The following is a 71905-nucleotide window of genomic DNA, read 5'->3' as shown; positions in this document are numbered from 1 at the left end:
CTTCATCCTCAGGCTACTTTCCTCCTGATGTATACAAGCAAAATTGTGAACAGTTTCCACAGACTCTCAACCTCTCGACATACTCAGGATAGCCTCTATCCTCAGGTTTTTCTTGTGGGCGCCCAATTAGCAGGTCCAAGGGTACACGCAATTTCTTGTCCAAACATGAGCATTACTGGAGTAAACTTTGTGGTTTCATGCACTGCTGAACGGTAAGGCATGAGTAGTAGAGGTAAGTGTCAGTCCCAGTCTCTCTGGTGATCCTGGACAAATGCGGCAAGTTGGGCATCTATAGTCCAGTTGTAGTGCTCCACCATGCCGTCAGACTGTGGATGTAGGGCAGTTGTCCTGGTCTTATGGATTCCAAGCAGGGTGCATACCTCCTGGAACACAGACGATTTGAAATTTCAGCCTTGGTCAGAGTGCAGCTAACCAGGGACACCAGACCGACTGAAGAACTGGGACACAAGGACATCAGCGACAGTGACCGCTTCCTGATTTGGGAGTGTATACGCTTCAGGCCATTTACTAAAATAGTCCACTGCAATGAGGATGTACTTGTTACCTTGATCGGTTTCTGGCAGAGGTCCCAGGACATCAATGGCAACACACTCATGGGCTCCCCAACATTGTACAACTGCAGTGGAGATCTTTGCTTTACCCTAGGGCCTTTTCTAGCCGCACAGAGGTCACACCTTTGACACCATTCTTCAACGTCATGGCGGCAATGAATCCAGTAGAACCTTTCACAGACTTTAACCAGAGTTTTGGAAACCCCTAAGTGACCTCCTACAGGGTTATGGAGTTGCTTTAACACGTTGGTGCAGAGCCCTTTTGGTAGTACCAGCTGCCGTGTGACCTTAATGAGGTCGGTTAACTCCCACCAATGATACATCACTCCCTCCTTAACAGCCAACGAATCCCATTGGGCCCAGTAAGCCTTAGTGGTGGAGTCGAGATGGGCGATGCTTGCCCACTCTGGGCATTTTCCATCCTCCTTCCACCCCAGGATGTGACAAATAGTCTAATCTTCCATCTGGTGGGTTCGCAACTGTAGTGGTGATAGCTGTTTATCTTCAGCTTGGTCCACGCCTTTTACTTCCTTTCCCTCCCTCGCCGGGCTAGCGGGTTGAAATCAAGGGCTTTCAGACACTTGGGTTTGTGTAACATTCACCATGCAATCATTTGGCATGCTGGTCGCATTTTCTGCCCCATCTTTTTCCTCTTGGTGCTGACAATGCTTGCAGTTGGTTCGAAGCATGGCTGACACGACAAAACATCAGTATTCTGGTGGCTTCTCCCTGTGCGGTATACGATACGAAAATCATAGGTCTGCAGCTTATCCAGCCATCTTGCAATCTGACCCTCTGGGTTCTTGAAGTTTAGTAGCCACTGGAGAGATGCGTGGTCGGTTCTAATGGTGAACTTCCGCCCATAGAGGTAGGGGTGAAAATAATCAATCGCTTTGACAATAGCCAAAAGTTCACGCCTGGTTGTGCAATAGTTTCGTTCTGGTTTACTTAGTGCCTGGCTGTAATAAGTTATGACTCTTTCATCCTCTTGGTGGACTTGGGACAGAACGGCACCAATACCAACATTACTAGCATCCATGTCTAACACGAAGGGGTCCTCCCTCTCAGGGTAGGCCAATACTGGAGTGAATGCGAGGGCTTACTTGAGGCGATGAAACGAACTATCACATTCCTATGTCCACATAAACAGCTGGCCTTTCTCAGTCAGCTTATGCAGAGGGTAGGCAACGTCAGCAAAAGAAGGTACAAATTGCCGGTAGTAAGTGCATAGCCCAAGAAAGCCTCTAACATCTTTGACATCTTGTGGCAAGGGCCAGTTTGTGACAACCTCAACTTTTTCAGGGTCTGTGGCAACCCCTTCCTCGCTTACAACATGGCCAAGGAACTTGACCCTGTGCCGAAAGAGTTCAAACTTCTTTGGGTTCAACTTCAGGTTGGCTGCCCTTAGCCATGAGAAGATATGTGTCAAGCGTTGTAGCTCCAGTTCAAAGGTTTTCGCATGTGCAATCATGTCATCTAGATAGACCAAACACCTCAGGTCGCCAAGGATATTGTCCATTAATCGTTCAAAAGTCGCGGGTTCATTACATAGACCGAAAGCCATCACATTGAACTGCCACAGCTCATTACCTGCAGTGAAGGCAGTCTTCTCACGGTCCTGCTCTTCTACCTCCACTTGCCAGTACCCACTTTTGAGGTCTAGGGTGGAGAACCAGCTTGAACCAGATAAGGCATCGAGAGTTGTGTCTACCCTTGGTAAAGGATACGAGTCCTTTGTCAGTTCGTTTAATTTCCAGTAGTCGGCTCAAAATCTGGTACCGCCACCTTTTTTCACCAGGACCACCGTTGAAGCCCATGGGCTGGCAGAGGGTTCAATTATGCCTTGTGCATGCATCTCCTCAACAGCTTTGAATGCCTCCTCCCGCTGTGCAAATGGCAGCCACCTAGGGTGTTGACGTACAGGGGAAGCATCACCAGTATTGATTTTGTGTTTCATAACTCCTGTCCGGCTGAGATCATGAGGAAAACGATAAGGGCGTCAGAACACTAGCGGGAGATGCCATTTGTAGCTTCATTGGAGTCAAAGTTTCCTCCTTAACATGCAGTGGTTTCTTTGTGTTGAGCGCTTCTTTTAATGTCCCATTGAACGCTTGTAATGCAACATTTAGTTGCGAATCTAGCCTTTCTTGTGTTTGCTGGAACCTCTTTTTGACGGTTTCTTCAAAGGATCTGTGCTTGGCATTTAAGGAGGCCACAGTGTTAGAGAATTCTTCCTCGAAAACATTGATTTTCACTGCAAGTTTATCTCCATGTAATTTAAGCTGAGACTCCATTTAAGCTGCCAGGTTGTTTACACAAGCTCTAAGTTTTCGAAGCGCTCGGAGATTTCCTGTACTTGTAGGTCTGCCTTGTGGTCTTGTTGCTCGATTTTGAGTTCCATGCCTTTGTTCTGACTAGATATCAATGGCAGAGCCTCCATTATAGCGTTCATTTTTGTGTCTGAACTGTCTGGTGGTGGTGTTCCCGATGCGACAGCCTCGCTTGGTGTGTGTTCGGCCTGTGTGTTGAAAACAATTTCTCCGTCCTCGTCGTTCATCTTTGAATCGCCAGAAAAAAATAAAGCACCACTTCTGACATCAGTGTAACTCCCCGTGGGTTCGACAGGCGGAGAAGGACTGAACAACTGACAGAATAACTCAAATCTTTGTACTCTTTTAATCCGTATGCTCCTTCTCAATACACTTCACCAACTCTACAAAACCCATGGTCTTCCAAATATGGAAGGTCCCATATATGGCTATGTCACGCATCACGCAACAACATTACATTATAATTATTATTTGACATTCCAACTTTTTCAGGTGCCCAAAAGATGTACATTGCATTTTTCTCCATCTATTTTGTTTGCCAAGCAATCTATTTTGAAAGTACTGGAGAACTGAAATAGTTGGTTTCCTGTTTGTTTTTAACCCATTTACACCATATGGGAATAGCCAGAGAAATGCCACCCCCTCTAATTCATTCTCACTGAACATGTTAGCTGGTTTTGCTTTTTGTTTTTTGAGACAAATTACTGGACACTCTGATGATTTCTTTGTTATCAGTGATGATAGTGAGCTTTTTTTGGAACAATTTGTTGGTGTAAAGCTTATTTGTGCTAAGGAAGCTTGTTCACAGGACTCTAACAGTTCTGGTTGAAGATGTGTTATTTTAGCATTGCACATTGAAATATCAATGTTGCAATAGTGTCTGTTATGTTTCTTTAACCACATCAAACAATTCTGTAATATTGTCTTTCAAACAACATTCTCTATGCTGATCTGTGAATTTTCTGATGCAGTTGAGGACGCTTGCTTAACTATTATAATGTCTTTATCATTTTGACAGTCAAGATCTTGATAAAACTCTTGAAAATCCACTGGAAAATTGATACAAAGGTCATCTTGTGCGTACTGTCCACCAGTAGGAAAAAAACAGAACTGTCATAAAAGCATGGATTTGAGCTATAAAATGTTTCTCCATGAATGTTAAGTTTTCTGTAGCGGATGGTACACTTTTTGTATCAAGCCTGTTAAACCTGTCACAAGCAGGCATTTTAAAGTTCTTCAATGGGGCAAAGCGTAATTGACATAATCTTTCTGACAGAGGCATTTGAACATTCATCAATGAAATCATTTACTTCACTTAATAGTGCACTGTCTTGGGCAACATAATGAAAGCTGTCCAGGTAACCAAATTTCAGACATAACACACAACAAAACTGCAATACCATTTACTGACTTAAAGAACAATTGAACTGGTGACAGGTCATGCTTCAGCCTTGCTTGTTTTCTCACTTTATCAGCCTCTCTTCATTTGTATAGTCGTGAAGCTTTTTCTTCTTGACTTTCACTTGCTCTTTTATTTTGATAGTACTCATTCTTTTTCTCATTTCTGCAGCAGGCTTTTTTTATATTCTTTGAATTTCCATCAGAATGATCAGTCTTGAATGATGTAACAATTTCATCTGGACCCAGTGGTGATTTGGTTTGGATTGAGGAAATGCCTCATTGTTATCGTTAGTGCTTCTGAGAGGCCTTGTTTTATGTTTCCTTGCAGTACTGGAGTTTTCAAAAGGCTTAGGTGGCTCATTTGTGGTTTTCCTTGTTCCCGATATGCCTTCTTGTAAAGTTTGAATACAGGGAACAAAATGATTCGGTTGCCATAAACTGTGAGTTGTACCAACTTGACTCCACATAACAGAGCACATTTCCAGAGATGCATTTTGAATTTTTGGAAATATGGTAACATTTAGAACATTTCTTACTTGGCTTACCGGATTGATTTACACGCTTTCAGCTGGGTACATTCTTCTAACACACGACTGTGTGACTGAAGCAAGAGCACAAATGTGCTACATGCCAACCCATGAATTTAACACAAGAGCTTGTTGGATACAGTTCCATAACACAGTTAACTGGTTACCTTTAACATTCATGCTGAAATACAAATCAGCAGCTGAACTGGAATAGTGTGCTATCCAAAATATGGCCTGACCAGAATTTGAATGAAATAAATGCTCCTCATTAACGTAGTATTCTGTGTTGCCAATCAACTCTACAGAAGCCCTAGCACGCATTTCAATTTCCATCCCCAATAAAGCTGACCGGTATCGAGTTACTTTGTGCATCTAGTGGGTAAATGTTTCTAGCTTCATAATCAATGGTATAAGCTTCCTCACTATAATGACAAGGGAATCTACTGGGAATTATGCAAGCATATTGTTGACATTGCTGTTGCAGACTCCTTACAAGTAAGAGCAAGCTCTCATAGCCTGTCGAAAATGCATTTTGTATTTGAGAGAGTGACTGATAGAAAAACTGTTGCCTTGCATTCATTATATTTCCAATTGAATTGCAAACCTCGTGAACCAAAACAAAGTTGGAAAGCTATACTTTTATGCTCAGCTCACCTAGAAAGAAGTTAATTAAGAAGTAATATAGGAGATTATCTAATTTATGGCACAGATAATTAATTACTTCTTTAATTGATTAACTGATTTACTAATGGCAAATACAAACTATCGGATTTTAGTTTTCATTATCTCTCTGAGTCAAACTTTTGAGTGTCTGGTAATATCACATGTTTAACTTGTAGTCTTTGTGGCAGTAAAAAGGAAATAAATGCATGGTTTTGACACAAAATAATGATGCAAAAGTAGCGAACCCCGGAAAGTAGTGAGCCCTCCAAAAGTAGCCAGTACTACTTCAATCCTCTGGAATTCCATGGTTAATGACTCCCTGTGGCTTTCAAGGAAAGAGATTTTAAACTTTTACATCTTCCCCCAAACGTTTTGCTAATTTTTGGTCAAACAACAGTCAGGGCTCAAAATTATGACTGATACAGAGTGACTGGCAAACTTGGAAACAACTGCCCATATTTGGATGAGCCCCACTTACACCACTTTGACTCAGATATTAGAAAGTGGAACTCACCATTGCTTTGCAGCTCTTTTACTTATCTGCAAACGTAACAATGCAGTATTTCAAAATAAATGAGGTGGCAAAATGAGTTTATACAAAAGTCAATCTCTTAAACTCATGTATGCATGTGTAAAAAAATGTGTGTCATGTATCAATATCATATGTCATGTAAAAATATACAAATTAAGTTTACGTTTTTCCCTAAAAAATAGCCTGTTGCAGATTTGAATTAATTACACTCAACCGAAAAACACCACACCTCCTCTCAGTCCTCACGAGGATGTGCATGATTCATTTCTTGCAAAACACTTCCATGAAATTGACAATTAAAAACTGTCTAACAGAAAGGATTGTATAGCCCGATTGTTTTTTCTTTGTTACCAAAAGAACCCAGTTAAATGCAGCGCATGCATAGTAAGTCAAAAAATTGCGATTGAATGAAAAATTGCACTCTCGGAAATACACCTATTTCTCAAGAACCACTAGTTAGAATTTCACGAAATTTGGCACGAAAATACTTTAGAAAATAAGTAACTGGAGTATTGAAAATAATTGAACTTACATACGTACATACATACTTTATTGTTACCTCCCCAATCGGGCTTTTCAGGAACAATTACTTAAATTACTAAGTTACTAATAACTACACAATCAAAATTAATCAAATTGAAAAAACATTTACAACATTATCTAAACTTTGTAGTTGCGAAAAATACTAAAAATAAATGAAGTTTAGGGAGTATTTACAAAATTGTCTAAAAGCTTATTCTTTAAGATACGTTTAAAAACTTGAACTGAACAGCTTGATTTTAAAAAGGGGTCTAAATTGTTCCAAAGTCCAATAGTTCTGTAATAAAATTTTCTTTGTCCTGAAGCTGTTTTAAAAAAAGGTATATCAAGCTTTTGGCCACTCCTAGTTGTACGCTTGGTAACTTGCTTGCGGGTAATGAATTGTGATGTCAGATATTTGGGGGCATGTCCGGAAATGCATTTAAAAGCCATGGTAGCTTGGGGTAGCTTTGACAAAGGAAATTCTAGATATTCCAGTGAACCTTCAACAAGGGATAATTAAACATCTCTCTGTTAAATTACATGTATTAGCAAAATGGTGTTAACTTGTGAGAATCATTACAAGCTTGTTGCATGCAAATTATAAAGAAAACCTAATCACTAGATTTTCTACAAATGTGACCGTGAACGGGAAAACATACCTTAACGCTTATCCGTTAAACGGGCGCTAACAGACGGATAGCTAATGGATAGTTAACGGTCTTCACAGCATTCTAACGTTTTGTCCTAACAGTCTAACGGTTATCTAAGTGTGCCTAACGGATGATCAAAGCGTTCTAACGCTCTCTCCTAACATTCTAACGGCTAACTAAGTATGCCTAACGGATGAAGAAACTGTTCTAACGGTTGCGCAATTTGTTCTAATGGATGACTGGAGCCGTTTAATGGTTGTCTAATGGTCTACATCTAAAGAGGTTTAATGGTTGTCTAACGGTTTACATCTCAGGATGTTTAACGGTTGTCTAACGGTTTACATCTAAGGACCTCTAACGAACGAGTAGCGTAGCTTTCAGTCCAATGTTAGAAACATAATCGTGCCAAACCATTATTAGTCTTACACTCACAATTTTTAGAAAAAACAAATCACAAAGTGTCGATTTCATCAGTCGTCGACGAAACAAACATTAATAAAATTATTTCCATGGTGAGCATTGAAAACAAAACTCAGTGATGTAAACTATCACTTCCTTATCGGGACGTATATTTTTTTAGCTGGTTTGCGCTTTGTCTTTGGAAAAAAAGACAGAAACATTAGGACAACGGTGACTTCAAAGCAATAATACACGGCCGCAAAACGAAATGGATGAACATGGGCCTTAGAGAAAGATGAGCCTATAGCTTGACAGTTACAGTAAAGGTAACATAACCCCACGGCTAGCGTTAGACCTAAAAGCAAACCCTAACCCTTGGCCTAGGTTTAGCATTTAGTGTTAGGGTTACCGTTTTAGTGCTAGGGTTTAGGGTTAAGGCTAGGGCTAGGGCTAGGGCTAGGGTTAGGGCTAGGGCTAGGGCTAGGGCTAGGGCTAGAGCTAGGGCTAGGGCTAGGGTTAAGGCTAGGGCTAGGGCTAGGGTTAAGGCTAGGGCTAGGGTTTAGGGTTAGAGTCTGTAAACACTTTATGGTAGGGTTAGTTCTATTTTGGTGCTAGCCTAGGGAAAATAATAAAACAAGAAAACGCTTCATTTCATAAACACAGCATGCATGATCGGGAATCTAAATAAAGTCAACGACCAGTGTCTATTAGCGGTGGTTACCTATCTTCTGAGAGTGAAACGTTTTGCCATCAGTGAAAACATGAAACTCGTTTAGAACAAAAAAGAGTTTGGTTTGCATTCTTTCGAAAAAAAAAGTGAAAATCACTAGCGAAATGCGACATTTCATAGGTGCTACTGCGATGATGTAAAAAGTTTTGAAATGCAATGTGCTATAACAGCGATGCTTGCCATTACTTTGACTGCGTGACGAACAACAAATACCTGATAAAACATATTTCATGAAACGTTTTGCAATGAGTGAAAACATGAAACTCCTTACGAACTAAAAAGAGTTTGGTTTGCATTCTTTCAAAAAAAACAAAAAGTGAAAATCACCGGCGTAATGCGGCATTTCATAGGTGCTACTGCGATGTAAAATGTTTTGAAATTCAATGAGCTATAACAGCGCAGCTTGCCATTACTTTGACTGCGTGACGAACAACAAATACCTTGTAAAACATATTTCGTGAAATGTTGCCACAAGGAATTAACGCTTGACATTCGAAGAGAGACGATTTTTCCGAATTACAGTACTTGAACGGCTGAGTCAATCTGAAATTGCTCCGTCTCTGCGATAATTAAATACCCTGTATATTTGTGAAAACACTGAACTGAATCTAAGCGGGAAAACCGAAAACAAACGGAAAATATATAGCAAAAGGAATGGCATATTTAAAGACAAAAGACTTACACTGTTGGCTCTTTCTCTCGCCATCTTCTAACCTCACAAACGAATCATTCCATTGGGATTCCATGATAATAAAGGCAAGCGATCGAAAGCCGCTAGTCCATAATATGATTGGCGTTTGTTTGCCCCAGTTCCCAAAAGGTCAACTGTCACACTGTAACACAACAATGGTCAACAATTGCGACTTTGGATCAATCATTTCTCTTACATGAAAACATTGGCCATTTATTCCTGGAAAGAATCGGGGCTTAGGGCTATTTTTGTCTAAATGAAGTAATACATTACTTTTCTCAGTGAAAAAATCTTTTCCGTCGATTCTGTGTGACCGAGGCAGGTTCTGGTGTTGTTAGTGAACAACGAAACAGACTTGTAGCCACAATAAAATTTATTTATGCAGGAATACAGAAATTATACAAAAGGAAAAAAAGGGTGATTGCAAACTGAAAAGAATAAATTAAAATAGCAAATCACTAAAAATATTACAATAACATAATCAAAATATAATACAGAAATAATAGTAAAACTTGAGTGTTACAATGAGCATTCACTAAATTCCTACAAAGCATTGCATGACACTGAGTAAAATATTAATCCTCTTATCTGGCACTAATAAAAAGCTATTCTTAGAACTAAATGTGAATTAACTGAAAACAAGTGAAACATAAACCAAATAATAGCTCAAAACAGCAAAACAATGAAATAAACTGATCTTGCTAGCAATTTGAATAATTGTCCGACATAAAACTAAGAAAACTGTAAACTTGTTACTTTGTGTCAGGACAACATCTGTCATCATAGCTGGGTTAAACAAAGCTAGACTAACAGTGAAATATCTAATTTCAACAATGAACTCAGCACTAAAATGAGTCTTATGTAGAGACAAATACAATGTTTTGGAAACTACACATACAATGAATCCTAGATACAATTTGGACATGAATCAACAGAGGATTCAAGCAAAGATTAAACAATTGGTTTAAGATAAGTACAAGTTGACTGTAGTTTTGAACTTAAAACCTAAACTTTAGACATAATAACAAGGTTAAATGTGACATACCAAAATCCTGAGTGAAACGAATCACTAACTTAGGTCACAAGGAACAGTACTTGACCAAGGGGTCCTCAACTTGAAAGTGCAGGTCTTGAACACTGTGAACCACTGAATTAAACTAACTAACTGCACTTCTTTTATTAGGAAACAAACAATAGAAGGAAATTCTCATGATTCTAGTACAAGGTGTGGTGGTGTGACATATAGGAAATTCATGATGTAAATCCTGTGTGGTTAGGTTATGTGGGTTGATTTGATAAAGAAAGGAAATAGTTTCTACCAAACTGAAATTCTAAATTTGTGCTAAAAATGCATTGTCATGTTTTTGTGAACCTGGTCACACACTCCCCTGCTTAACACTGTCGTCCACGACATGTGTATTAATAGTTACTAAATTCTAGACATAGAGTCCATACAAAATTAATAAAGTCGATATAACTAAATAAATCGAGAGTTCATTGACTGTAATAGTTATGGAACTTGTTACTGCAGTTTTTGGTTGCTTAAACCTGTTCTTGTGTTTTCCAGCGGTTTTCCTCTTTGTTCGTCTAGGTGGTATAGGAGATGTAGTTTCTGGAACAGGGGCTTCTGCTGAAGGTACAGATTCTGTATCATTTTCAACGGTAGGTACTCTCTCCTCTGAACAGGCTGGGTCTGCACTTGTCTGGCCTGTAGGTCCTGGTCCATTAGAGGGTTCTGGGGCTACCTTTGTGCATTCTTTGGGTAGAATTAACACAAGCTCCTCATCTGAATTATCCTCCTCATCTGCTTCACTACTAGGATCTAAGGATTTAGATTTTCTAACAGGTTTGGGTCCTGGGTCCTGTTCCACATCTGGATTGGTCACACTCAATCTTAGATTGCTTCTGTGCACATTTCTGGTCTGGCCAGGATCATTGATAGGTTCCACCGTGTAGACTGAACCGTAGAGGTCTGTTGGAACATGAACAACTTTATACGGGGTAGAATCCCAGGCGTCCTGTATCTTGTTGCGTCCATGTACATGGTTTTGTAAGTACACTATCTGATCTTTCTGGATCGGGATGTCAAACTCTTTTCCATTGTGGTGTTCTCGTCGTCTCTTGGCTTGGAGCTGGAGATGCTCCCCTGCTCTTTGGTAAGCATCTCTTAACCTTGTTTGATGAGCTGCTAACCAATCAATTGAACTTTCTTCAACATCTTCACCCTCTCCAAGAAGTAAATCAATTGGAAGTCGAGCTTCTCTTCCAAACATTAGATAATGGGGGCTGTACATCGTTGATGAATGTGGTGTGGCATTGTAAACGTACAATAACTCTGGTAGGTATTCAGGCCACTTGCGCTTCTTAGACGGAGGGAGGGTTCTTAGCAGATCATGCATTCTGTTGAACCTCTCACATTGTGCATTACCTTGGGGGTGATAGGGTGTAGTGCGAGATTTCTTGATCCCATAAAGTCTGCAAAGTTCTGCAATAACTTCACTTTCGAAGTTTCTTCCTTGGTCTGAGTGAATTCTTAGGGGAATTCCATATTTGAAGAACCATTCTTTCACTAGAACTTTAGCTGTTGTAATAGCTTTCTGGTCTCTTGTTGGGACTGCACAAGTAAACTTTGTGAAGACATCAGTCATAACAAGAACATTCTCTCTTCCGTCAGTCCCTGGTTCAAGGACTGTAAAATCTATTGCTAGTATTTCAAGTGGCTTCGTCGCCAATAGATTTCCCATAGGTGGTCTGATTCTCGGGTTTGGCATCTTTGATAAGGTACACCTTTCACAGTTCTTGATCCAACTCTCCACATCTGAGTACATTCTGGGCCAATAACATCGTTCACGTGTCAGCTGAAGACTTCTTTCTAATCCTTGATGTCCCATATCATCATGCAGGCTAGTGATAACTTTGTTCTTCAGAGTGGCTGGTAACAGAAGCTGTTTCAGTTCTCCAAGTTTGGGATCCTGAACAATTCTGTACATTAGGCCTTGTTCTCTGGCAACTTTATCCCACTGTCGCAACAGGGTGACACACTCGTGGGAAAGCTGCTTTCTCTCTGCAAAGGTGGGTTTCTTATCCCTCTCCCAGAACTTTAGGAATTCTTTAATTGTGGGATCAGCCTTCTGCATGTTGATAAGTTCTTCCTTTGTGTGAGTGGGGAATGATGTAGTGGCAATTACTGGCTCATCTGTTGTTGCTTTCTTATTAGCATCATTAGTTGTCTGATCAGTTGCTGTTAAATCATGGTCTGGTTCATATGCTGCCATTCGTCTTACTTCAATTGGGATAGGCGTCTTCACAATAGCATGGCTCAGGTCAGGAGGTACAGGAGTTGCTAGAGTAACTATAGACTCAATGTGTAATAATTCATCTTCCTTTGAATCGTCTACCTCTGGTGTCAATGATTCATGAGGCTGGCGTGATAAGGCATCAGCATTTGCATTAGATTGTCCACTTCTGTAGCTGATTGAGAAGTCGAATAAAGCCAACTGAGCTGCCCATCGCTGTTCCAAGGCACCAAGCTTGGCAGTGGTCTGTAAGTACTTTAAGGGGTTGTTGTCGGTGTAAACTTCGAATTTTGAACCAAGGAGATAGGTTCTGAATTTCTCAGTTACTGCCCACTTCAATGCCAACAGTTCAAGCTTCATGGAGCTGTAATTTCTTGGGTTCCTTTCACTTGGCCTCAATCTTCTACTGGCATAAGCAATGACTTTGCGCTGGCCATCCTGATCTTGTGATAAGACTGCTCCAAGTCCCACATGACTGGCATCTGTTTCTACGATGAATGGCTTGCTGTAGTCTGCAAATCCAAGTATTGGGGGATGAGTCAATTTTTTCTTCAATGCATCAAATGCAGTCTGACATTCTGGATTCCACCTTTTCACAAATGGGACTTTAAGTTTCTTCTCCACTTTCAGCTCATGCAGGCAGTTGTTAACTAGTTGGTGTAATGGTCCAGCAATCCTTGCAAAGTCTTTGACGAATCTGCGATAGTAACTGCAGAATCCAAGGAATGATCTCAGTTCTTTAACAGTTGTTGGCAGTTTCCATTCTGATACAGCTTGAGTCTTCTCAGGATCCGTTGTGATACCATCAGAAGAGATCTGATGACCAACATATGTGACTTTACGTCTAAGGAAGTGACACTTCTCTGGTTTGAGTTTTAATCCATGTTCTCGGAGTCGTGTAAAGACTCTGTCAAGTCTCTCTATGTGCTCATCAAAGGTATTGGAATACACGATGATGTCATCCAGGTACACAAGCAGTATCTGAAAGATGTAATCGTTCAAACAGGTTTGCATAAGCCTCTGAAAGGTCGCGGGACTGTTGGTCAAACCCATCGGCATTCTGTTGTACTCGAAGATTCCGAACGGCGTTGTGAAGGCAGTCTTGTGCCTGTCTTCATCGTCCATGGCAACCTGGTTGAACCCACTTGCGAGGTCCATCGTTGAAAACCATCTTGCACCTCCAATGGCATCAATAGATTCCTCAATTCTTGGTAAAGGGAACTGGTCTCTTACTGTCTTGGAGTTAAGACGTCTGTAATCAACGCATAGTCTCAGGGATCCATCCTTTTTTCTGACAAGCACAATAGGTGCGGCGTAAGGGCTATGGCTTTCTCGAATGATGCCACCATCCAGGAGTTTTCGTATGTGATCCTTTGCCTCTTGAAACTGGTTTGGTGGGATTCTTCTGTAAGGCTGTGCAACTGGTACTTGATCGATAGTTGGGATCTTGTGCTTGACTGTTTCTGTGTATCCAAGGTCATTCTCATTCTCTGTAAAGACGCTGGCATGTTTCTGGAAGAGAGTCTCAAGCTTCTCTCTTTGCTCAGGTGTACATTCTACGGCTGATAGATCAATTGGATATGCCAAAGGTTGTGTTTGGTCTTCTTCTGTTGTGGATTCTCTGACAAACACCATCTCTTCATTGACTGAAACTCTCTTGAAGTCAACAGTGTTTTTAGTATCCATAACATTATTAATCTCGTGAAGTACTCCTATTCTTGTATGGGGTTGAAGCCAGACATCTTCATCAGTAATGTTCGCAACTCTTACATGAAGCTGTCCATTAACTACACCGGTAACTGTATTTATGACAATCAGGTTTCCCGGAGTCTGTCCACTTAATGGTTCCACAAGAGCAGCAGTGTTACTTGTTTGAGGTCCATGCCATCCAGTTATTTTGACAACAGAAACAGATCCAGCCGGAATTCTAACCTTGGTCTTACCGGCTACTTTTGCAAAACCACGTGCTGAAATAGATTTGGCACTTGAAACAATCTTCAACACTTCACTCCATTCAGGTAAAATGTCCGTTTTTCCATTTTTGTAAGGTTCTTGCAGTTGGGTAATAATGTTCATTCCAATTAATCCAGGGGTTATCCTCTTACGTTGCCTGGCCTCTTCACTCGCTGGACTCTTAACGACTAAAATTCCCCTTTGTGGGATCATGACTCCCAGGGCTTCAATATCCAGTTCTAGGTATCCGACATATGGTATCTCTAGTCCATTTGCTGCTGTAAGTCTTAACCAATCGCCGGTAGGTAAAAGTGTTTTCCCTTGAGGGCGAAAGTGTTCATTGAAAAACTCTTCTGTAATTGTGGATACTTCAGATCCTGAGTCCAAGAGGCAAGGTACGTCCACTTCACCCAGTCGTACTGTCGCCACTGGGCACTCTCCAACTGCCTTCTCATACATTCTTGACACATCCATATTTGAGCCACTGTTGTCCCCTACTGTCACTTGGCTCCTTGTGGCAGAGGGAGTTAGTTTGACGGCTTGTCAGGGCGCTGTCTACCTTGTGGTGGTCCCTTCCTGACAAGGCGGTCATCATTTACCCTGCAGTTCCTGGCAATGTGTCCATTCTTGTTGCATTTGAAGCAAACAATATTAGGGCGCTGTCTACTCCATTCCTTGGGCGGGATTTGGGTCCTTGGCTGCTTGAGGTCTCTAATTGAACTCGTCAGTTCTTCTAAGGACTTCTGCTGCTTGAGCAGGACCTCCAATACCTTATCCATGGGGGTGACGACGGAGCTAGCAGCACTACACTGAGAACTCTCATCTGGGATGTCAGCTGCTACTTCCTGTGATAATGGGGGCCTTGCACGCTGTGGTCTTTCCTCCTCTTCTGACCAGCGTAAGGCTTCCTCCCTTAAATCTAAGAATGCGGGCTGATGCTCTCGGATGAACTTCTTCAGTTCCTTTCTAAGAAAGGGGTCCCTTACATTGTCTGCAAATTGGTCCCGTAGAGTCTTCTCTGGGTCAGGGACTGCCTTTGGATCTGCTTTGGTGACGCGCTTGAGTAGTTAATTCAAGCTGTACGAGTACCCTCGAAGTGTTTCATTTTCTTTCTGCTTACGCTCGTAGAACATCTTCAGGAGTTGAGAGCTGGAACGTTTCTCTCCAAATGCTCGTGCGAGAACATCCAGAAGGAAGCTTGGGTTACTTCGCTCCTTTTCGCTGTACATTCGTACCTCTTCTTTTGCTGGTCCATCCAGGTGAGACATTATGAAGTCCACTTTCTCGGGTGGGGTCATTTCTCGTGCCTCAAATGTTGTCTTCAGTTCTTCTATAAAGTCTTCAACTGGTTGGTCACCTTCTGTTTTCTTCCCAGTGAAGTTCTTTATCTTGTCGCGGGGAAAGACAACAATTTGCTTTGCACCATTTGTTGTTGCTGGTACTGAGGATGACACTTGAGTCGGATTGGTGGATTCCTTCAGGGCTTTTAGTTCTTCCATTGCCTCCTTGTACATCGGGGTCAATTCATCCACTTTTGTTGATAGCTCCTCTGTAGTCATGGTGATTTGATCCTTGTGCTATTATTGCAACCACCCTTTTTATAAAATTGCTGACTTTTTTCGATTTCTTTTTTTTGCATCCTGCTCGCAGCGCCAAATGTGACCGAGGCAGGTTCTGGTGTTGTTAGTGAACAACGAAACAGACTTGTAGCCACAATAAAATTTATTTATGCAGGAATACAGAAATTATACAAAAGGAAAAAAAGGGTGATTGCAAACTGAAAAGAATAAATTAAAATAGCAAATCACTAAAAATATTACAATAACATAATCAAAATATAATACAGAAATAATAGTAAAACTTGAGTGTTACAATGAGCATTCACTAAATTCCTACAAAGCATTGCATGACACTGAGTAAAATATTAATCCTCTTATCTGGCACTAATAAAAAGCTATTCTTAGAACTAAATGTGAATTAACTGAAAACAAGTGAAACATAAACCAAATAATAGCTCAAAACAGCAAAACAATGAAATAAACTGATCTTGCTAGCAATTTGAATAATTGTCCGACATAAAACTAAGAAAACTGTAAACTTGTTACTTTGTGTCAGGACAACATCTGTCATCATAGCTGGGTTAAACAAAGCTAGACTAACAGTGAAATATCTAATTTCAACAATGAACTCAGCACTAAAATGAGTCTTATGTAGAGACAAATACAATGTTTTGGAAACTACACATACAATGAATCCTAGATACAATTTGGACATGAATCAACAGAGGATTCAAGCAAAGATTAAACAATTGGTTTAAGATAAGTACAAGTTGACTGTAGTTTTGAACTTAAAACCTAAACTTTAGACATAATAACAAGGTTAAATGTGACATACCAAAATCCTGAGTGAAACGAATCACTAACTTAGGTCACAAGGAACAGTACTTGACCAAGGGGTCCTCAACTTGAAAGTGCAGGTCTTGAACACTGTGAACCACTGAATTAAACTAACTAACTGCACTTCTTTTATTAGGAAACAAACAATAGAAGGAAATTCTCATGATTCTAGTACAAGGTGTGGTGGTGTGACATATAGGAAATTCATGATGTAAATCCTGTGTGGTTAGGTTATGTGGGTTGATTTGATAAAGAAAGGAAATAGTTTCTACCAAACTGAAATTCTAAATTTGTGCTAAAAATGCATTGTCATGTTTTTGTGAACCTGGTCACATCTGTTTCAATTAATATTCCGTTGGCTGAGCGAAATGTAAGTTTGTCACGTTTTCCATTGCCGACTGAGATCGACTGACAAGACCTATCGAGATGCATTAAAGCTTATTATGGGATATCCCTGAGCAACTTCAACACGGCAAGGCCTACGGGCCGACTAAACAGATTTTTTTAGAGTCTAAAAGCACTTCTTTATTTCCAAACGTTCTGCACAGCAACATTTGGCAAATGGGCCACTTCTCGCCATCGACTCATTTTTTGGCATGAGAAGTGCTTTCAAACTCCTCGCCTGGCTTCAGTGTGCCTTCGACCGCTTAGTGATCTTGGAACAGCAACACATCTCGCTTCTTTGAGATATGCTAGTGACTTACGGGTTTCCGGACTTAATGAAGTCCTTTCACCGCCAGGCGGGTGCAAATATGAGTCAAATAAGCGGACTTCATGCAACAGGTGAGGTTTCAACTTGTCTGATCGAAAGCTTGACGTTGTCTTGCGCGCCAAAATAATGCAAACGCAAGCTTACGTCACAACGTAGTTGAAGAAATTCATTTCCAGATCCCGTCTTTGAGCGAGTAAACTTTCCACTTTGTTTTGTACATCAGGTGAAAAAAACAAGGAATACAAACACAGGGCAATGTTTTCCTATTACGTTGGAGACCACATGCAAAAATTTGGGCGCTTTTGAACGAAAAAATCATTTTTCACCCGAAAAAGTCACTTACGTCAGTCTTGCAGTAAGCCATTCAATTATTCTCCTTTAGTTTTTTAGTTCGTAGCACTTTATTTAAAAATTATAACTATGAATGAAGTCCTTCAGTTTCAAAAATGATCTACTAATTTTATTAAAATACATTCTTATTGACTTACAAACATTGCCCCTAAACTGAGAAAAATAAAAACTACGGGCAGTTTTCTAGGAAAACTAAAATGCTTACAACAGGTGCTTTCACTTATTCGTTACTGTGCCCGCGTGGTATTTGCGTACTTAATAGCGCGACACCCGGCATTTATTTTGGTTTTCATAAATGCCCACTGTTTATCCTTTTCGGTCGCAGATTCTACAGGAAACTGGCTAAAAACTAAAACTTTTAATGAATTTAACTTATTGCTGTCCAGGCATTGTTTGCCGTGAGAACCATTGGTGTTACAATTCATGATTTCTTCCTTCGTGAAAAAGAAGGGAAGAAGGGTAACTGTGCATCTGTGCCTGTTTACTTCTTTTTGGAGTGCTTCCCAAACCTGATGTACTTTCCTTGGGGTTACACATGTCCGAATAACATCTTCTGCAACTGGGATTTCAATGGTGCTGTCTATGGCACTGTTGGAACTGACGGTCCTGGCAAGAGTTGCTGGTGTAGGAGCAGCAGGAGTTTCCAGTGTAGGAGAAGCAGAAGTTTCCAGTGTAGGAGCTGACGAATCCACCTAAAAGCTAGCGTCGACTTCGGCGCTCAAACTTTCGAAAGTGTCTATGTCAATTGTCAACAGGTCATCAAGTGGCGAAACACTCGCAGACAAACTGACTGATAACGGGTCTATGTTTAGTGGGCTTGGATACTGTGAAAAAAAAAGAGCAGAATGAAAAAAATTATAAAAATAATAAGAAATTTTCTGTATGGCACCCGAACGGCGACTGTCACACAACCTTCGTTTCTCAGATTTACCAAATTACGAAGCGAGGGAACACTTTACGATGAAAATTTACGAACAGGATTTCAGGATAAATTTGCCCCAAAGAAACAACGCTAGCTAGCGCTTACTAGAATTGCTTTGTTCTTATCAAGGGAAATATAATGTTGGATTTCTAGGAATCACTAATTGCACCTGAGAAATTCAATGAAATCTTCCGCCTTTCCTACGAATGGACGCCGTATGACATGGATAGCCACTGCGATAACAATAATAATTGTCTCTCTTTCTCATAGTTTGTTGAGCGAGAAGAGAAATTACGGTATTTTAAAACAAGACTGAACAGAGCCACGCAAACACATGCATAATAAAAAAGAACACTTACCACGGTCTCTAAGGATTCTAGTCGCTTCTCGATCCTTGACAATCTCTGCGCCGTGTTTCCCTCCATTGCGGCGAGTGAATCTTCGAATCTTTCCATCATCTGCAAAAAAAGGTAAAATATATTTTACATATGTACATACAAACAAACAGCCCTTGCAGTCAGCATTTTCTAGAATTGAACCGAGTTAGAACGTTACTTGCTGAAACATTACTAATGCATGTATTTACCTTACAGAGTCTTTCCTGACCCCAGAGCCGGTCCCTCAGCAGAGCGCACTCTCGGTCTTTTGCTTGAAGTTGCTGCTTTAAGACGCTGATCTCGTCGCGGGTCTCGTCAGAAGTAACATTTGTTTTCTTAACTCTGGAAGCTTCGCGGTTAGCAGACCACTTCCCGTCCCTATTTTGTTCTTCCACCAAAAACGTCTGGTATGGATATTTTTTGGCTGACTGAAGGCTGACTTCAGGGGTTGACTGAGGGCTGACTTTAGGGGTTGATGGCTGACTCCGACCTGTTGTCGAAGATTTTTCCGCTCCAGGTTTCCTCTAGAAATCAAGAAGATACAATTTATCAATACTATTGCCTACATATTGATTGCGACAACTTACACCTTCCCCCCATCTAAATTCCAGGTTACGATTCAGTCAGAATGCTAAGTCGCTTTGAAGGTGGCTTACTACAGTTTTGATGGATTATAACAGCCAACTTCTAACTCTTTTGAAAAATGTTTCATGCAAAGTAGAATAAAAATCTATGAGAAAGATTTTTTGTAAACTAAGAAAATGTGAAATCAAAAATAGCTCAAAATCTGTCTTAAATATTTTTTAAAATTTTGGCTCTAAACGTGATTCACCCTTACAAAAACTGTGAAAATTTCAATTTCTTCAAGTGCTGAAGTGGTTTTCGTTTCTTCTTAGGGTTACTTGCGTCATTTTGCACGTGCGATTAATACTGACGTCTGGCAGGCAATCAGCGTGCGCTACTGAGTCTCAGAAAAACTGTGGTAAGCCACCTTAATCTCATTTAGCAATGAGATTAATTCTCAGTATAAACAGCTTCTTTCAATGAAACTGCAATTAGGCGTTCTTTTTCCCACAGGTTACTAACAATTTATCTCTATGAAGTAATCAATCAATAATTAGAAGAGTTTTTTTCACTTACAAGTCCCGTGCAATGACATTTTAGATTTTTTAAAATTCGTATTTCAAATGAGGAAAAGAAAATCGGGCCGTCAAATCACAGAGAGTAAATTTGCTGGAGCCAAATCGGGTCGACAAATCATACCAAGTAAACCGGCCTTAATTGAGCATGTTCAAATCAATAACTTGAAAGTGATAACTGGCTTAACTGCGAAACTGCGGTGGGTTTATGGGTGCGAATTAATAATAATAATTAAGTGATATCATAATGGTAGCTACCTTATCGGGCTGCATCACCTTCCTTGGCGGCTCAATGCTCTCTTCTTCCAAGCTGGACATCTCTAGCAGGTTTTTGTTGCTCCACTTGATGTCTTTTGAATTCAGCACGCTCTCGTCATCTGCAATAGCAAATCGTAAGTTTAAATAATAGTAATTATTAGCACTGATTGTGGCATCAAACAAAAACAAAAACAACAATTTTCATGGTGGTGACGGTTCACGGTCCCTTCGCCCCATGGTCATTTCGCCCCAAACAAAATAGTTTTTAAGATAGCTCAAATAGTTGAGGTTAAGGTCGTAGTTCGAATTTTCAAATCAACAAGTCTTTGAAAGGTCGGCGTGCAGTGCCGGAAGAAAAAAGTCTCACCTTGAATTAACATAAGTTCACACATTACGCGTGGGTACGTGTGGCAAGAAAACAACAATACAGTCTTCATGAACAGAAACTACACGCGCAATAAATCAAATACATTTTCACTCAATAAAAAAGGTTTTGAGGGCAGTTTACTAAACAACGAGCGTAAAGCCATGGATGGTTTTCAAAGTTTTTCACAGTCGATCAGCCATCAATCGATCAACAGACTTTGTTTGACTTTGTTGCTATGAAAGTGCAACAGGTGAATGCTAAACAATGCGCGTAATTAAACAAAGATATTTAGAAGCAATCGCACTTTAACTACGCCAAGATCTCAGTCGCTTTTTAAGTCCTTTGACTGCGAACATGTTTTACAAAAAGGTTTTCACATGCTGTTCATACTCTACAAGGTTACAATTGACTTCAACTATGGAGCGAACTGACTTTTGGTTGGGGCAAAGTGACTGGGGGCGAAATGACCATGGGGCAAAGTGACCGGATACCATTTTCATCCGAAAACAAATTAAACTGTGTCAGTTTACAAAAACACCCATCCTCAAGGACCTAGACCTAGTTAAGTCGATACGAAGTAAACCGAGCGGTGAAGTAAGTGTAAACTTGTGGTAAAATCGTTTCAGAAAGTTATGACATGTAAACTTACCATTCAAGACCAATATTTCAGCGTGGACTCTTTTTCCCTGCCAATTCACTTTCACCTTCATCCCTTCTGTTAGATCGCTGTCCTTCTCGACAATGAGCCTTGTTGGGGCTATCCCAGTTAAATTTTCGTCAGGGAAAAAGAACAAAGCCTTAAGAGGACGCTTCTTCGTGTCTTTGCATAACTTTCTCAACACCATTGCACGATAATAGAAGTCACATACGCTGAACACTTAGAGGGTTAAGGTACAAGTGCCAAGAAAAAAGTCAAAGTCCTTTTATACCCAACTGCTAAAAGCAGGTGCATCGAAAATCCCGCTCGTTTATTGGAGGGATGTAATTTTATTGTCAGCAGATATTTACATCTGCATGCTTAAATCCCTACAATGCCTGCATTTCTAATAAAAAGATCGAAACCCATGCGCTTCCGTTGGATAAACCTATTTTATTGTTTTGTTAATTTTTGGCACGGCATTCTGTCATGACAACAACTTCCAGTTTGTTTTATATTTTGGTGTCTTGAAGTGACACAAACTTCAAATAAAATTAATACGTACTTCACGACGTTTCAAAAACTAAAAATAGTCAGGGTAGGCTTAAGAGAAGAGTAGGTTCGAGTCTGACAAAAGAGAAAGTTGTTTTTGCTTAGACCGGAGCAGTGGCAGCGTTAATTAACGTTGCGTGTGGTGATTGCTTCAACCGTACTGCCTGAAGTCAATTTTAAAAACGAACCTCTATTTCAAGCCCAAACGTAAAATCTACGTAGACATGACGAATTGATTTTTACTTATTATTAAATTGTTATTAGGTTTTTCTTTTGTGTTATACACAACCCCACAAGCTTTCAGCTTTAAGACTTATCGCGTTAAAATTAAGGCTTTCTATTCTATTCTATTCTAAGTCGGTAATCAACATTTGATACGGTGTGAAAAGTGTGAAGTATGCTGCAAATCCCTTTCAAGCAAGAAACCATGACAACTCCAATTTTTATTTTAAATACGACTAAAAACCTGTTTACATGTTTTCGTTCGTATGTAAAGAAATGTTAATACAACAAACACTAATTCGTAAAATCTTTCAAATGCAACATTCAATGAGTAATCCATTTCCTAACTTAAACCTTTTCTACTGTGAGACATGTAAATAATGCAAACAGGAAGATAAAGAAATCTAATTGTTCTATTGTTTTCCTGCATGGGCTGTTGTAACTTAATTTCATGGAGCCAGAGCTACGATATCTTCCGTTCCTGATTTACAAAACTGTCTGATTTCACAGAAAAGATAGTTCCTGCGTTCCTTGGACAGTCCTTCTAGATTGACTACGTCAGGAAGGATCGAAGGTGGCAGAAGAATACCATTATTCTTCAACAACATAAACGAATGTTCTGGGCTAGAAACAAATTCTTTGTAGAAGACCATGCCAGGGTTTTCGTTTGAAAACCGAAAATGATGAAACTTCTTAATGTTCGGCAACTTTTTGAAGTATTGCCCGAGAAACGTACTCCAGTCGTACACAGGAACAACCACTCGCCCGTCGTGCGTGCCAACAAGTTGTGCTTTGTTAAATCCAGTAGTGCTGGAGGTCTCTACCAGTCACACAAATTCGTAGAGCGACGAAACGTACGTGACTTTGAAGGCTTTCTTTATCAATCCGAAAGAACGGTCCGGAGCAAACTTGGTGTGACCAGCAATAAGGAAAGAGTATGTGATGGAATGATGCAGTTTCATTAGAGTTCTCCATGCTAAGTACCATAAAAAGCAATTGTTTTTATTTTGACCCGTGCAGTTGTCAGCGTTAAGTTGCGCGTCTGTCTCTCCCAATCCATGGTGTCCAAAATAGTAGTGGACGTAACTGATTGTTGCGTTTGCCCCTTTCCCAGCAGAAGCGGCCTCATCTATGAGGAAATTGACTTGTCTTGGTAGGCCCTCGCACATAACTCCAAATATTCCACACTTCCGAGGAGTCTTGAAGTAGATTGGCCCAGGTTGCATGGGATTGCTGGGGATGTGGACCTGCTGGGCATAATCAAATGAATAGTGCACCGTGACATTTAAAGAACAGGCTTCGTGGCTTTCACGGTCAAGTACTGTTTCAGTGTCAATCGGTTCAAGAGCATTCTCGGAGTTGATACATGAGTTCCTATAGTATTCTCTTTCAGACTGAGCACAGTTTAGATGATCCTGATGGGCTTTTACACATTCCGTCTTTTCTCTGTCGGAGAGGTTTGCAGCTCTTTGAAGTTTGTTTGTATTTTGCTGACAGGTAAAACAGAGATCAGTTGCTGGTTTTGAAATGACCACGTTAGGATGAAACTGGTCCCACAGCTGTAAGAATTTCTTGTAGCTCACTGCTCGTACATCTGAAGCTACGCACGCTGCTTCATAGACTCGCCAAACGTCGATCTTTGATTCGGATGATGACAGGACTTTGATGTCATCACTTTTGAAGCCAGGTATTCTTCCCGGGAGGGAGATGGCGTTTTCCTCAACGTAGTTGGTCAGGAATGTGCAGACTCCTTCTACCGTAGCCTGAGATAGTGTGTTTTCGGGTAATCGTTTAGTGTTACCGTGAATTCTGGGACAAATACCATAAGTTTGATAGTGTTCCTTCAGCCATTGAAATCGTGAATCACTCAGTCCGTGTAAGTGAAGAAACATCTCCTTGCAGATAGGTATTGACTGAAAATAAAAGGTGCATCGAGGACTCCTGCTTCTTTTGGTACCAGTGGACTCACGGTGAGTGGAAGCCTGTATGCTTGCAAGGACCACCAAATCGAGTTCGTCATTTGACAGTTCCAAGCAATTATTTAGGTTGAAAAGTACAACAGTTTCCGTTAACTGTCCAGAACATGGACTGCCTTTTGCACCAAGAGCACAACCACAACCATCCTTTAGGAATTTCTTAACTTTTTCAAAGGCTTTTTCGTTTTCCATTTCAGGTCGATCTGTCTCAGCCATAGCGTTGACTTAACTGTTTTAGTAATAACTGAAAAGCAAAGTTTTGTCCGTCGTCACAACAGTTTGCCGTCGTCATAGTAATCGAGAAATTAGCATTTCGACGACCAGTGTTGCGTGACGACACATGAGCACAAGTTCTTGACACGTGATCAGTGTTTACTTCGTAGAACATCTTTATCCATCGCATGGCCATTTTGGTTGAGTTTTCTCCGTGTTTGTTTCGTCCGTTTATGGCATTTGTAAAGTATTTTTAACTTTCGTTTGTTCATTACAGTAACAAATTACAAGCTCTCGAAACAACCGGACTTTGCCAAATAAATAAAACAGTTCATATAATGACGATCGTAGTTAGGATTTTACATGTCGTCAGGCTGTTTGTGGAAGCGGCAAACGTGTTTTGTTTTGGATCGTGTATAACAATTATAGCATGAAGGCTTTATTGAATTTCATTCGAGTTGTATTTATCAATCAGGGCATCAAAAAATAATAATCGCCAAACTTCTCGGCGAAAGATAGTTATCTCTCATGATTGTTTTGAACTAAATGGAAGCCAAGAGCTGCTCTCGTTTCACACTATGTTAGGCTACCACATTCTACTTCAATGCATGTCATGCCATTCTAACGGAATCGTTACCCATTTAACGGATGCTAGTTTATTCTAATGGATCCTAACGGCTTCTCTAGCCGTGCTAACGGATACAGAGTTTTTGCTAACGGTTATGCTGGCCCGTCTAACGGTCTGATGCTAACGGCTAACAGATACATGTCTCTTGCTAACGGTTGCACTCCGTTCTAACGGCCTGATGTTAACGTCTAACAGTTGGGCTAACGCCTCTAATGTTTTTAAGAAAACGTTCTAACGGATGACTAACGGATGCTTAACGCTTTTGCCCGTCTAACGGATAAGCGTTAAGGTACGTTTTCCCGTTCACGGTCACAAATAAGCAAAACCGATTTTAGAGGCCTGTTTTTATTTATTCATGTTGCCATGGCAATGGCACATACGTCAGCTTAACCATCAAAAAACCAAAGTTTGTGTTTTTCATTTGCTGCCATTTTCTACGAGCGAAGGATCAAGGGTTTTAGAGAAAAAGGTGAATGAAACACAGGTATCAAAAACTGTGTTCAGCCACCTTAAACTGCACTCAAATAACAAGATATTAACAACCAATCAATGATCCCAAAGTAAATTATTTAAAGGAAATATATATTTCCAAATCGTAAACTAGAAATTAATTTTCCTACTGACGGATTTAGAAACTAAATTTGTACCCTGTACCCAGGTGACTGGAAGGTGAGGGGAAACTTTATACGTTGATAACAAGAAAAGTAATCAAAATACAATGAAACAAGCTGTTTACTGAGTGTATAAGGTAGGTAGGAAAAGCTGAGCAAAAATGCACACACCAAAAGCCTTATTTATGGGACTCTGCCTTGTTTCCATGGCAACCTTGCTTTGTCAGGCATAATTACCCAATGTTTGAGTTTTCTAATCTAATTCTCTGTTTTTTATTGACGTTTTCAAGTTTCTTGGGACAAACATAGTTTTTTTCACCTTTTCATTCCTTTAGTAACCTTTCTCTTCTCTTTTAAGTTTGTTGTAATTGGCAAAAACGATATTTTGACTTCATGGAATAGTCATGAATTAGGACTAGTGGATTCAGTATGACGGATGTTTTGGAATTTATGACATTCTGATGTCACGTGCCTTCATAGCTGACCATTCACTATTAGAATTTTAAGCCGTGAGTTTTTTTCTCCTTCCCCCTGCCACAAATACCTTGTGTGACTAGTTGTACTGCAATTTCCGACTTAATTGCGACACACCCAGAGGCGCTTTCCTTCAAGCTTCAATCTTTGCTCCTCTTTGGTATCGATTCTAAATACGAATACCATCGTTACGATAGAAAATGTAAGTAAGTAAGCCTCGTAATACAACAGAGGGCCCGGAGATTAAATTTTTTCGCATGACACGCGAAGCGTCTCCTCTGTTATTTAATATTGGGCATGTGAAACTACTTAATTCATCTCCAAGCCCTTTCGACTCTTCAAGTGAAACATCATCCAATATGGCGTCAAAAATGTTAGCAATTGAATTGTGTGTGGGTAGACAATTTAAGGTAAAGATACTTTGTTCAAATGTGTATGCAGATGATGATGGAACAACAATCCTTGAACCAGTGGAACGAATTAAAGACATTAAAGCATGTAAAAAAAACCTCTTTGAACGTGCAAAATAAATTTATGTCAGATGAACCTGCATGCAGTCACTCTACCCTAGGATACTTATGGGGTGCAATAGGTATTACAATGCCGAACTCCTCAAATATGCCATCTGAAACGTTAGCGGTAACCTTTTTCGGTTTCTTCAATTTCTGCTTTCTCCTTGATGGAAAAAAGGGTGTTGACATGGCGCACTTTGGTCACGCAAACAGGTGAATTTTCCACCGTGATGTGGGCAAATCACAATCTTCTTTAATTCATACTTCAACTTCCATTCAGGGAAGTTGTCAACTCTGTGAGACGTGGCCAGTTTATTACCACCAAAGCCCACTTAAATCTGACCAGTAGGTGGGTAACATCTTGATCTAACGTCGCTAATGGGAAAGCCACAGCAGGCTCTGATGTCTTGTTATCTCATGCCCCGCAAATGTCATCTTCTTTCCAAAAGGGACACCCTATGCTCATGTTTTTAGTTTTGCAGGGGACTAAATTATAATAGCCAGACTTTTACTCCTCTGCCTTTCAAGCACACTCAAATGAAACAAATTCACTTACAGACTGAATTAATTGATCGAGATAGTTTTTTTTTCTTGTCAATAAACAATCCAGCCAGCAAGATATCCACGTGCTAGCCATATATTCATTTCGCGGTTGCATTTTATCAATTTACAACAGACTAAGTAAACATGTAACGTAGTAACGCATTCAGATTCTATGCAAAAGCAACTGCCTAGCTCATAGCATGATCACACCCTAATGGTTAGTGGGCTGGACTCCGGATCGAACGTTCCTGGTTACTAGAGCGTTGCCACATCGTCTTGGAAAAGGCAATTTTCTTTCATAGTGCCTCTCTCAGCCCAGATGTATAAAGGAAAGCCGGTGATTGTCATCCTGTTCAGGGAAGAAGAGCAATAATGAATTTAAGCCCCAGCAGGTATTGGGTACTGGGCCTTGTAACGACCATACCATATCACCATATCACCTACAGCAAACATACTGGTCTTCCTGGGGATTATCACTTCTTATTATGGAAATCGGAGTTAAGGGCCAGCAATTCTACCGTTAGGGGTGCCATAAGCAGTAGTCTTTGAAGGAAAATATACTCCTCCCTTGTCCTATCTTTGGATATATGCAGTACACCGATTTAGTCTGGATCTGTGCTGACTGAAAACGTAACAAATGGAGAATCCCAATAGAGAAAGAGAAAGTGTGCTAATGAGTAATTTTCTGGCAATTTGGTCAGACATTAAGCAACTTGGTGGGGAAAACAGACCGTCTTGGACGTCCTCAATTTATAATACCAAGGCCATTTGCACTGGGGGACTGGGTATGAATAAATATTCTGTAACATATTCATTCATTCTTCAGGTTCTCATGTAAGTTATATACCTAATCATTCTCTGCAGTATTAAGGAGACGAATCTAGACGAGAAAAAAATGAATAGCTGGCAAACTACAGATAAATTGGCGTGTCGTGACCTCGCCATGTACGGTATGAATCAACCTGCATTTTCATCACTCACAACAATGCACTCACGACCAATTTATTGCTGGGGCTAAGGTTTTTAATGTTGCTTCACTTTTAAGGGATTATAAGAAAGGGGTATGCCTGTAAACCTGAAGCCAGGTAAGTGTTTATCGTAAGGGAATTTATCCAGACACTTTGCATATAGACTTGGAATAGTGAGACTGCATTTTGTATTAGACAATTAGCTCTAATTATGTCTGAAATTTCCCGTTGGGTTTGCATTTAGAGTGACTGATAAGTTGTTTTTCTTCAGAAAAGAAGTCCCAGACAGGTGGGTTATACTGGTTATGGTACGAAATGGGACCGCAAAGCTTGGGGGCTTAATACCTGATTTAATTAGAGCTTCATTACTCGGAGCCACAGACTTGTTTCGTTGAACGAGTTGAATGTTAAAGATAAACTTAATATTGCAGTTTGGACCAAAAAAGATGCAAAGGTGCATTGTGATTAACGGGCAAGAGATGGATTGTTAGGTATCTGTATATATTTTTTTTTCCACAGCGACTCGGACAATATCCGTAATTTTCAAGACTTCCACAAACTTTATAACCGTTGCTGGACCAAAATCTGATCAGTCTGAAAAAAAAGTCACATGAAAATTTCTGATTTATGGTAACTCTTTTTGGTTACAATTAACTTCAGAGTCTCTAATTCATGACTTAGAAGAAAAAAAGGTATTAATCGAAATTAAATGGCTGATTTTTACAGACACACTTTGTCGAAACTTTAACCGGAAGTGGACTGGTTAGTCATCTTCTCGTAAGTTTTTTCTTAGTAAAAAGGCCTCAACCTTAGTATTTGTTTCTTGATATTACTAAACTAAGGGCTGAACTTTGCAGGGATACTAAAACTTCAGGATATAAAACATGGGCGTGGAAAATATGTGGTCTTAAAAACAGCTCATTTCCGGTTGCTTCCCATATCCTTCAAATAGGACCAAGTTGTGATAACAGCCACAACCTAACGAAAAATTCCTGCGAGCTAATGTTTTTACCCATAGAAGCCTAAGAATAGGGCATTGCAAAAATGGTTTTGTTTTTGTCTGAAATTAATTGTACGTTGCAAAAAGAGAGATTGAAAAGTGGCCAGAATTGCACTGAAAATCAGCCTCTGGGGACCCTTGAGGGGCTGATATCCAGAACTCGACTAAAAGAACGTCATTGAAGCTGAAACTTTGGCATATTGCGTAAGTCCACATAACGACTTTGTGTACCAATTTTAAGCGAAATCGGCCAACCTTCATTTCCAAGTCTGCCCCGGTCTCTCAGGCAGAAGCTCTTAAAATGAACTTAAAACCTTTGATCATCAAAACATAAGCTTACCGAAGTTTACCTTGTCTCACGAAACTTCTGACTAGTCAGTGATGTGGAAGAGACAGAGCGAGAGGCAGGAACTTCAACTCAGCTAATCACAGCTTAAGTTTTCATCAAACACACGTGAATACAGCAACTTACATCTTCCATAACACACTGATCAATCTTCTGAACTCTCAGCTACATGTAGTTTGCTTATCGCCTAGAGCGCCAGTAAACACAGATGCATGGTAAACAGTAAATACACAGCAGGTTGTGAAGGAATGCGGAAAAATGCAGAATTTGATGCCAACTTGTTTCCAGTTACATCCGTGTGTTGCCTTATATTGCGTCACTTATCAAACCTATTGAATTTAGTGTCACGCAAGTAATTGAAAGAGCTTTAGGGTGATGTAGCAGCTCTCGTAAGGTCTCACATGAATGGCTTGATACCCTTTGAGAGAACAATAGAACAAACAACAGAGACAATGACCCTAGCCCTAAAACAATAACAGCTGCTAACAATGAAGAGAATTACAAGCTTATGAGAGCTGCTACACATCTGGAGCTTTAAAAACAACAAGCAAGTGTAGACTTTGTAAACAAAAATGATGGTCGCACCATATCGAAATGCAACAGACACATAATATATAGATTTAGCCAAGCCTAAAAGCATAGCTCCTCAGTTATTTTTTGGAATGTTGTTACTAATGAGAATAATCCAAAATGTATGTGAGGTAAATTGCGAATGATTCAATAGTTTCAGCTGGAACTAGGATTACATCAGTAGGTTGAGGTGTAAGATGGTGTGATTATGAAATATAGAGCCATGATTTCAAGGATATCTGGGAAGCCACCAAAAATCTTGATCACATAACAGAACTGTCTTCTGTACTTTTTGGTGGCATTTCTTGTTCTTTCCTACCTTATTCAGAAAGACAAGACATTGTAATTAATCATTTTTATTATTCTTTCTTAAGGCCTCTTCATATGAGTGCGGTGACTGGGCTGGCCCGGTAACTGGGACGGATTTTGTCTCGTGTTCATATGGGAAATTTCATCCCAGTTACCGAGATGAAAGAATGTACAGCAGCCCACAAAGATAGCCATGAGAAGCCAGCGCAGCCTTAAGACTTTGGGAACGAGTGTCAGTGCAAAATTCAAATCAGCTATCAGTAAACAAACATGGCGCCACCTACAGTTGTATTGTTCGTACGTATAGCATTGTCAGCTATCGTTGCTATGTTGCTACAGCTGAATGGCTTTCTTCTGCTGTGGAAAATACAGCAGGCAAGGGTCAATCTTGCAATCCAGTCCTCTTTATTGCAAAAGCGAACCTATCTTTTTTGAAATTTGAAGCGAAGTAAGCAGATGCATTTAAACTGAAGTAAGCAAAGTTGTTGGCATAAACCTGGTTGAACTGATTTGTGGTGGAAAAATGTGTGGACCGGACTAGCACCAGAAGAGTGTTGGAAAGAAAACTTTCCAATGTCGAGGGCTTGTTTTCTGAACCTAGTATCTGAGCTGAGGCTTTACATGTACATTTCAGCTAATCCAAAATCACCCAACCACAGGGCAGAGTGTGGAAGAAAAGGTAGTAATTGCATTGTATTTTTTAAAAGACACAGGCTCTCTGAGAATGACAGGAACCAGTTTTGGAATAGCACCCAACACTGCATCAGCTCTTGTAAGTGAAGTTTGTCAGGCTATTTCAAACTATCTTGGCCTAAAATATCTCCATCTTCCAAAGAATGAAGAAAGCATGAGGGAGAAAGTAGCTGAGTTTGAAGCAAAATTTGGAATGACACAAGCTTTTGGTTCCATTGATGAGATGCGTATTCCAATCGAATGCCCATCAGAGAACTCACAAGATTTTTTTTGCTACAAACAATTCTTTTCATTAAGTGTACAGGCTGTGTGTGACTACAAAGGTTCCTTTATAGATGTTGAAAGCAGGTGGCCAGGAAGTGTGCATGATGCAAAAGGTTTTGCTAATTCCTCTATCCATGCCAAACTAAGGAGCAGTAAATTGCCAAGTACATTCCAAACTCCAGTTGAGGGAAGTGTTAAAATACCAAATTATCTCATTGGTGATCCACCATATCCACTGCTTTCTTTCTGCATGAAAGAGTATGATGCTTGTACCAGCAACGAAAAAGTCATTTTAACATGCTGCGTTCCGCCAGAAACCAAATTAAATGTGCTTTTGGGGGACTCAAGGTAAGATGGTTTATTCTCACTACAAAAATGGACTTCGAGCTTTAGGCTCTCCCAACAATTATTTATACATGTTTTGTATTGCACAATTATTGTGAGAAACATAATGTAAACATTGATGAGGATTTAGTCAGGACTCAAATTGAACTTATGAAGGAGAATGGAATGCAGTTTAAGAACATTTCTGATCCAGTTTACTCTTGTGATACGAGAGAAGGGATTCTTGTCAGGAGAATTCTCACAGACCTAGTAATGAGTAGTAGACTTGGAACTCAAACTTTAACTTGCTTGTTGCAACACGTAAGTTTAAACTAAATAAGATGTCACTGACAGCAATATCATGCCCAGCCTCAAAGAGCACTGGAAATGGCAGGAGGGATTATCCTCCTGTTTCATCCGGGAAAGCGGGAGGGTATGGCTACACACAGGCTACAAGGTGCTGACCTAGTTAATATTCTTGAACAAATCTAAAACAAATCAAATGTGAACTGGATAACCCTTTCACTCCCAGGAGTGATCACTTGATCAATTTTCCTTAGAATTTGGATACATTGTCAAGTAGATGGGCCATCATCTAGTGGATATTGTCATATAATACCAAATTTTCATGAGAAGCAAAGGTATGTGTGGTTGAAGCTATGACAATCGAGATAAATCAGCAAAGCGTAAAGGCTCAGATGGTCATATTTTACATAAAAACCAACACTGGAGGTGATGAAAGTTCCAATCACAAGTACTGATCGATTGTTTACATGTATTTCATGCCAATGTCGATGATTCTCATAAACTAAAAATAATTGCATAGCTAAAAGAACTACTATGAACATGTAAAAGGAATAACTACAAGTAATTACTATGAAATGCAGGATAATATGAGGAAACAACAACGATTTACAAAAAAAACCCTTACAAAATTCATACTGGGTGCAGAACCCACATATACAACACGAAGAAAGAAAATGCATATTCCTCATAAAAACAACATAAAGGTAACAAATAATCCTAGTATCAATGCTCATTAATAATGCTAAACGACTTGGGACCAATATACTTGAAACTAATGAAAGATTTATAACATAAGACACACTAGAATGCTCCTAAAGAACATAAGCACGTGGTCCCGAGGGAAGCTAACACAACTTAAATTGGTTTCTTAAAAGAGAAGTGAAACGAGCGAAACAACAATAAACTGAAAGATTGTGTACTTACATATCTAACCCACGCAGTAAAGCCTTTAAGAAGACTTGCTAGACCTCAGAACAACGATGATAAACCTCCTTACAAAACCTATTGACTGTACAAACAAAACACAATCCTACCCTGAACGATTATAAATGTGATGTGATTATAAATGCACAACAAAAGGATGAAATAACAGTAACCAAATGGAATATCAGAAATGAAAGCAAAAGTAAACAAAACAGAAACCATAACAGTATGGTCATCAGTTAGGAGAATTAGCTTTTAGATCTCAGGAGTGAACAGGTTAAGAAATTTCCAGCTTAATAGTTCCATATTGTGATAAAAAAAGTAAATTTCAACTAAATAAGATTTATCTCTGAATTACTACAATAACATAAACAAAGAATATAAATAACAGCAGTACAATGAGTATTGAAATTTCTGTTCAACTTTGTTGTCCAGCTGAGAGTTCAAAAACTGGTGTTTATTGCATTTGGTGGGTTGAAGTTGTGTTTGTAGACTAATCACTAGACTGATTACTTGTGACACCTATTGTTGGTGATAAAAGTTTCCACTTGGTTCTGGCTGGCTTTGTGGGCTATAGAACTGGGTATATACACATTCAGCTTCCTGAGGTGTAACTTGTACTGGGTTTTGATAGATTAAATTATTTACAGGTGCCCATACTGTAGGTTGCAATGCTTGTGAAAGCATCTCAATTGATCTACAAACTCCAGTACCAAGATCAGTCATAGCCTTACTGACACTTTCAATACTTCAGGAAAAACTTTCTGTGGATTCCTGCATTGCCTCAGGCAGTTCCTTCCGAAATAGGGCATCTTCCTTAGCTTCTTTAATAAGTAACTTGCCCCTCTGGGCTGCAGACAACTTCTTTTCTAAGTGCTTCCTTTTGCTGTCGATTAGCTTAGGCACACAGCTAACTTTCTGTTTCCTAGTATGGGCCACACTGTCATTTTCATTACTACCACTAGTACCAAGCTCACTTGAACTTGCTGACGAACCTGCATTTTCCAAATCCAAGCTATTAACTTTATTTATCGTAGAATTCATAAACAATTTTCCCACTGCCACTCCTACTACCAGAAACTACAGCTTTTGAGAAATTCTGTCTGTTTTCTTTCACTTTTTCCATTACTCTCTTCTGACCTTTGGTTATCAAATCTTTTGACTCTTTTACACGATTTTTGGCTTTGTTTTTCTCTTCCTTTGAAAGGATGTTGAAATTATCCGGCAGTACTATGCTTGCTACAGGACCAAACGGAGATGCATCGTCGTCCGCATAAATTTTTGCCATCCCCACTCGCAGCTCTTGATACTGGATTTGTTTGTCCAAGGCAAGGCTTCTATACTCCATTTTTGATTTATATTCAAGCAAGCAGTCAATCAACTGGCTTATCATCTGAGTTTCCGAGCAAAATCGCTTCAAATTCGAGCTGATTTGAACTTCGCACGACACTATGTTGAACACGTGTGAAACCGCGTGGGGTCATGCATAGTTGAATATGTTTAGTCTTGGTAACCGGGCTGGAGTGTGATGAGCTTTTCTACCTTCCTGAAAACGGTGGGTTTGAAGATTTCAAATGTCCTCCCTCACAGAAAATTAGTACACTAAAGTATACTTTGAGTATACTTCAAGTATGCCTCATTTGTACTTCCCACTGAAAAAGTACACTAGAGGTATACTTCATTTACACTCCAAAATAAAAAAGTGCAAATGAAGTATATTCCCTTTTTTATGCGATTCAAGGGAAGTATACTTTCAGTGTACTTCAAACTTTTTTTTTTCGAAGTGAAGTATACTTTTAGTATACTTCTTCATAAAACATGAAGAAAAGAAATTTTTCAAACCAATAAGCACAGCTGATTAAGTATATATATAAAGAGGCAATTAATTAACATTTAATATGTTTCATCAACACTTACAAAATAAGTTGTAGCAATTACTTCAATTAAGCAATCAATTAGACTGCCTAATAAATAAATACTATTCATAAAAAACTAAAACCATCACTCAATGTGCAGTCTGATTCTGTCTGCGCGAAGCTATTCTCTGATGATTAGTGCATTTACATAATCCACGCATACTGGAATGCAATCTATTTCAAACTCAACTCGTAAATAACAACTTTGACATTAGCATTAATGACCCCAGTCTTGAGAATGATGGTTGATGCATTGAAACGTCAAATTACCAGTACAACACTGTCCATCTTTCTTGTCAAATGTTTTAACAAGCAACTCATTATTCGCTTCACTTATTAATGTTTTCTTTTTTTTTCGATTTTAACTATTAATAACGATACCATAATACAACTGACTAAGAGACACAAAGCAGACCACACCTGGGTTCCTTTCAAAATACAACTGCAAATCAAAAGTCAATTTCGGTCCCTGCTGTCACTGTAATTATTACTTTTCATGAAAGTTCAGTCCTTCTCATACCTGTTTGGTAATTTGCAGACAAACATGCATTGGCTATGACTGCAATCCACAAGGACACATAGAGCTTCTACACTTGTTATTGGAAATAACACATTATTGCACTCTACCCTCCTTACTGGAATAATGTGACACAGCTTACAGTCCATGAACTGATCAGAGGACATTATAATGTCCATAGCTGGTTTAAAACAGGAATCCGCAATGCCATAATAATGTGGGACCTTGCAGGTGTAAGCATCAGAGCAGAATAAACTATTTGGACACTTAATATCTAACTTAACAAAATTTCACTTCGACAAATCCAGCATCAGTCACATAAACAGTGTAACTGTTCCTTCATGAAATGTTTAGATAGAGTTTACTATGAATGACATCTTTATTAATCTGAATTCGCTTAAATATGAAAACATTGGATATTTGGCCTAATTTGCTTTCAATGGAACTTGTTAAGGTTGCATTCAACACAGCAGGAGACATCACACCAAGTGCAAATAAATTGTGAGATACTTCCTCATGTTTGCACTATAATAAGTGCTGACCACATGTCATGCTCTCATAAAACTCTTTACTGGATGAGCCGTACGGTAGTAGAGGTATTAGTTTTGGGATCTTCTGCTGTCTACAAACAGAAAATGCAATCTGCAGTTCCACCTTCTGTGTTCCATGAAATAACTTTCTCAAATCACCATTGTAATCTTCAAACCAGAAGCAAGAACAAGCCCACAAAGGACCTATATTCTTGACACAATCTTGCAAATGTATAAGAGAATGAACATTAAATGTCTCATAACAGCGTCCATATAAGGCTTCAATTCTTAAACAGAAGTGACGCAACAAATTACCAGCTTTCTTCAAACACTGTGGTGAGATCGAGCTTTGATCTAATAACTAAATTGCTTCAACAAACAAAATAAAATGTTGGAAGTATTCGTCTAGTAGAATGTTCCACAGGCATGGGATACTGTAAAAAAAAAAGAAAGGATCTAAACTCTGAAGTTTTCCAATGAGCAAAATCTTTTGTGATGTTCCTAGGTACCCTTGAAATACAATTTGGTAGGGTAATATTTAACAACCGCCTGTCAACCTCTTCCTCTTGTTTGCTTATGCTCCAACATTCTGTTGCATGTGATTTGTCAAACCACAATGTCATAAGCATCTTGGTAACTCCCAATAGAACACAATGCATATAATCCACTGCAATGCCTTTGATAATGTCAAATTCAGGGATAAACATAAACCACGAATACCCTTTGACACCACAAACTGGTGAATACTTCCCCTCTAGTTTTGACTTATGGGCCTCATATGCGTGCTGCAGAGTGTTTTCATGACTGCGGTCTGCATCATAACCCTGATGCAGACTTTTTCTGTTAAATGGATATGCATGTGTGTGAACTTTTGCACTTGTCTTCACACTAGTTCCCTGCTCCAAGCAATAAGGACACCCACTAAAACCATTGTACCGCACAAAATTTTGCATTAAGCACTTAGCTGGTGCATCCATCGTAGCACATAACAAAATTCCTCTTGCTGTGAGGTCTTTCCCTTCGTTGTTGGTAATCGCCATACCTGCAAGAATAACAAGACTAGATGTAGAATAAAAATAACAAATTTCACCCCACACTGTGCTATGTATGTGCCACTGGGCATAAATTTTGATGATCGCATTGATAGTGTCCAAAACCTCATGATAAATTTAAATTTATGAAATGAATTAGTCTATTCACATAAAGTTAAAATCTAATAGAATAATAAACTGACACCTGTAAAATGTAAAATGCCCAAAGTTTAAGAAACTAGGGAATAACGTCATAGCTTTGGCAACTTTGATGAATTATCAAGGCATTGCCACTACTGAAACTGCTTTTACCTGTTTCTGTTGTACAATTTTTTTGGTAACCACCTCGGAAGTGAAAAATCAATCCAACTTTCGCAAATGTAACCCTTAAAACCTATTCTGAAAAGACTTTTTTTCCAAGAGTCATTGTGAAAAAGGATTGATTATATATTATCAACTGAACTTGAAGCAACATGTCTCTTACAATCAAGAATATCTCATCAAGAGACAATTTCTTGAGCACTCAGTTGGGTAAAATTTTGTAACCTCTTACCCATTCTTGAGGAAGTCCATGTATTTAGACATTAAAAGAAAAGAAGAACAATGATATACAGACCAGTGAACAGTGATATACCAAACGTACCTTTAGAGTAAATATCTTGGAATTCTTTGCTCAAGAGCTGCAGAAATGTCAAGAAATCTGGTTTCTTATAACCAAACCACAATCCAAGAAAAATGCTATTGGATCTTGCAAACCTTCCAAACAAATAATATATGTGTATTGTTAACAAGAAGGTTATGATAAAAATAATTTTCTGTAGTATCTTGATATTGTTTTACCATCTCTCATGGGAGGTTATTGTATCCCCTGACTAGCCTAAAAAAGTTGTCTGTTTCTGGTTACAGGAGGTTAAAAATGTTGTGTTTAAGATAAGAAATTGCTAGGACCATGGTTTGGTGTCTGCTTGTGGGAGGAGACAAGTGTGTTAGTGGACATTTGAATGTTATCATATTTGACCTGCCATTTGCATCAATCCTGAAGTTAAAGTGTTTGATTTCCCGCAAATCTATTAACAGTACATGAAGAAATACAGACAAATGACAATGAAATTGTAAGCAAAAGGCATAAGACCAATAAAGTTGCTCTATTTGTAAAGAGGTGAATCCAAAATTGCAGGGTAGGTATAACTGTAAACTTACTCTTAAAAATATAGTTTCAACCAAAGTTGCATGTACTTGTACCTGCAGTTTGGTGGAAGCTCATTCACAACAAGCCAAATGCTGTACTTAGAAGACCTGAAAAGAGCTACCCCATCAGTGTTGATCTGAAAGCTTATGTGGAGTTTGTTCTTCTTTTTGTCATCAGAAGCACCCTTGAAAAAACCATCACTTACAAAATGCTTTCTTTACAGCAGTCCATCCTGGACATCCTCAATGCAATCTGAATGGCTCTTCTTTCTTGTGACTGGATATTTAAGTAGATCAAGAATGTCAGCCTCTAAACAACAATGTATGCCACAATTGCAGCAAGGTTAGAGGACAACTATATACAATGTAAGCTAATATTATAACCAGAGCCTTTGAAATGCATACAAGATAGAAGGAGAGAGACAGAAATGGAGTCAAAGAGTCAGAGAGAATAATTAGTATTTTAAGTGTATTTGCAAACACTTACAATACTCAAAATATTTAAAATACTAAAACAAAGTTACACTGCTGATAAATTAGCATCACTAACTTTGAATTAGATCCCTCAACTGGCACATAAGTGGAATAATAATGAAGTAAGAATTATCCTCTTTCTTGCTTAGGTCTTTCAAACAGCATCTGTTTCTACACAATTTATCTTCTGGTATTGACAATCCTTGATATTCCATACAAAAAGTACAATAGTAGTGAAACTGGATGGGATTCTTTAATCTCATGAAAAATTTCTGAAGAAGGTCCATTGAAGAAGCACATTGATTTGGCAAGGCACAATGGAGGCTCACAAGCGTTAACAAATCAACAATCGCAAGTCTGGTTAAACTGTGTTGAATTGCGAAGGTAACAATTAGCAACATGCTGAATGCCACACTAATGGGTGCCCCATCAGACAAGGGAACATCTGCAAACTTTTTCTCCTCTTGGTCAGTGTTTTGGTCGTTGGCACTTTCACCAGAAATAAGAGCGTCAAGATATTCTTCAACGCTGTCCTGTCCATCTTCACCTGCGCATATAGTGCCTTGCTCTGACTCCGTGGGCATTATAATTTCTTCACTTTCTAGAAGGTTGGATTGATCACTTCAATCATGAGTCTCGAAGTCAAAGGTCTGTTCGTTGTCATCATCATCTGCCTCGTATTCGTTGAAAGGAAATTCAGAGAAAGCTCTTTCGGAAGAAAGATCAGTCTGGTGCAGCAGAAGCTGTTTCCATGTAGTCGATAGCAATTGAAGAGCTCCTCCTGCAGGTAGCGTTTGAATTTGATATCGTTACTAAGCTTGCATCATCCTCTGATGTAGAAGTAGTCGCAAAGCTTTTTTCTGGCCATTTCTTCAAAGTTGTCTGCGGAATCTTCGCTCCTGGCTAAGAAAGATACTGGTTGTAAGGCCCGTTTTTTTTACAAGAACTAGCCACAGAAGTGGAAGGACTTTCCTTACTTTCATCGTAGATATCTTGGCCTTCCACCATCTTTCAGATCTTTTGATTGGTTAGCGCATGTCACTTTGCTAGATTTACCACTGATCTTTGCATGGTTGCACAACATACGGGATTTTATGTGTTGCCTTATTTGGTCAGGTTTCTGGTTTAGGCGGGAACTTTGGGTCATTGCTCGAGCACTCAAAGTTGTTCAAGACTGTTTGCAAGAACAATACGTGTATTTTATGCTTGAGTTATTGTGTAGAATATGAGTGCTACAGGGAAAGACAAAAGGAAAACAGCCCCATCACTTAAGTATGGCGAAGCAAGTAAGTTATTTCGTTATATAATTGTGTTCTATACAAAACCAAGTAGTTTTCAAATCCCCTAACACCATGCAGCCAGAACGTTTATGAAGTACTTTAGCCTACAAATTAGTTTGCTCTGTTGTATTAAAATTCCATGTAAGATCAGTAAATAAGAAAGCCAAATTTTCAGCATTTGATTGTGGGGAACTACCACCATATGCTGAAAGATGAAAGAGGACTGGCTGTGACTGTTTTTCTACTGTTCAAACATAAGCTTATGTAACTGCATGCTTCCACTGTGATATAGCATTGTAAACTATTTGAAACTTTTTGTACTAAGATATGGATATCCATTTGAAGGATATTTTCTGGTCCAGTTCATCGAGGATAATATAAAGACTGTAGTGAAGGAAAACCAGGTAACAAAGGTGTTACAATATATGCCGCTTCTGATGGATTTGAAATCGATGCCATCTGTTTAACTTGCGATGTGCGTGATACTGATCTGCAGACTGACGCGAAGTGGTTTTGTTTATTGCATGTTTTGCATACTTTTCCAAAGGCAGGACAACTTTCAAGCTTGTGTTTCTGTTTGCTTCCACAGTTAAAGCACTGATAATTCTTTTGTTTGGCCACGTCATCTTATCGTTTCGTGTCGTTTCTGGTTTTCTTCTTGCCATTAGGTGGTAGGCGTGGCTTGCTTCTGTTTGTGACGATCCTTATCGTTGCGATTCTTGACAACGCAAACTTCCTCTGTGGCTTTCCTTTCATCTGGCTTCATAGCTTCCAACTGCTGGTTTGCAGCTTCGTTTGAACAGCAGATATTGAGCGCCTTGTTTAGATATAAGCTTTCCTCTTTCAAGAGTCGTAATTTGGTGGAGTGATCCTTGAGGCCGATCTCTAATTAACTCTTCTGTCAGTGTTCCAAACTGACAAGTAGAAGCCGCCTTTCGCAATCAGTTCACGAAGCTATCTATGGTTTCTTCGGGCGACTGGGTGCACATGTTAAACTGATACCGCTCGTAAACCACATTTCTCTTAGGCTTAAAGTATGCCTCTAAGGCTTGAATACACGCTTCGGTGTTACCTTGTTCAGCGTCAAGTCACAGAGCGGAATGTGGCAAGTCGTATCTTCTGCTCCTGTTGGTCAAGGCCAGTGGCGACTTCATAGTCTGTCCATTGCTACCTAAAGAATTCTCAGTTGTTCACTGGATCACCCTTGACATTCATCGGGGCAGGTACTGGGAAATTCAATGTGAACATGAGAGCACGTGTGGTGGTGCCGGACATTGCAGGCGGATCAGGCATTTCGGCGAACGGCCTTCTTGTGACTTGTGTAGTGGTACTACAACTTTCGTGCCTAAGGAGGTGGTTAGCTAGAGCTTGTCGTACTTTACTCTTCTGACACCACGTAAAGAGAGGGACGCACACACTTCTGAGTGTAGGTTGAAATGCGTTTTACTCTAATCACGAGACCCTAGATATATCGGTATCTCACAATCATTTAAGTGTCAATCAAATCCATCGGAAGCGGCGTATATTGTAACATCTTGATTTCAGACTCGTCGGAAGCAGAAACGTCGGAAACAGAATCTGATGAATTTTTCTTCAAAGTCGAAGAAGTTTCATCAGTGCAAGCCAAAGGGAAACAGCTTTTTGCTGCGCTCGAATTTACAGACGTGACTGATCGTTTCAAGACGACCTTGGAATGTCAGCTTGACACAGGAGCAACATGCAATGTGCTATCTCATCATGATCTGTCAGCCATCAATCAAGATGGCAATCCAGCTCTGCAAACAAGCAAAGTGAGGCTCTGATTGTTTAATGGTTCCATGATGAAACCACTCGGCGAAGTGACACTCAAAGTTCGCCACGAATACAAACAACAGTACACGCTCAAGTTTCAAGTTGTAGAAGGAGAAAGCAAGCCGCTATTGTCCGCAGAAACCTGTGAAACCCTGGGTTTGTTGAAGATAAACTGTGACCCGGTGGCACAAGTCAACACTATTCAAGAAAACAAGCCCAAGCTCACCAAAGAAAAGATTCTCAATGACTTCAAAGACGTTTTTGAAGGCCTCGGTCACATTGGAAAAACAAGCTTCACAGTTGACCCAGGCGTCATGCCAGTGCATCATGCACCCAGACGAATTGCAGTCACGCTACACAAAGAGGTGAAAGCAAAACTAGAAGAACTAGAGAAGAAAAACATCCTAGTGAAAGAAACAGAACTGACCGATTGGATTAGCAGCATGGTTGTTGTTGTTAAGTCTAGAAAGATCAGAATCTGTCTAGATCCCAAAGATCTCAACAAAGCTGTAAAACGCCCGAAATACCAAATGCCCTCTTTGGAGGAAGTACTCCCAAAGCTAAGCAAGGCCAAGGTTTTCACCACCCTAGATACCAAAGATGGGTTCTATCAGATAAGCTTAGACGAGAAAAGCAGCAAGCTTACCACCTTTTGGACACCCTTCGGCTGGTACAGATACCTCCGCATGCCCTTTGGCGTTAATGCAGCACCGGAAGAGTTTGAATGCAAGGTACATGAACACCTAAATGACTTGCAGGGTGTGGAAGTCTTACGAGATGACATTCTAGTGATAGGCTCCAGTGATACTTTGGATGAAGCTACCTTAGAGCATAACGAGAATTTGCTGAAACTACTGAAACGTGTGCATGATGTCAACCTAAAGTTTAACAGCAAGAAGCTGAACCTCAGAAAACCCGAAGTCAAGTACATGGGACATGTCCTCTCCAGTGAAGGCCTCAAACCTGACCCAAACAAAGTGACCGCTGTAAGTGAGATGCCCAAACCTACCAGCAAACAACAAGCACTCAGTCTCCTTGGATTCGTCAATTACCTGGCCAAGTTCCTCCCACGGTTGTCAGAGATTGCTCAGCCAATACGTCAACTGACCGTCAAAGATGCAAAGTTTATCGGGACAAAACAGCACGATGACTCCTTTGAAGAGATCAAGAAACTGGTTACAAGACACCCCATGCTGAAATACTATGATATGAATTCAGAAGTAACCATACAATGTGATGCTAGCGAGAAGGGTCTTGGAGCCACCCTGTTGCAGAATGGCCAACCAGTTGCATCTGCATCCAGAACTCTCTCACAAGTGGAACAGCAGTACACCCAGATTGAGAAGAAATGCCTAGCCATCATCTTTGCCTGCTCAAAGTTCAGTCAGTACATCACACGAAGAGAGAAGATCACTGTTGAGTCTGATCATAAGCCACTGCAATCCATCTTTAAGAAGTCTCTGCTAGCAGCCCCAAGCAGACTACAGAGAATGTTGTTATGACTTCAACGGTACAACCTCGACGTGCAGTACAAGCCAGGTTCCCAAATGTATGTCGCAGACCACCTGTCAAGAGCCTACCTCAAAGATCAAGGCGACCAGTCTCATGATGAATTCCAGATGTTTGCTCTAGAACTGGAACAAATCAACCCATTAGACACAGTCAAGATTACCAGCGAAAGACTAGCCCAGGTACAGAAAGCCACTGAACAAGATCCTGTAATGCAGACCCTCAAGAGCACCATACTGGTGGGATGGCCTGACACAAGGGAACAAGTTCCTTTTTCCATCAGGGACTACTGGAACTTTCGCGAAGATCTTACATTGCACAATGGGATACTCTTTAAGAGTCAACATGTTATCATTCCTCGTGCACTAAGACCTGAGGTGATATCACGATTACACTCCAGCCATCTTGGAATAGAAGCTTGCTTGACAAAGGCGAGAGATCGTGTCTTACTGGCCAGCCATGAACAGTGATATCAAAGAGGCTGTTACTAAGTGCCAAGTGTGTGCTGAATTTCAAGCCAGCAACCCCCAACAGCCACTGCAGACTCACAAGATTCCTGACAGGCCATGGAGTAGACTGGCAGCAGACTTATTCACTCTTAAGTCCAAAGACTACATCGTCCTAGTGGACTATTACTCCGACTCCGAAGTCAGCCCTCTCGGGGAGACAACATCTGCAGCCATTATCAAGTTCATGAGAGTGCAATTCAGCTGGCACTGCATTCCAGATGTTTTGGTCACAGATGATGGACCGCAGTGCGCCGGTAAAGAATTTGCAGAGTTCGCGAAACAGTGGGAGTTTCTACATGTCACTTCGTCACCTTATCATCCCAAGTCCAATGGCAAAGCAGAGTCAGCTGTAAAAGTTGTCAAAGGACTCTTCAAGAAAGCCCTGAAAGACAAGAAAGACCCCTGGTTAAGTTTGCTGGATTACAGAAATACCCCCACAGCTGGTATACATTCAAGTCCAGTGCAAAGGCTCATGTCAAGAAGAACGAAGACGTTGGTCCCCATAGCAACCAACCTGCTATATCCTGAAGTTACTGAAGGAGTAGCAGAAAAGATACACCAGAAACGCCAGAAGGCCAAGAGCTACCACGACAAGAATGCCAAAGAACTCCCAGACCTCGACATTGGCCAAGAAGTGCGTATTGCGCCTACTCACAGAGGCAAGACATGGGAGGCAGGGACTTGTCTGCAGAAACTCTCAGACAGGTCTTACCTAGTAGAAACAAGTGGAGGGGAAGTGCTACGCCGCAATAGACAGGCAATCAAACCATCTCAGTCTGAGCACGTAGCAGAGCAAGACAGCCCTAAAACTGAAAGTGCAGTACCACAAACTTCCACGTTGTCAGCAAGCACAGACCTTGCAGCCAGCACAATTGCACCAGCAGCAAGAACAAGCTCCAGGACCATTAAGAAACCTGTACAGTTTCAGGATTACATGTGCTAAAGACACTCTAAAGTTCGCAAACTAGTCTTACAAACGTGAACACTCAATTCAAGGACTTTAGAGTTCGCATACTAGGCTCAGAACAGTGACTTTGATTTTTTTATATATATATATAATTTTTTACCGTTTTATATCGATTGCTATACCACAGTGGAAAATTAAGTTCTAATTAAGCTCGTTATAAAAGGGGAGATGTTACAATATACGCTGCTGATGGACTTGATTCACACTTAAATGATTGTGAGATACCGATATATCTAGGGTCTCGTGATTAGAGTAAAACGCATTTCAACCTACACTCAGAAGTGTGTGCGTCCCTCTCTTTACAAAAGGAAGACAGTGGTGCAACTAAAGCTATGTACAGTGACAAGCAGTACTACCCCTGTGTAATACTTAGTGAGAGTGGTAAGTTTTTTTTCATTTTGTGCCTAAAGTTTTGTCAATACAAGGAGAAACATATGTTGGGAAGTAATGGTCCACCTCAACATTAAGTAACTGTTTTGTGCAGTCTGTAGAAAAGTAAATTTTCAGACCTCACTGCTTTTGTTGTCATAATCAAGTTGTTCCAATGCTAACTATAGTTTGCATTTAAATGAGAAAAGCAGAGAGGTTTGTATCAAGGCAAGGTCACCTCCAACCTTGCTTGCATTCATAGGCCGGGAAACTGGGCACACAACTGTAAAATGGCCTATTCATCAAAATTAATCTGCAAATGTATGACAGCAAATAAAAAAACTCACAATAATTAACGATTAAAATGGTCTATTTACAGTAATGCCAAAATTTCAGTTAGCAAACTTGATATAATGACTTGATTTAACCTGACTTGTATTTACCGGTAGGCATCTCTTTAAACACAAAATAATAATAATAATAATAATGATGATAATAATAATAACAATATTTATTACTTATATTGCACTTTTTCTATAAAAGTAATCAAAATGGAAAATTAATAGTGACCAATTATGTACTGAGCCTGTGGTCTCTTTCCTTTTTGGAATAGAAGAAAAAGAGCAGCTGATTAAAACCAAAAATGCAATGGATAGGAGTTCAAAAAAAAGGGGGGGGGGCATCATCAGTATCACTCCAAAAAGACAAGAGCAGTAAGTAGACAAGGAAAAAGAAGGAAAAAACCCCTGTGACAACCAAAGGTAAAACCAAAGAACAAAAACAAGCAGACAATAGGGAAAGAGAGGAGAGAGAGAAAAAAAAAGAAAAGCTGCAGAAGAAGAAAGCAGTTGATGGAAAGGGACTTCAATCTTCTGGGTCAGTTATCACAACTGAACAAGTCAGTTGTCATACTTGATGAGCAAGGGAGAGAATTGGAGGAGAAAGAAAAGGAGCTGCAGAGGAAAAAGCTTGAACCAGAGAGAAGGGAGAAAGAAATTCAGAACAGGGAAGAAGTGGCCAATAAGGAGAAGCAGCAAAACAAGAGAGTCAAAAGTAGAACAACTGATGATTTACTCTTTGACAAATTGAGAAGAATGGCAGCAGGAACCTCAAACAGGAGTGATGATGAAGATGGCGAGGACTATGCGGAGGAAGATTTTAGTAATAGTAAGTTAAGACTTTTCTGTATACTTTAGCAGAACTGGTGCAACAAAAAACAAAAATGTGTTTTCACATGTTGATAAAATTAGTTTTTGTGTTCCTTTTTCTCAGACCTTGATGATAGTGGTGTAGACTTGACAAGTGATATTGATGTCGAAGAAGCAGCCACCTATGTTAGACCAATGCCTCACACATTTGACAGACCAACTGTTGGGATGAAAAGGCCAAGGACAAAACCTCTGCATAGTTCAACATCGAACAAGTGCCCTAGATTACAGAGTGAGCCAGACTGTGCCAGATGCCACCATCTTCTGGCAGAGAAAAAAGAATTCAAACAATCTAATGCCTTACTCACAGAGCAACTCAATCTGTGCAGGTTGGAAGGAGCAAATGCAATTCAACAGGGTGAAGCTCCAAGGCCAGGAAAAGTTTCCAGGGCAATTGCCGAGAATCATCAGGTAAGAATAATTTTTTTAATATTGAGTAGTGTAATTTGTATTAAGTAGTGTAATTTTAAGAATGAGTCGGAGATACCAACACTTTGTGTGCTACTCAAAAATCTGAGTTTAAATAAAGATATGATTGATTTGATTGATTGATTGATTGATATTATGCTTACATATGGTGTAGATGGTCTACTCAAAGAACTCCAGTCAAATCGTGCCATTCTTTTTTTTTGTGGCAGGAAATTTCTAGCTAATTGTTTATCACATTTTGAATAGAAGGTAATATGGTGATGGCTGAGTGGGTGAGAGAGTTTTTAATATTGCTGTCTTTCTAAAAATTACCAAACATTTCAATGTTTGCAGATGATAGAATTGTTCCCTGGAAAACGGGTCTACGTCTATGAGAGCCACATCACAAAGGCGTTTTCCAAAAAAACAGCCACGGCAACTGCCTGCTTTTTGCTCAGCTGTTTCTATCAGGATGGTGAACTTATTGGAAAAAGTCTAACTGGAAAGAATGGGAAAGGATGCATTGATGCAGACATCCTGGACAGTATTATGAGTAAGGGTTATTAAACACTTACATGTATATTCAACATTATAATCCATCAACTATTTTTGCACACACGCAATTGGTCTAAACGCATCATGTGACTAAATATTGCCCAGTTAAAACTGGAGAATATCCAAGTGTTATTCCCTAATTTTGAAAATGCATGTGTTCCGAAAAATTTTTGAAGGATAATGCACACAACAGCCTCCGTTTGGTGTGAAAATATGGTCGGATATTGATTTGTCCTTGGACATTATCTGTTCCTCAAAGCTCACAGTTTTCCTCGAGCTACGCTCGGAAAACTGTTCACTTCTCGGAACAGACAATGTCAGCGGACAAAAATCCGAGCATATTTCCACGCCATATGGAGGCTATTGTTTATTTATTACTCTGCAGGAACATATATATGTTACTGAACTAATATGAGGTCCATACTAAAGGAATATTGGTCCAGTTCTCTTTTTCTTGCAGGTTTATGGACCTCGCCTGTGGCTGGGTTCATAGACTTGCAAAAAAAAGAACAAGACCAATATTCTCCAATACCGGTATATGGACCATGCAAACAAGCTAGTTCAATAAAGAATTTATTACAATGACTCTTTCAATCTCCTGCCAAATTAATACATCTACGCCATCCATTTTTGGTAAATGTGCTTGTGAAGGGTAAGCTTATTTAGGTTTCTCATGCTGCTTTTGTGAACATTTAACCGAAATTGTCCTCCAAACATGAAGGTAAAAAGATTTGTACTTACCAAAAAACTGTTTATTTTGTGCAATGAACTGATAAAGCAATTTGCAGAAATTAATTCGTGAGCGGTCCATCTGCGGTTTGTTTTCCAAAATTTGCATCGCTGAGGGAACCAATCAGAATTATCCTTTTCATCACGGACCAGTTCAGCCATATAACAAGAACTTTTAACAGCGTCTAGTAGCTCAGTTGTTGTTAAGTCCCTCTACATGTTAATAATTAGTTATGTACTTTTTACAAAAAAAAGTCCCAGTTATATGCTCACCCACTTATAAGCCTACATGTATAGAGGTGGAAATGATTTTAAAAACTTAAACATGTCTCTTTGATTTCTAGGCTACACAAGGAAAAAATTTCCAGAGAGTTCTGACAGCATCATCAAGATCAGTTTAAGAAATAAAATTATGTGCCTGGAAGCCAAGTCCAAGAGAAAAACAGCTGTGAAGACAGCTTGTAACTTTTTTATATTTTAACTTCTTTGTTTACAAATTTTTGTAATTTTCTACATTTTATACACTTTACTTGGCATTCACCTAATAAATACAGATTTTTACTACTGTAGGCATCTGAGTAAGACTGTATTCATTCATATGCAAGAAGTATATTTAAAGTATACTTGAAGTTTACTTAATGTGAAGCATATTTGAAGTGTACTGCTTTTGAAGTATACTTCAAGTATACTTTTTATGTGACCAAAAGTACTGTACTTTAAGTATACTTCTGTAAGTATACTTAAAGTATACTTTAAGTACAAATGAAGTATACTTTTTTGTGTCTTTGACGGCCATTTGAAGTATGCTTCAAATATACTGAATTCCTGCAAGGGCTGTTACAGGACAACAACTTGATGATATGGCTGTGTACTGTAGGTCAGTGGAAGACGAGAATATTTTTCCGGAGTATTTTAATTATGTGTTGGAGAATCTGAATTTGCACCATCCAACACACTGGGGGGAAACATTAGCACTGTTCCAACTTCTGATGCAAGTGGCACAATAGCTATAACAGTAATTCAGAAGAAATTTTGAAACAACTCAATATTACAATGGGAAAGTGGCTGGGTGCAATTAATTCTATTTCTTTCATGGAATAAATGGAATGCAATCTTTAGTTTCTAAGTTGGAATGAGATTTGCCAGAGGTATCTAAAAAACTAAGGTCTAAGACCTAAGACCCCATACGAATCTCAAAAACTAAGACCTAAGACCTTAAATCTCAAAAAGCTCTTAGTTCTTGGGATTTGAAGGAGAGTCTTGGGTTTTAGATTTTGAGATTCAGAAGGGGTCTTCGGTCTCAGATTTTGAGACACGATTTGCCAAATTGGTTCCAAACAAAAATTTAACATGTTCTTAATTTCAAATGATGGTTTAATTTGCCTTTGCTAGCCGTAAGTAAGTAACAGTAAGTTCTGCTTATCAACATGAAGAAATGAGAAACAATACACCAAAATCTATATTTCACTTGAACATGAACCTTACATGTAACTACATGTATCAGGACCTCAGTTTTCAAAAAAGAGGAGAAAATGGTTTCAAAACTACTATCACTACTACTATGACATCAGGAATAGTTTACTCGATTTTAAACCTTACATTGTAACTAAATACACATGAAGTCTTGGCAGCTACAGCTGCAAAAGAGACTAAGGAACTTGAGGCACTTCATACATATCCATAGCCCCTTGTGTTTAGAAATGCAAATGTCACATCTTTTTTGAACTCATCATATGGTTGATGGACCACTGGTAGCATCAACTCACATGCATATGCCATGACAAAAAAAAATATATCACTAAAAGTTATTCCAACTGCCGTCTCTTCAACATCCTTGTAACATCCAGTGATTAATGTGAAGGGATCTTCTTCTTTCCTCTTCTGCGCCTTCTGCGAGCCACTAGATCGAAAATGGGTAGACCTCTTGCAGCATAGCTTTTGAATCTCGAGCATTTTGTTGCGCCTTTATCCATTTCATTCCCACCAACAATGTCGTTTTCTACCTTTTGTCCACAAGCATGACAAAATTTAGAGCAGTGTTTTAAAACAGCTCCACAGTTAGCGCAAAACATTTTGCAAAAGCAAAAATGGTGACGAAAAATAGCGGGAGTTTGTAAGGCGCATAACGTATCAGCGGTTGAGTAAGAATGGGTTTATGTGTTGTATAGCAGCCCATCAATTCTCTCTCAATTTTGTGTTGCATTTCGATAATCTTGTGTTGTGTTTCAATAATTTTGTGTTGTTTTGATAATTTTTTGTTGTGTTTCACAAATATTGACTTGTGTTTCAGTAATTTTGTGTTGTGTTTCACAAATATTGACTTGTGTTTCAAAAATATTGTGTTGTGTTTCAAGAACTGTTTGTTGTGTTTGCAGATCTGGGCCACCGTACTTGGTATCAGGTCGTTTCGCCCGATGACCCATTCGCCCCAAGACGTTTCGCCCGATTTCTGAGTCGATTCGCCCGAAGAAAAAGTCGATTCGCCCGGACCAAGAGTCGATTCACCCGGACTAAGAGTCGATTCGCCCAGACTAATAAAATCCAGGTTAATCAAGTATGTTTTGTTGGCTTAACTTAATCAAACATATAGCATTTAATGTTTCCTAATCTTTGGCGCTGCCAGTAAATTGTTAAGTTCAATTTAGCGTTTATTGTAAACAAACGCTGCCCATGGATACATCTATTTTTCACGCCAGACACTTCGACTTATCACGCGTTTCTTGCAAACAAACTCTGTCCATAGATACGTTGTTCGTATTCCCTTTTGTTGTTTGTAGTATATTTAACCGTCTTATTTTGGATATGTTTACCAGAACTTTTCACGATCACATTCTACCGTATTGCGTTATCGATTGCGATATGCAAATGTCTACTAAAAATGCAAGAAACCACGCTATGATTTAAGTAACACCATATTTTATTGGATATGATTTTAAAATCCTATTTACATGATAGTATCCTAACCTATATGAACCTATATGAACCCTATTGACAATGAAATATATACAGCAAATAAATATTTACGTCAAACCTACAGCAAAAAGAAATCTACGTATTCAAGTGAAGCGAACAACTAACAACTGCAAGCACGATTTGTAGGAACAGATATTTCCATTTGGAACCCTATCCGAGCTTATACACCAACATCTTATTAAGATATTATCCTAACCTATACACTAACCTACATCAAAAAGAAATCTACGTATTCAAGTGAAGCGAACAACTAACAATTTCAAGCTCGATTTGTAGGACCTTATACACCAACATCTTTTTAAGAAAGATTCTAACCTAAGTTGACCGAACTGGTCCATAAAGTTGACTGCAGGCTCTAAGCAACTGCTCTGCTGTTTTATCTTTGGACGTATATTGGTCCCAGAGTTCAAATATCTTGCCTTGAAGGCGGCGGTAGGTTTGCCTTTGAATTCGCATCAATTTTCCATCAGACACAAACCTAATCTGCAAGGCGCACAACTTCGCTTCTTTGTGCAAGTGCTATACTAGGATGTAAAACGGGATGTGTACCTTGCCCCCGGCGTGTCGATTGTTGCTAGTCCCAGCTCTTGAACCTAAAAATAAAATAAATTCTTACAGTTAATAGTCTCACACAATATTCGGGTATTCTTGAGCTTAGTTTCGAGATTTCATAGTCTATTGTCGTAACATTGCCAACGGTACATTGCCAGTAAGTAGTCACCTTTCCCCTTTCTTTAACATTGTAGGCGTACCCGAGGCTATCAACTAATTTTTCTCGCCGTCTCTTGGTTCCATCTGCTACAATTTCGTAAGTTACGTGAACAGGACCCTCAACCATTGGAGACAGAACACTGGGGTCTTGAAGAGACGACTCTTCGACTGGATCAGGCAGCGGGACGTGAGAATTGTGTAGCGGGAAAAGACGAAGGCAACAAAACGTTGTTTAATTGTACTGTAACTGAAACAAAGGCAAACTGTGAACTCTCTGACTAAAAGTAATAGTTTTTACGAAAACCTAATGATCAAGTCTCTTGAACTAAACTTAAAGTAAACTCAACAGTAGAATTATTTAAAAATGGCGAACCGTTATTATACACAAGAGAAAGAACGCATTTAAACAGCAAAATTTCATTTGAAAAAGTCGGTAACTTAAACTGCTCTAAATAAGTAGCGATAAAAGTGTAATCAGACAAAACCATAAAAAAAATTAACCTGAAGTCGTTCCATTTTCGGAGGCGTCTTCTGACGTTTGGTCGGCAATATGTGGGTCCACGTCCATTACAAATTCTTCCATAGGCTCACCTTAGATAGAAGAACAAGAAGATAAAATGAGAACAAAACCGAAAAAAGGACATCCCCCGAGAACCAAAACAAACAAACAGAAGCAATACACTAAAGACTTTGCACTGAGGTGAAATCATATCAACTTCTCATGCCGATCCAGTGTTTACATGAGAATGTGCTGCACGCGCTAAATGCAACAATGCTCTTTCGTATCCCAACTAAGACGATTCAGCTTATGTATACTACAGACGCCAAAAAGGGAAAACAAATAACGGATGTATCTATGGAAAGAGTTTGTTTGCAAGAAACGAAGTGTCTATTGGCGGCATGATAAATAGATGTATCCATGGGCAGCGTTCGTTTACAATAAACGCGTGACAAATTGAACTCAACAGTTAACTGGCATCGCCAAAGATTAGGAAATGTTAAATGCTTTATGTTTGATAAGTTAAGCCAACAAAACATAAGGATTATCCAGGATTTTATTAGTCCGGGCGAATCGACTCTTGGTCCGGGCGAATCAACTTTTTTTTCGGGCGAATCGACTCTGAGATCGGCCGAAACGTCTTCGGGCGAATGGGCCATCGGGCGAAGCGACCGCAATTCCAATTGACCACAATAAGAAAGGAGAAAAAAAATAGACAACACAAAACTTTAGTATGGCCCAAAAAGGCATGGTTTAACAACACTATAGGGAACGCTTATTCTGCATAGTAGCAGATTTTGCATCCTGGAAAGCAGAACAACTTCTCTAAAGATGCTCACTGGAGCCACAAAAATGACACAAAGTAGAAGGAACACGGGCATTAGGATAAGGTGCACTACATCGGGAAACCGAGAAACTCCCACCACGACGAGAGTTGCCTGGATTACCAAACTGATTAGCATTAAAACGCCTCCAGCCCTGAGATGAGGAGGGCCTCTGATCAGGCTGCATTTGCTTCAAGAGCTTGTTGGTTTTCTCAAGGACTTTACTCTTGACAGGATCATGACTTCATCAAGGACACACTCGTACTCTCTTGCCTTGTCATGATTATTAATCTTCACAACCTTAACGAGAGCCTTCAGGTCAAGGATAGCATCCTCAGGATCAGAATGCGTCGTTTCTATTTTCCTGTGAAGAGTTTGGAGAGCCAGGGATACAGAATTTGACTGGTTGTTACCCTCCAACTTTTTGAGCCTTTCCTCTGAAGCTTTCCAGTTTAAAGCAAAACAAAAAGGGGAGTAACTGCAGAATACCCTGCCATTTCAAAGCTGCTTCCTTGAAGACTGCGGATACATGGATACGTAGTGGCGAACACCACCCCTCTCCTAAATATAATCCAAGTGTATATGGAAGTGGATACGCGGATACGTGTATACGTGGTGGCGAAGACCACCCCTCCCCTAGAAATGATCCAAGTGTATATTGAAGTGGATACGCGGATACGTGGATACGTGGTTGGGAAGAGCACCCCTCCCCTAGAAATAATCCAAGTGTATATTGAAGTGGATACGCGGATACGTGGATACGTGGTGGCGAACACCAGCCCTCCCTTAGAAATAATCCAAGATTCGAAGTATTAATGGACGAAGATACTTTGATCCATGAAGTGTAAAATGTTTAAAATGTTTAATATTTAAAACCATTTTGACTGTAGCACGCCAATCTGAAATGTAATAATCACATTAACTAATGAAAACTTTTTCGAAAACTATATGTGAAAATATTTTACATAGTTTATATTGATTGGAAAATGTTCTTAACCGATGGAACCAGAATATCATTTACGACAAAATTAGTTCAAAAAGATATGGGAATGTGTTGTACATAGTTCGTATGATCGTCGTTAATCACTGAAAAAGCCTGAGGGTACATGGCCTCTTGATTCTAACCCTCTCTTGATGGCAGGAGTGACACTGCGATGCGTTGGTAACTGGTATCTTTGCCGAAACTCTGTTTGTGAGCACAGATCACTCGGCCATGTTATTGAATCTGGGTTATTCTTCACAAAAACTGTGACAGGGTTTGTGGTTCGCGGGATCCTGAAGGAAAAGATTTTTCCCATTCCAGAGTTTTCCAAACTGACTATGGCATCTCGAAATTCTGCTTCCGCAATCCCACGCAACTTTCGAGTGGCGCTCTGCTTGAATGCCCTGAAGGTGAAGACAGGTCCGGAGAATAGGATGCAGGCGGTCTTCACTGCTAATGCTGTCGGCTGCGGTTTTTCGTCGTCCAGTGTTGGTGTTATCAACTCGCCCAGGAACTAAAAATATCACATAAAAAAGGGGGACATGTTTGTTTTTGTGGTCAAAAAAATACAGATGTGCGCTATTATACTCGTATGAATTGGAAAGCGTGGTCGTTGTTTTAAAGAACGAATGATTTGTATTCACATTTTTTATTGCTAGGCGCGCTCTTAGGTTCTTCGCTGTGTGATCTTAGGGTAATTTTTTTCGAAGCACAAAATCGGTTGGAAATTCTTTGTGAAATGTGCTATTTTAGCTTATTTTACGTAAACTATCATTTTTAAAACGGAAAACATACATTCTGTTTAGCTCTGTTGGGCTCTGACTCTTAAAAGAACGTAGAATGTACTCTCCATGTTACGGGTTATTATTTTCCCTTGGTAAAGTAGTCGTTAAAAGACAACACTGCGTACGGTGTAGCAAGCACAATGCATAGGTACGCCATTGTGACATTATTTAAAATTACGTGCATTTCAAATTAGTTACCGACTGGGTACGGCGTAAGCGGTCTCGTGGTAATTCGTGTGTATGGCAGGGTATGTACGTGGGGGAGAAATTGCAGAATACCCGGCCACTCGAACTATAAACAAATCTTTAAGCCTTGCTACGCGACTACACAGTTTGTGTATTACTTTCTTTTTTCACGTTTTTAGAACGAGAAATTGACACTTCGCTACTTACGTGACTATGGCTATTCGGCTGCGCGTTTTTGGATGTTATCACGTTGTATTATAAAGGAAGAACTGTGTTTTGTTTACATGTTTTGTATCTCAGAGAGATAGGATGAGGGGAAGTGAAATACTATGTACAATGCTTACCTCAACAAATATTTCTTTCTGTGATTCGGCCCAAGTAACGTAATCAATGGCACTGAGGAGTGTTGATCTTTCAATCTTGTCTGCTGACGGTGTGGGTTGTGTATGCTCGAGAAGTTGCGAAGCGACATGGTTGAAGATATGGAGTGCGGCAGCTACGCACAGAATTACGTCGATCTTTTTTGTCTTTGGCGGGGTCCTGCCTTCTGTAATGGCTTCATTGACTTCTGCAATGAACTCTTCATTGAGACCGTTGACAGTGTCATTTGCCTCTTGCGTCAGTGTGTAGCTTGAGCGCGATGTATGCAATCTAGCGATTTCTATGAATATATCTTCACAATTTGAAAGGGCACTTTCCTTTAATGCTTCCACTGCTTGGTTCGTTTCTTGTGGGGATGGCCTGAGGCATTTTGGAAATGTTATTAAAAATCGGTCAATAAGACCGTGTCCCTGGTCTAATAGCGTGACAAGGCGGGCGGCAAACGGAACTTGTGTAGCACCAAGTATGGAAAAAGGCGTGTTTGATGCAATCTCGCGCGTTCTTTCTGTGGCGTACCTGTATGAAGCTTCCTCTCCAGAAAATAGCTGACACAGAACTTGCACGTCTCCAGTGGCGTTCTCTTCGTCGGACTTCAGTAATTTAAATAAGACATCGTAAATCTCACCGGACAAGAGGAATCCCTTTTTGTTGTCAGCGATTGTCTTTATAAGTCCTGAGGATGTGCACTTTTGAATTACTGGAGATGAGGAATCTGTTTCCCTGACCACTGCAACCATCGGAGAAACAGCACATTCTTTAATGGCTTGTGATTTCCCTGTCGTCGGTGGACCAACGAAGATTGAATAGATGTTTAGAGGCATCTCTTGTGTGCCAGTGACAAGTGTACTTGCTGATCCAGCAATGAAAGTTGTCGTGGTGATAAGACTTGTGGATACGTATCCTGGATTAGTGCTCAAGGAATGAGACTTGTTGACGATGAAGTTCCAAACATTAGGCAGAAAAAGTTTTTCGAACGGATCCGGGAGCGCGATTAAACGTTTTTGAAGTAGTGCCCAGGTGCTGTCTGGTTGTTTTCGCAACTTCGCAAGACGAGAAGAAGACATCTTTACAAGATCAAGTAGTTGTTAGTATTGCCAGTGCAGCTTGACTATGGGCGAGAGAACGTTGTGTAGGATTTATTTGTCGGCATGTTAGCGTATCATTTGCTTTGTTGTTTCTATTGTTGAAACGCTATAGGGGCTTATTGTGTCATAAATGTGCGAAACATGTCATTTTTTTTTTTTTGACACCAAAAATGAAAAATTGTTAATAATTACAGATAATGAATTTGAAAACATAAAGAGGAATTAGAGTAAAAAGGTATGGAAACAAGGTCATATTTATATGTTTTATTTGTAGGAGGTTTCCGTGCTATTGAATTACCGAGGTGCGATAAAGTTAAAGAGAAAGTTGAATTGTATAAGAACGTACGTTTAATAATATTACCGTGAGTTCGTGTGGGGGTAAATGAATATAACAAAAGGAAAGCTATCTAAACCATAAAATATTGTCTTTGGTTGTTTGACTGGGCTGATTTCAATTATTGTTACAGCGCAAAGTTATTGTTTGGGTTTTGCCTGTGCCCAGTGGGATTGGTGGTATTGTTTGTTGATGAAGAATAATAGAAGCTGTAACAAATGTCTTCTCTTATGACAAAGCGTGCGAAGATATTGTAGGTGTAATAAACAGAAAGCGGAAGGAATATTATTGATCATTTGTTGTAAATTTTGCATATGAAAAATAGGATAAGGACATCTTTTAATGCGCTATACGTTTATCAGATGTCTTATAACAAAGCGTGTGAAGTTATTGTCGGTGTAAGAAACAGAAAGCGAATGGAAATATTAATGGTCATTTGTTGTCAATTTGCATTCGGAAAACAGGATAAGGACATTTTGTAATGCGTTGCACGTTTATCAGAAGCGTAAAGAGAAAATTGGAAGAAAATGTACTCTGTGACTCATAAAAGAAAAATAGGAATACAAGTTGGGTGCGCGGCCGTTGAGCGTAAAGAAATAGGTGTACAATGTTCACATTCTATAGGAAGTTATGGAAGGCGTAATAACGAAACTGGTTTCTTGACGTATGATGAACTGCTTCGAAATCACCTTTGGACGAAAGACTACACCATTGAATGGTTAAAAAAAGAAAAGCTTCTTGCGACAAATCGTATATGTGACATTTGCTGTTCCGAAATGAAGCTTCGAGAGTGCAGTGACCGTTCTGATGGTTATGTTTGGGAATGCAGGAGGCAAATTGGACGAAAAAGGCACAGAACAGAAAAGAGCATCAGAGAAGGAAGCTGGTTTGAACAGTCCAACCTGTCCATAGAAGAGGTTATAAAATTTACGTACTGGTGGAGCCAAGGATTAGAGCAATGGCAAATTAAACAGCAACTTGGCCTTGGCTCCCACACTGCAGTGGACTGGGACATGTTTTGTCGCGAACTTTGTGAAGTGACACTGTTTGAAAACCGAGAGAAACTTGGAGGACCTGGAAAAGTTGTACAAATAGACGAATCGAAGATTGGAAAGAGAAAGTATCATCGCGGGCATGTAGTGGAGGGACAGTGGGTTTTCGGCGGAATCGAAGAGGAATCGAGAAAGTGCTTCATTGTATGCGTGGAAGACAGGACTGAAGGGACATTATTGAAGCATGTACAAGAATGGATTGAACCAGGCACCACCATAGTGAGCGACTGCTGGAAAGCGTATGTGAACCTAGATAAGTACGGATACATTCACAAAACTGTAAACCACTCTGTAGAGTTCGTTTTCCTGAGGGTTATGACACAAATAAACAGGAAGGACACTGGAGGCAGATGAAAGTGAACCTTCCTACGCATGGAAGGAAGAAAGAACATTATTCGTCATATCTGGCCGAATTTATTTGGCGGTATGTTAACCGTGGAAAAGATTTGTTTATCGTATTTCTGAAGGATGTTGCACGTGTTTACAAATTAGAATAGTTGGACACGAAAGTTTGCTTTGAACTAGTATTTCTGATAGTATTTCTGACTAAACGATAAGTGTAATGGTAAAATTGTATTTCTGACAGAACGATCAGAGTAATCCTTTGTTTTATAACCGTTGAACTAGAATTTGTGACTAAAGGATAAGTGTAATGGTGAAATAGTATTTCCGACAGAACTATTAGAGTAGTGTTCTGTTTTTTAATCCGCGAAGTTCATATCCGCGTATCCGCGTATCCGCGTATCCACTCCTATTGCTCATAGCTTCGTCCCCAGGGTCTCTTTTCTTTCCATCCTCGTATCCGCGTATCCGCGTATCCAGTCAATTTTGAGGGTTAGCTTTGAAGTGGCAGGGTATTCTGCAGTTAAGCCCAAAAAGGAAGCGGTAAAAATTTAACAAAGTCTCCCTATACACTAAGTGACCCTGCTTAGTTTAGCTGTACTAGTTCAAAAACGCCACAGTACCAAAACATGGTGGACAAAACGGAAACAATGAGACCGATGATTTGCAAAAGGTGAGAAAGCATTTGCACTCGAGTGATAAATCTTGCTAAGTCACAGTGGACTAAGAGAAACACTCGCTCTTGAGTGGAAAACACCCACACTCAAGAAAAGAGCAGAAAAGCCTTAAAACGAAGGGATCTCTCAAGGTTTCTGGGAAACCACTCGATTTAGAAACGAGACTCGATGGGATACCATTACGATCGAGACTTGTTTCAGTGAGCGGAACCGAGTCTCGTTTTTCCGGAATCGAGACTCGTTTAGTAAAAACAAACAAAAAAAATAATATGAAATTAATTGACTATTGATAATTAATGATTAATTTATCATGTTTTAAAGTAATTATTAATTTTAAAAAATAATATGCGATTAAAAAAATTAGGAGCAGTTCTTTTCCCCATTGCCGTTCATCTTAAAATGTCGTAGACGCCGACCACGTGACCACAAGAAACGGAAGTTCTGCTTTAGGAGTTGGGAGACTGGGTTCGGGAATGCGCAATACTGTCGCATTTTCAACTCAATGCCAAAGTGCCCAGCTTGATAGATTTATGATCAGACGTTGACATTTTCATATAAGCATATATCAAATTTAATTTAAAATGCATGTTGCACTTCTTCTGATGTCATTATTTTTCTTCCGCTGGCTTTGATTTGTCTTTCGTAAACCGAGTATTATAATTGCAAAATGGAAGATAAGAAGAAGCTGTTAGCGAACTTTTTTGCTATAATTTTGCATGCATAATGTTTTTCTCAAAATCACCCTCCCTCTTCCTGAAAAGTCAAATGGTCCACCCCTATGGCGATCTCTCTCCCACCCTGCAAGCAGAGCCTTTTCTTACGGTACGTATGCTTTGAACAAGGTGTTCTCTCTCCCAGAGCCCACCTGGAATTTGGGACGTATAGTTTTCGTGACGTGTAGGATGGTTGAAAACATATGAAATTCTGCATCCGCTATGACTGCTCTAATAACCCCCAGTGGTACTGCCGTGCTAAAATCAGTAGCCAATTAAATTTTTTTGCAACACTGTATTACAGAGGTCCTAGATTTCTGTGAAACCATTTAAATAGAGATTAGTTGATTTACATGAAAATGTTCGCGAAGGAAAAAGTCATTTTCACTCCAATGATTTCCCTAAAGCTTGTTTAATCCTGTTTATGAATGACCTTCACTACAAATTTAACACACACGTATTAAAAACTAGAGAAATAGACCATGTTGCTCTCCAGATAACATTTATTTCATAAATAAGAACATCAGCACAAATATTTGTAGACCGTTGTACTCTAGTTTATCATTACAACACTCATTATCACTACAAATTTTAGGTAGCACAATAAGAAATGATAAAGATGTTCATAGAATCACGATCTTGGGAACCGAATGCAAAACTTCGCAATACGCGGATGATACGACAGTGATTTTAGATGGCTCACAATCTTCATTTTCAAGAACTCTATACTTGTTTGACGCATTTGGCTCTATGTCCGGCTTGAAAGTTAATTACGATAAAACGGAAGCCCTCTGGATCGGCTCATTCAAAAAGTCTAACACTATGTTATTTTCTAACAAACATATAACATGGACTAATTAAAGGAAAAGTCTACGCCTCAGGAGTCTGGTTTTCGACTTTAGAAGAAAACGCTTTTTACGTTAACTTTTCCGAAAAAATCGAGAGAGTAAAAAACATCCCAAACAGGTGGTCTGCTAGAAGATTAAAGTTATTCAATGTGCATTTCAAAATGTTTTGAAATCGAGAATCACGAATGAAAAAAACTTCAATCACGCTTCACATAAAACGTTTGAGGAAGCCTCTTTATAGTGATTGTTGTTTTAAATCAAAGGCTAACGTAATAAATAATAAATTTGACGTTTAGGTCTCCATTTTCATCTACCCATTCCGTGAAATTTTTGATGTTCACCCCCCACATTTCTCTCTCGCTGATAGTTTTTTTATCCATACTATGGAAAGCCTCCTTTCTGTCTCCTGGCATCATAACAATCCTAGGTAGGGAAAAAATATTTTGACTGATAAGTAATGGTAATAAGACTGAGTGGAGTCCAATTAGGTCTGTAATCACATGAGTTGATTTAAACTATAACTTTGAATGTGATTAGCTTATTGAACTGTCTGATAACAAACTGTCCGATAACAACTTGGCAAGTGAATAAGTGGAAAATATACTCCTTGTCAATATAAGTTGGACTCGTGAGAGGCTCCTTTTTCCCTGTTTGTTCTGCCGCCCAGGTTTGGAAATCACTGATTGTCCAGCGGAACGCAACCACCCTCTCCTCCTTTAACTTTATTGATTCCTTGTCACACTTCTGAAATTTACAATTCCAAAGTTAAACAAAAAAGGACGGGGATGCTCCTCGGGAATTTTGAAAAAAACTCTATTGGGCACCAAGATCCCGTTTGGTGGGCGTGGCTTGAAAAATTTTTATCCCTTAGAGGTCAGTCATTTTCATAATTTTTAAATTATAGCGATAAAGACAATTGTAAATGAGAAAACTTAAAAATTAGGTACCATGTATGCTCCCGCTGTGGACCTTAAAAATCCGCTTTTTTAACCCCTAAAAGATAGGACGAGCAACCCCCGCCATTTTTATATGGATTCTCCCTAGGGAAATTACTTAAGGCAAAGTTGTATCTATATATTTTTGAAATTCGTATGCAATAAAGGTTAAGTATTAATTTGTTCTTACTTTTCCATGAATTAGTTGGTGCAGCCGTTGTATTTCGCCCCCTTGAAGACGGTAATGCGAAGTTGCTGCATCGTTGATGTGCTCCTTGATGTCTCTGCGCTTCATTATTCTTCCACACCCTTCCACGTTACATTTCACAGCTTTTTCCTCGCACTTATGCGTGTGGAGAATGATGTTGCTTCTATAATAAGAAAAACACAAATTAAAAGAAAGAGAAGTCAATCTCGGATCTCTTAGTCATAGCTTATGAAGAGAAGTTATGACAACATTATCTAGGGCATACACAAACAGCACCTGAACAAGAGGAGAAGAAAAAAAGAAAACCGCAGAAACTCTAATGAAAGAAAGAGGAAGCGGACTGAAAACAACGTCCAACGTTATTTTAGAGCAGAAGGAAAGTTAGTAATAAATCTGTATCCTGTCTACTATGATTGTTCTATAGCATTTTTAATATTAAAACATTATGCCATTTGAAATTTTTAAGAAAATATTTCACCTTACCCCCCTTTTTTCCCCTTAGTTTTTGGAATGTCCCCCTTCGAAAGCCATTTTTTTGCATTTCCCCCCCCCCCCAAAAAAAAATCCCGCCAGCCTCCCCTACCTCGTAAAAAATGAACAGCCCTTAAGTCAGTCGTTGTATTAAAAAAAAACATACCTTGGGAATGATTCACCACAGCCCAGCGGACATTCTATGATAGCATTAGCGCAGTCCACATTCTGGTGGTCCGGCAATGATTCCCATATAACTGTCCTTTCGCATTCTGGACACGGTACCTTTCTATTGGGACACACAGCAGCGTGTGCGGCCATGCCTTCTCGGATTTCCGTGCGATAACAAGCAACGTTCGGGCACTCCATATCCAATTTTGGACATTGCACATGATGTGGTGCTGCATTTTCATAGATGCCTTCCCATCCGCAGTCCCTATTGCAAGACTTGATGGGCAATGCTCTGGTGATTTGGTGCAAGGCGATGTTATTTTTCAGTGATTGGCCATCGAAATAAACACGGCATTTAGGGCATTTGCTTCGTGGACCTTTTACTTTAACGAGCTCTTCGATACAGTCCTTGCATCATCCAGAATGGCCACAGCTCAAACTAACCGGTTTCAACATTGGGAATGTCCCAAGTGATGAACTTTCTGAGAGTGAACTTTCAACTACACTACTAGGTAAAAACAATACATAGAATAAAATAAGAAAGCATCAGTGGTTGAGGGACTTCAAAACAGAGTTTTGACTTCATACTTGAACAACTTATCACATATCACATCATCTGTTAGTCTAATTTGCAAAAGAAATGGAAACAAAAAGGAAAACACCTTTTTTATTTTGAAAACCCTTGTTTTGTACTTGAAAGGCACTTCAATACAAAATCAAGCCAATGTGTGAATAGAAAGTTGAAATACTTGAACAATAGTTGTGTAATTTTAATGAAGAGAACTGGAAAAACAAAGAATTGTATCACAAAGTTAAATGCCTGCCCATAGTAGCTTATAATTGATGTACAAATGACACACCAAAAAGTCCACAAATGAACAGCTACAGTGTATGGAACATTATGCATCGCAGAGAATATCATATGATAAAAGGTATCCACCCATCTGCCCTGCATGCCAGAGGGTTATTAAATTGGTACATTTCTAGTTGCAAACTCAAATTGAGGTAATGTTATTTATATGAAGCAACTTGATTAATGCAGGTAATGGAAACAGATGATAATTGATAAAGCAAATGCATATTGCTTTAGCTTTTGAAACAACAAAATTTGTAATAATTATGGTACACCTTGTTTACCACAGATGCCACTCAAGAGGAACAACTACAGGAAAGAACGGATGAGGAGAAGAAGGAAGAGGAAAGGGAGGAAGAGGAGAAGGAAGGGGAAAGAAAAGAAAAGGAGAGAAAAGAAGAAGAGAAGAAGGGAGAGGAGAGAAAAGAAGAGAAGGAGGAAGAGGAGAGAAAAGAAGAAGAGAAGAAGAAGAGAAGAAAGAACAGGAAGGAAAGGAAGAGGAGAAGAAAGAACAGGAGAGAAAGGAAGAGGAGAGAGACCAGGAAAAGAATGAAGACTTGAAGAAAGAACGGTATTCAAGAAATGAGCAGGAAAATAAAGAAGAGGAAAGGAAGGAAGAGGGAAAGCTACAAAGGAAAAGGAAAAAAGGCAAAAGGTCTAATGCCGAAAGAAAAAGGTTAAAAAAAAATAAGTAATGGTAACAACATATAGAATATTAGGTGAGGGAGATGTTTTAACACTAGAATGATAGAGTAGTGAGTATTTTGTCTGATGCATAGACAAACACACAGTTAATAGACCAATCTTGATATAAGCATCCCTCAAACTCAATGCGAATTTTTCCCCTACGTATAGAGTTCTAAAGCGGTGACGTCACGTTACTATGGTGCCAAAAAACTCAGTTCTAAACAAAGGCCCAAAACGTGACCGACGCCATACCAAATGTCGGCCCTCTCGATCGCGTCGTTCATTTCTTTCTTCGGGGAAGAGCAGAAGTCAATGAAGAAGGGTGAAAACCATTACAAATCAGGCCATGTGGAGTCATTTACTTACAGTCAGTGTATTTTACGAGGAGACGTGCACGCAAGCATGCGAAACAAAGTCTACAAAGTCACGGTGAGTGGAAATGGTTCCAGAATACTCACTACAGATGCTGCTTCTCATTTATTTGCTGCTTGAAATGCTTTTCAGTGAGATTTTTAAGTAAATAACAGTTCTTTTCCATAATAATTTAATTGTGGAATAACTAGACGCGCAAACTTTGCCGTTGACACGCTTTGTTGTTGAGGTCGTTCAGTGTACATCGATGTGTCAGGTCGTTCGATGCATGGAACTGTTCGTTCGTTTGGAGAAGTCTTTAAAAGTTGCTTTTCGTGCTCCCACGCGTCTTTTTTTCTGATTTGCTAGGTTTGCTTAGATAATGAGAATGCCATAAGATCAAGTAAGTGTGAGTGTCCAGGGGGGAAGTTTAACGAGTGCAGCCACGCTGCTGCACTTTTCATTCACGGCATCTACAACCTCAGCCGGACAGATGTTGAATGCAACTGGAAGAAACGCAAAGCAAATACATCACTCTCTTGGCAAGCCGTTGAAGAAATGTTTCCTCCAACAAAACAGTATTCCTGCTTATCAAGAAACCCTACTCAATCTGATCGGTCTGCAAAATAGTGGCATCCTGACTTTGTTTATGTCTGTGTTTATATATATTTACATAACTGAAGAAGAGTTATTCGACTGACTCAGTTCTATCATATAATGACCATTATATTTGTTTACTGATAACAGGCAAACATCCTTTTTGTACTCAGGTTACTCAAACTCTGTCCCCTCGCACCCCTCTTTGATAAGTGGAAATTGTAAATTTACCAGTGCAGCACATAACTGAAAAATAACATCAGCATAACATCTTAAATAAGATGGGATGAAAGTTAAAATTTTGAAATCCTTTAACCTTGCATTCGCTTTCTCTACATGGATCCTTGCTCTGGCAATGGATTTTTTTTCTTTGCTTCACTTTCAGTGAAAACACCATTATTCAAAAAAGGTGGAATGTTAAGAGAAACATCATTTGGCAAAATGTCATGGATAAGAAAGCCTTTGTCGGCCAAAACCATATCCCCTGCAACAAGATGATTCAACAGACCTGACTGTTGTACTATTGCTTTGTCAGAAATGGACTCAGGGTATGATTTGCTAACAATAGTTATTACTGCGTTTGGTGCGACCCCGACAATTACTTTAAATGAGTTCATACCACTGTAGCTTGAATAAGTAGCATTTTGCAGACTCATTAACCCTGGCGCTGCAATCTCCACATCGGTACAATCAATGACAATTCTTCAAGAAGTAAACTCTGAAAAAGAAGATGGTACTCATAATACATTTTTTTCCCTGGGGGGAATGGTTGTCATGATGTCATGAAATAATACTGAATGCAAAACATGGACGAAAGTGGTGACAATATTAGCTATTGTTGCAACACTGCAACTAAAAAGCTGTGCAAGGTGCAGGTTGGTATAATTTTGTCTTAGTTTCATTAAAGTAATGAAAATCTGGTCCTCAAAATTAATGGACTCTACTTTCCAACCAGACTAATAAACAATACAATCTTTGAATCTTAAAGCGTGAAGTACTACAATGTTAAAAACTTCTTTTGTCGGAAGCCCTGTTTCCATTCTGAGAACCTCTACATTCACTCCCGAAACTGTGTAGTGTTTTTGAGCGTAGCTTTCTTTTTCTTGCATGCCCTGAAGTTCCTCCCTGGCTTGATTTAATTCTGCCTCCCGTATTATCTCATTTGTTGTCTTGTTGCAACTTTCTTGTTTGGTGTCGTTATCAGTGGACTGCTGCTCAGATCCTCTAATTGCCTCAGCCACCATTTCTTGCACAGTCTTCTTTTTAGCTGTTACTTTTTCTTTTTCTTTGGTGGTCCTCCTTCACTAGGAAATATCTTATCTCGATTTCTTTCGTAAATTGTGGGCCCATTTAATTTATTTCCATCCATAAAATGACAGCTGCACACTCTGGAATGCTTGTTTGGTTCTCTGTCTTCAAAGAAACAGATAACAGAACTTAATCCTAAACACTTGGAAAGATTTCAGTAGCTCAAAATTCGTTTCAAAATTTCAACTAACTCTGAAGTCCAAAAGCTCTTTTAAATAGATTAAGTATTCCGAATCGGTGGAAATCGCAAAAAAATTTCTGATGTTCTTTTAAGCAAAACGATAATTATAAGTGCCGTTACAAACCTTATCAGACGGATCCATCTTTTGTGTTCGTCTTTTTCCTTTTTATCACTTGGAAATGCAAAGAACTTGCAATTGTGGCTTTCTGATGAACGATTGCAAAGCAGTACACCATTGTGTCCGTTCCGATAAATTTCTTTGGACAAAAAGCGATAATTTTCAAATAGTACTTGACCTTTTGACCCTCTGTTCTTCTTCGTGGCCTCTTTTGTAATATAACACAGGTTAATAAGCGTTTTGACCTGAAGACAAAGCGGACACAAGCACTACGTGACCCACGCGGAAGAGATTATCCGAGGTGTTTAGAACTGAATTTTGGCAACGTGGCGTCACACTTTAGAACTCTATAGAGGCCAAGTAAAACATTTAATCTATCAAATTTGACCTACAACTGTATTGATCAAGATCAAAACCTGTAGATGGACTAAACGACTGGTTAAAATTCTGGCTTAACTCCTAGTTCAATATTAATTTACATGTAATTACTAGCAATTGTCCGATTGCCATGTTATTGTTTCGGAAAATGGAAAGCAGCACAGAATACAAAGGAAATATTCCATTTGTAAAGAGAGACAAGTAACCTGAAATGTCAGTCAACACCAGCCCTCAAGCTAATTCCCGTGCAAGAGATGCCTGAAGTCTGACCATTACATTTCTGTTATATTTCTGTCCAGTTACATAACTTTCTAATTTACGACAAGTTTTCATAAACTCATATTTTCAAACAGACACCTTACATTTTTGCGTTATATCTATGTGACTGACGTTACGGGCTGAAACAAAAAAGTTGTAAATATGATGTAATGGCCAATTCCACTAGATTTTTAAAACTGTTAAAAGTCGATCAGGTGAAGGGTAACTCAAGTAACATAGAAGCCTGTGCGTGCGCCTTTAAAGTCTTCAATCTCATTCACAGGGGATAAGCCCTGGGAACGACTGATTATAACTGATTTTTACACACAAACCCTCTAACTCTGCAGCATGATAAGTTTAAAATTGCTCAAACTGCATAGCAAAAAGCTACACCTTTTAGGAAAGTTAAGAATTTTAAATCCAAGAGCGAACTTGTTAATCCAATAATTATGTTTATGCCTAATAATTATCAATATCGCTTATGAATAGGCCTTTTGCAACAAACAGTTGGTCATGTGACCAATAATTACTGAACTTTAAGCTACATGCCAGCTGAATGAAATTCAAAAGTGGAAATAGCAATAAATGTTCATTATGCATTACCAATGACTAAATCAGTATGTTCGTGAAAAGCATGTCACCAACTGCTGGCAAAAGTCCTATCTCTCAAATGGAAAAGACATCACAGAGGAAAGGGAAGTCATGCTTAATAGTGTCTCCATTTCTTTTCACCCTATAATTCCCAGGCTATAGAATAACTACCAAATTTACTTACCAAAAAAAGGTATGAAAATATGTTAGGGAATTTTGCAAGCTTATATCTACTGGTTGCGCTGTTTCACTTTGATTTATTAACTATTAGTACACGTACCAACCAATACAAAGGAAAATTCTAGAAATGAAAAATGTTTGAGGACTGTAGCATAACATTTTTGTTGATGTTCAAACATTATTCAAGATCACACAATAAACATTAAGCTTAATGTGGAGTTAACAATGTTTGCTTGTTGAATTTTATATGCAGTTTGTATCGAGTGTGTGTGTGATTATTATTGAAAGAAGTTAACAACCTTGACTTAACAGCTATTAGCTAGCTCACCTCGATAATTTCCTCCCATATTTTTCTAGTTCCTCTTTGCTTTCTTTTGGCAATTATAATTGGCGGTTTACAAATGGCAAATTAAACCAGAGGAAGAAAGATGATGACATCAGGAGAAGTAATGCATACATTTTAAATTAAGCTTTATCTGAGCTTATATGAAAATGTCAGTATCTGGATCTTGCAATACTAAACAGGTGAAAATGCAACAGTGCTGCGCATGTCCCGTACGCGGTCTCCCGACTCCTCATGCAGAATATCATTAATAAACCGTTTGGGATGAGTTTTTTCCAAACTAAGCAAACCAACCAAGCGAGATGGCGCTTACCACTTGCAATTCGATTTCTCCTAATTGTTTTCGGCTGATAAGAGACTCCGAAAATTTACCAAATGTTAAGGAAATTGCTGTTGTTCCGTTCCAAACGGAGAAAGAGGACTACCTCTAGGGGTAGTCTACGGGTACTTTCCATTATGACAAAGATTCCTGAAATTTCGGTCGGAATTGAAATGGAAAGGTCCGTTTCAGTTTCTTCCGAACGGAATATTCAGGACCACCTCTGGAGGTGGTCCACTCATTTTGCCGTTCCATTTTCAACCAACCGGTTCATTGGTTGTGTCCTCGTGTACCAGTACACAGAGGGAATATCCATTGTACACCTTTCTTTAGGAACCCTTGTTTAGCTGTTGAACATTGTTGGGTCTTTTGTATCGGTTCTTGTGAGCCGGTACACAAGGACAGAACCAAATATCTGTTTGGCAAATGATAAGCACCCTCTGTTTCTCATGGTCATGTGGTCAGCCTCCACAACATTTTAAGACGATTAGCACTGGGGAAAAGAAGGACTGCTCCTGTTTTTTTTTAATGTCATATTTTTTTTATAATTGATTAATAATTAATCATTAAAAAATAGTAAATTTATTATTAATTATTGTTAATTAATAATCAATAGTTAATTGACAATTTTTCAATGATATACTTTTATTAAATAAATTAACTATTAATTATTAGCTATTAATTGAATTTTCTAAACGAGTCTCGTTTTCTGAGAAACGAGACTCGATTCTCGCACACTGAAACGAGTCTCAGTTTTAACAAACGAGTCTCGATCGTAGTGGTATCCTATCGAGTCTCATTTCTAAATCGAGTCTTGTTTATAAATCGAGTGGTTTCCCAGAAACCTGGAGAGATCCAAACGAACTTGGCAGCACTTACGTCACACCAACGTCAAACAGCAAAAATTCCTTTGGTCACTTCGACTGGTATCACTCGCACTCGAGTGCCATCACGGCTGAAAAAAGTATTCGTTTGCACCCGCGTTCGAGCGGTAAAAGATCTATCCTCAGTCGCTCTCGACTGGTATCACTCGCACTGGAGTGGCATCCCACTCACATTGAGGGGTAGCAAATTATTTAAAACACGGTAATTGAGTTGAACTTCTTTGCACTCGCGCTCAGAAGCAATTTCCCTTCCTCAGCCACACTCGACTGGCATCACTCGCTCTTGAGTAGCATTTTACTCACATTAAGGGTGGCAAAATTTCCTTTAGTGGCGAAACATTTTTGAATGGGCGTGCAAGCATAACACGCGCTCGACAGGCTTTCACTAAAGACATACAAAACAAAACTTCAAAAGCACTAAAAAATACGGAGAAGTAGAAGACTAAGCGAGCATGAAAAGACAAAACCGAAGTTTACCTGGAGCGGAGGCTCGGGAAGTCCAGGGTTTTGGTTACCAGCCTCAGCATTCTCCGCAGCGGCCTCGTGTGCCGGAGCGGCAAGAGCAACTTGAGGATCTTGTGGAGCAGGCAAAACAGGAAGAGGAGCTTGAGGGGCTGCTTGAATGTTTGTTAGGACTTCTTGCACCCTGACTTGCAACGGGCGTTAAACTAGCGGAGGTTCGGCCATGACGCGGTGTTAGAGAAAAACAACTTTGCTAACAAACAAGTAATGTCGTAGGATAAAATGTGCACAAAGGAGGGAAACATGTTAATATATACAGCGCAGAGGATTGTGGGATATCTATTGTTATTATAGTATTTATTATTATTTCCGTTACTTAGAATAGTTCAATTTCTCTGTTCTACTTGCTACAGCAGGGGATAAGAAATATTTACCACTAATTTTTAACTTACTTTTGACAGACACTGCATGTCTTCAGTATTGCAATGACTGTACATACCTTTTTCCTCTTACTTGGCTTTTTATATTTAGCCATGGATGAAAATTTCTCATCAACGTTTCGGCAACTGGTGCACCACCGCGTTCCGGGTCGATACGAAGGCATGCTTTTCCCCACTTTGTCGAAGACTTGAAATAGCCTTGCTGGTATAGGAGTGGGGCTCATCGCTCTGGAATGGCTAGGCAAAGGGCGCAAGCAAATATTGTTCCTGGTCCTCAACATATGCCAGTGATGTTCGCAGACGGAATTTCCACGCTCGACGTTCGCTACCCTGGCCATTTCTACGTTGAGAGAGATCATTCGTCCATGGCAAACATACCTGTTCCTTGTTTTTCCCATCAAACAACAAATTTTCACAATTGGCAATTTCCCATCAGAAAATGCGAAAGCTAGTAGTAACGCTGCTACGATAAACACGAACTTCATGTCGACTTCGAACAAGAAATTTCAACACTGCTACCACAACCACTTTTGTGTTACAAAAGATATGGGAAAGAAAAACTTTCATAGAAACTGTCTTCAATGTAATAACCTTATCTGGTTTGTGACGACCTTAACCTCCGCAAAAACAAAACATTTTCCGGGAATTTTAAATTGCCGCCATTTTGACGCGTTTGTTTCTATGGAAATATTATGGTGCCCATTCCTTTTCGCGCGGAAATCACGCAAGTGACTTGGATCATGCGCTGTCCAAACGAACAAAACACCGCCCATCAAACACGAGAACAAAAGAAGTGTTTAAAGTTGTTTTATCGAATGTTTGATGGTCTTCAAATTTTACCAAACACGATCAAACACGATCAAACATGATCAAACATGACCAAACAGCACCAAACAAGGTGGCCAAACGGTAAAATGTTTGGTCACCAAACATCGTTCGGCAAGATTTCCGTATAACCCCATACATTTATTATGCATACAGTTCTTTGTTTAACTAAACAATAGCGAAAAAAATAGCGCCCCTTTGAGACTTTTTCGAATTTTCTGTCTAAAATACGCAAAAACGGAAAGATTTCTTGGAGAGTAATTTTTCGAGTTTTAGGTCTAAATTACGGAAAACCGAAACGAAATATCATAATTTTGGGCGCATTTACGGTATTTTTAAACTGAGCGCAGGCTTAAAACTGCTTAAAATAATAGCGATTTAGACCTCTGCGCTAGTTTGAAAAAGCTTAAATATACTGTTTAGGCCTAAGCAAAACTGGCTGCTTGCGGTTAGCTATAATCTGTTGCGCGGGTCAGCGACCATTATATTAATTTTGTAAATTTAAACAAAGTGAAATAAAATTCTTTCCTCCATGAAGTGGCGATCGGATCACGAACAGCGCATACAATGGTGCGAGGAACAATTTACGCACCTTTGTGTACTTCATATAAGTCGGCGATATGCTTGGTAATGTTTCCAAAAGGATCATCTCCATAGTGCTTACGCCACATCCATTCCTGTAGGTAGCTTTCGAAGAGATCTTTGGATGTTCCTGTACGAGGCATACTTCGTTTGACTCCCCAACATGTATTTTCAATGCGCTGGGTGTGTGCACCTGTGTCTGGGTCTACGAAGTTTAGGCTGTGGTTAACTGTGAGATAACTATAGTCCTCGTCTTTTAGGCAATCGTAAGCTTTCCACTTGTCGCTCATCACGCGTGTCCCCGGCAATATGTGGGCGCGTGTAATGGGTAAGAGTGTGTCTTCATCCCTTCGCGCTACCGGAACAAGAAAGCAGATCTTGGTCTCGCGGCAGATGCCGCCAAAGACCCACTGTCCTTCAATGTAGCGACCGCGGTTGTACTTCGTTTTGCCAAACTTGGACTAGTCAATTTCAACAGTCGTACCTGGTCCGCCTATTTGCCCCGCATGATGATTCATGATTCTGTCGGC

The 71905-nt window shown here is 39.5% G+C and overlaps 4 protein-coding genes and 4 pseudogenes across 6 annotated transcripts; 2 read left to right on the top strand and 6 right to left on the bottom strand.

The window, feature by feature from the left end:
• Nucleotides 1-14793: 14793 nt before the first annotated feature.
• Nucleotides 14794-17012, bottom strand: LOC145499912 (uncharacterized; annotated as a pseudogene). The gene is made up of 2 exons (XR_014051005.1): nucleotides 16661-17012; nucleotides 14794-16043 (listed from the first exon to the last, which is right to left on the bottom strand). The product of XR_014051005.1 is annotated as an uncharacterized LOC145499912 (transcript).
• Nucleotides 17013-22648: 5636 nt separating this feature from the next.
• Nucleotides 22649-24406, bottom strand: LOC145500747 (uncharacterized; annotated as a pseudogene).
• An 8607-nt stretch (nucleotides 24407-33013) lies between these two features.
• Nucleotides 33014-34337, bottom strand: LOC145500123 (uncharacterized; annotated as a pseudogene).
• Nucleotides 34338-35948: 1611 nt separating this feature from the next.
• Nucleotides 35949-39244, bottom strand: LOC145500406 (uncharacterized). Its single transcript, XM_081479926.1, has one exon. It carries the CDS (start codon nucleotides 36861-36863, stop codon nucleotides 36195-36197), a length of 669 nt encoding a protein of 222 aa, XP_081336052.1. The 5' UTR covers nucleotides 36864-39244; the 3' UTR covers nucleotides 35949-36194.
• Nucleotides 39245-39514: 270 nt separating this feature from the next.
• Nucleotides 39515-48400, top strand: LOC145500391 (uncharacterized). 2 transcript variants are annotated; one of them, XM_081479911.1, is made up of 6 exons: nucleotides 39515-39802; nucleotides 44881-44953; nucleotides 45555-46108; nucleotides 46214-46560; nucleotides 46912-47110; nucleotides 48186-48400. In XM_081479911.1, the coding sequence occupies exons 3-6, from the start codon at nucleotides 45793-45795 to the stop codon at nucleotides 48320-48322; spliced, it is 999 nt and encodes a 332-aa protein (XP_081336037.1). In that variant the 5' UTR covers nucleotides 39515-39802; nucleotides 44881-44953; nucleotides 45555-45792; the 3' UTR covers nucleotides 48323-48400. The 2 variants fall into 2 exon arrangements, with proteins under 2 accessions (XP_081336037.1, XP_081336036.1); XM_081479910.1 differs by lacking the exon at nucleotides 44881-44953.
• A 4640-nt stretch (nucleotides 48401-53040) lies between these two features.
• LOC145500122 (uncharacterized) lies at nucleotides 53041-56420 on the bottom strand. Its single transcript, XM_081479609.1, has 3 exons — nucleotides 55146-56420; nucleotides 53974-54344; nucleotides 53041-53212 (listed from the first exon to the last, which is right to left on the bottom strand). Exons 1-3 carry the CDS (start codon nucleotides 56244-56246, stop codon nucleotides 53041-53043), a joined length of 1644 nt encoding a protein of 547 aa, XP_081335735.1. The 5' UTR covers nucleotides 56247-56420.
• A 47-nt stretch (nucleotides 56421-56467) lies between these two features.
• LOC145500121 (uncharacterized) lies at nucleotides 56468-58007 on the top strand. Its single transcript, XM_081479607.1, has one exon. The coding sequence runs from the start codon at nucleotides 57129-57131 to the stop codon at nucleotides 58005-58007; it is 879 nt and encodes a 292-aa protein (XP_081335733.1). The 5' UTR covers nucleotides 56468-57128.
• Nucleotides 58008-64203: 6196 nt separating this feature from the next.
• LOC145500120 (uncharacterized) lies at nucleotides 64204-67867 on the bottom strand (annotated as a pseudogene).
• Nucleotides 67868-71905: the final 4038 nt, after the last annotated feature.

This window comes from Orbicella franksi, chromosome 10, assembly GCF_964199315.1.
Source record: "Orbicella franksi chromosome 10, jaOrbFran1.1, whole genome shotgun sequence".
Taxonomy (NCBI): Eukaryota; Metazoa; Cnidaria; class Anthozoa; order Scleractinia; family Merulinidae; genus Orbicella; species Orbicella franksi.
This window is presented reverse-complemented; position numbering and strand designations above follow the sequence as displayed.

Coding starts and splice junctions, on each gene's coding strand:
- LOC145500121 (XM_081479607.1), top strand. CDS start 57,129: ATGTACTCTGTGACTCATAAAAGAAAAATAGGAATACAAGTTGGGTGC.
- LOC145500391 (XM_081479910.1), top strand. CDS start 45,793: ATGGAAAGGGACTTCAATCTTCTGGGTCAGTTATCACAACTGAACAAG. Junction 46,109..46,213: donor GGAGGAAGATTTTAGTAATA/GTAAGTTAAGAC, acceptor CCTTTTTCTCAG/ACCTTGATGATAGTGGTGTA. Junction 46,561..46,911: donor CAATTGCCGAGAATCATCAG/GTAAGAATAATT, acceptor CAATGTTTGCAG/ATGATAGAATTGTTCCCTGG.
- LOC145500122 (XM_081479609.1), bottom strand. CDS start 56,246: ATGTCTTCTTCTCGTCTTGCGAAGTTGCGAAAACAACCAGACAGCACC. Junction 54,345..55,145: donor AGAAAGAAATATTTGTTGAG/GTAAGCATTGTA, acceptor TGATATTTTTAG/TTCCTGGGCGAGTTGATAAC. Junction 53,213..53,973: donor ACTCCTGCCATCAAGAGAGG/GTTAGAATCAAG, acceptor AACTCTTCACAG/GAAAATAGAAACGACGCATT.
- LOC145500406 (XM_081479926.1), bottom strand. CDS start 36,863: ATGGCGATTACCAACAACGAAGGGAAAGACCTCACAGCAAGAGGAATT.